Source organism: Pyxicephalus adspersus, chromosome 4 (assembly GCF_032062135.1).
Source record: "Pyxicephalus adspersus chromosome 4, UCB_Pads_2.0, whole genome shotgun sequence".
Taxonomy (NCBI): Eukaryota; Metazoa; Chordata; class Amphibia; order Anura; family Pyxicephalidae; genus Pyxicephalus; species Pyxicephalus adspersus.
This window is the reverse complement of record NC_092861.1, coordinates 119,859,229-119,931,317: the sequence shown is the minus strand read 5'-3', so window position 1 is coordinate 119,931,317 and position 72,089 is coordinate 119,859,229. Positions and strand designations below refer to the sequence as shown.

Genomic DNA, 72,089 nt, shown 5'->3' with positions numbered 1-72,089 from the left:
ATTCTGGGGAAAATACTGTACACTCCATGAAAGAATTTGTAAAATGTGGACCTTTTTTTTAGGAAAATTCAAGTCCACAGACCAAACACATTTCTTTTGATTGCAATATGATTTAAATAAAAAAATAGATATTGCAGAATAAAACAATCAATAAACAAACCATAACAATACATTAAATATAGAAATGGTTCTGTTAAAAAGTTTGTGTACTTTTTGTTTTTTTAAATATTGCATAATGCTTCATTTTGAATTATTGAGGTCTTTTGGCTTGAGGTCTTTTACATGCCATTACTTTGCCTAAACTTTTTGGGCAATAAGCCATCAGGTCTTGTAAATTCTTTGATTGTTTAGCATGCGCTTCACGGTAGAGTTTTGGCCAAGGAGACCTAATGTTGTTGAGGCCTGAAAGTTTTGATAATCACTCCGGAACCTTCACGTTTTACTACTGCAGCCACTGAAAGGGTCGACTTGGTTCTGAATTATTGTCATATTGAAAAAACTCCAAATGCACTCAATGTGCAACTTATGGGTTGATGAATGTAAATATTCCTCTGATTTTTAAGCATGCTGTAGTCATCTTGCCAATTTTCTGATTTCACCCCAAAACAGCAAAGATGTTTTATGGAAGGAATATTGTACTTCCGTTCATAAGTCACTTTGACTTTTAAGGTTTATCATTAAAGGTTGTGAGCATAAGCTTTAGAATTGATCTCATCACTTAGAGTTTGGCTGTTTTACAATAACACCAGGTATGTAAATTTTTAAGCACAACTGTATTAAGTTGAGGTTTCCCTTGCGATGACCATTCCCATTCTAAAGAACCTGGTTCATGAAAATAACCAAAGATGAGAAATATCACTAATAAAAAAATGAATAACATTTTGTGCATTAGAAATAGCATTATTGTTTACACGTCAGAGGACTCTCGCCCAAAAGGAACAATTGTGCTCATCTTGGGCGAGATGTGTACAGCCAACATCGTTCAAAGATCTATCCGGACAGATCCATGAATGACCGATGCGGAATCGCTATACAAGTCAAGGGATGGGGTGTATAAAATGCCCCCATTGTTGTCTTAGAGTGACCTGAATGTTCTTAACTATGTCCAGGCTGCAGCTGCCTATTGGTTGTCAGTAACTCTAACACAATAGATCGTAATATTTAAAATGAGCTACAACACATTATAGACATAATATTATTTAAATATCACTGCAACTGTTACCTAAAAATGTTATAAACTTTGCTGTATCAACACACTACAGCTATGTAGCAAAAAGACATAGCAATTGCAAAAAATAAATAGAACATGTTTAAGTAATAACATGCTTTTTGTACTCGGATAGCTCCAGGTACTGATACAAATAACATACCAGAGTCGATGTTTTTCCCATCACTGAAACTTGGAGACGTGTACTTATATCTAAGCCTTGAAGGCATTTACGCTGCCTTAACATACAGCAAAGACTTTGTGACTGTCATTTTACACAGAATAAAAGCAAATTTTTAATAATGTTAATATTTAATGAAGTTAGTGGATTTCATCATTTAAATTTGGGATTTGTAAAATAATGGCAGGTAGGTGAACAAACAACTTTATAATAGGTGCAAGTCTGCAAAGTGAACCCAGTATTTCATAACTTGCAATTTCATTACACAAGTCTAGTACAAGAAACCACAATCTTCCGACTATGGTTTGTCGGGTTAATTGATTTAGGTTATGGTTTTTGATGTAACAATGAGCTGTCTGCAAAATGCAATAACCCCATTTTGTTTATATACAACCCTATTTTTGCAAAACCTGTTGATCACCAACAATAAAACTTTCTTCCCTAGCAGTTTTATATTAAATTTACAAAGTACAATAGCACCTCATATATCTGAGGCTTAGGTATGCTGCAGATATAATCCGTGCTGCCCCTATTCAATATTGACACATGCCTTTTACTATATTGGAAGAAATTTTGTGGAACACCACCAAACAATGGGACTTTTTAGGCCCATAATTTTATGTTTTATGTTTGATTTTAATGATATCTAGTAAAATAGGTTCATGATTTAAAACTGTTGTCTAATTGGATAAATTTGGTAAAGACTGGCCTAAAAAGTCCTATTGTTTGGTGGTGTTCCACAAAATTTCCTCTTATGTATCTATTGGAGATGTGGTCATGTCGAGAAAGGAGAGGTTGGATATGTCTATGTTACTTTTACTATACTGAACAGATTTTTAACCACAGTCTGCACTAATACCAGAGGTTTAGGTAAATCCTCCTGGCGGCCAATGCAAAATGTAAACCACAGTACTGCAATATCTCTTTTGTACTATTCTATAGTTACAGTATGTAGCAAAATTATCACTACATCAGTATAACAAGCCTGTGCACAGGAATTCTAGCAAATTCAGCATCAATACTAAGATTGGTGCAATGAGTGGAAAGCAAAGGATCGTTGGACCCCCACTTCTTACTAAAGTAGTAAATACAATGTTAGGATCAAAACCCTAATTATTGATAGGTTGCCTTTAAAAGAAAAGTAGAGAACATTTGAAGTTTTTAAATCACTATTGCTAAATATAAAAAAAACAAACTATGTACTTGCTGCTTGACCTAACATGTAATTGATCTATTTATTTAATGAGATACTTAAGATGGAATGAGAAAAGTCACATACACTTTACACACCTATTGCCACAATACAATACCATGCTTAAAAAAGTAAATACCAAAACTGGCAATACATAACAATTGTGAATTCATTCTTCACTGGCTGAACCTACTCTAGGTGAGGTCACAGAGGAATTTACAGGCTAGTGATTTTTGTCTATAATCTTGGGTTCGAGATTGTCTTCAGTTGCCTTATCACCCATATTAGTCATTCCATATGAAGTATAGGCTTGTTTTGTAATCACAGTACCCAACCACTCCTAAATACAAACAACTGCTACATACAGGATTTCCCAGCCTATAGACACAGCGTGCCTTTGGAAATTGGGTAATATTGCAATCACCAGAAGATTCCAATCAAACATAATCATATTCATGCTACAAACACAGCTATAAATAAAAAATAAGAACTGGGACAATATTTCTGTAGTAAATGGGCATTACAAATAGTCGGCCCATGACATATCACCTCCCCTCCTATTGTGTGAGACTTCCCCCACCTCCTAGATCGTAAGCTCTTCTGGGCAGGGTCCTCTCCTCCTGTGTCCCTGTCTGTGTCTGTCTGTCATTTGCAACCTTTATTTAATGTACAGCGCTTCGTAATATGGTGGCACTATATAAATCCTGTTTTTTATTAATATTATTATTATTATTAATATTAAGGTTGTATTTACCTAATTTAAGCCCTCCCTTAAGATTATATTTCACATACCCTGATACCTACAGCCTTAGAATAAAAAGAATATATAGTTTTCTTTTCTTTTCATAACTATAATATATACTAAAGTAACATTGACCATAGCATTGTGCAGTGACATTGACCCTGGATGTCAATTTGCTTGGTTGAAATACTGGCTGAAATCTATAGATAGACAGAAACACTGTCTATCAAACAATGTCAGAAATCACTGTCAGAAACATTGTATAAAAGACCAAAATCCTGAGTTTACCTTAGTAATACCATTTTTTTTTAAACAATAAGAATATGAATGCCAAACTGCTAGAAAACTTTACAAATAAGACAATGCTTAGAAATAGTGGAAATTATTGTATGTACCTTGCACTGTAATTGATTTCACAGAAAATATCTATAGGAATATTTATCATTGAAGGATATTATAAAGCTGAGAAGATTTAAAAGTATGAATAGTGTCCCTACCTTAGACCTCCCTCCTCTATATCTGTCGTTGAAATATAACCCTCACTATTGGGTGTTACCATGTAAAATATAGACATGCATGTGGATCATTCTAAAATTGATTTTTTTGTACATTATTTGGGTCAATCATAGTAAATTAATCATAAATATTATGAAATATGTTGGCCTTCTTTGCTTGCACCTAATTTGGATTTTTTTAACTATTAAAAAATGATTGATTTTTAAAGTAAAAATATTCTCTATGCTCAGTGTGCATACCTCCTGTACATGCTGTTCACTTAGAACATTTACTTTGACAGCTGAAACTGTCAGCATAGCAATCTGCTAATCTGTTAGGACATGTAAAGGATTCCTTAGTCAATGTTTTATGTGTGCTAATAATCTATTAAACAAAGCCCCTTCAAAAAGAAACAAGTGATTAACTTACCAGTTCCAAAGCAATAAAGGCAAAAGGTAATGTTCTAAAAATTGCAAATCCATAGGGAATGTCTGGTACTTCATAATTGACTGGCATCTGTATTCCTGAGGATGCCATTTTTCCCTCTGACAGCTATGTGCTCTGTACAGGGATGTCAGCTGCTTCCTCACACCTGGCTATGTGGACACAAACCTAGAAATATGTAAGTTTAAAATATGATTGTGCAGGAAGACACACCTACAGAGCCATACTAGTCTGAAAAACCTGTTTCTTTCTTGGCATGTCCAACATGATAAAAAGGGCAAGGTGATCTGTCAGCCCAATGACGATTATGAAACACCTAATGGAGTGATACCTTTTCTAAATGCTCTTGTAGTGGGTTCCCATTGTGCAAATATTTAAGGAATGAGTGTACATTTGTCATTAATACAGTGTACAATAACAATACAGAACTGGCATCATTTAACCTCCCTGGCGTTCTAATTATGTCCGTATTCACAAGCGGTACATTGTTTTGCGTGGAAATTTGTTGTTTAATATTTTAGGCCTGTATTTCTTAGGAATAACTCCTGGGTATGATAAATTAAAAAAAAAAACTAATTATAAATTATATTTATTATAATTATATATACCGGTAATATAAAATTATTATATTAAATATTTATAAATAAAATAAAAAAATGTAAAAAAATGTCCTAACAAGTGTACAATAAAAGAATACATTTTGTTGTTTTTTATTTACTATTTGGATTTATTATTTTATAGCTTTTTTACTGTGATCAATGGTTTATAAGCAGATTACAAAGTAAATTTCCTGCCAAGCCACCGTACCAACGCATCACGTATCACATCAATAAAGTCAGGATTGGAGCCGCTATGGAGAGGGGAAGGGGGAAGAACGACAAAGTCATACCCCGCTACACTCTCTCCCCTTCACTTTCATTACAATCGTTCCCCCTCTGTCTTACGTGGATCCACAAGGACGGTTGTTCGGACGACAGACGACGAGCGATCTACACATGCCAGATGTTCATCTGATATCAGTACCAGGACGATTATCCAGAGAATCATCTGACGTGTATACGTAGCCTAAGTGGTACTGCAATTTGTAGATCATCATTGTATTTTGTGCTTCTTTGGATAAAAACTGGTATTTACAATTAAATAATTAGATCTTTCAGGAATTTACTGCATTGCATTTGGTCATTAATAATACATTTGATACCTAAAAAATTAAACGCTCCAAAAACATACCTGTTTAAGAAAAAAACAGATAGAATAGATATAATAAACAGAAAAGATGTACATTTCTGTTTAAACCTTTACTAACATGAGTTGATTTTATCAATGCAATACATAGGGAGTCCCAATTGACACTTGCAGAAGATCTCATGAAGAGCGTACATATAGAGCTTGCCTTGTTTGCTATATATGCTCACAGGGGCCTGATTTTTGAGCAGAGATATTTCGAACAAAATGTACCGGACATTATTGGATTTTCCTTTCCCAGCTATACAACAAAATATGAGCAAAAACTATCTGAATTTGTTGGACATTTGTTGCTGGAACATGTGTCCCCATCTGAATATTTCCCCTAACCTTATGTTCTGGTGGCCGCTGTGAATTTTGGATTTTTTAATCAACTTTCTGTCTCAATGAGTATGATCACAAATAAATGGTTCTGACTTTCGGGGCCACAAAAGCCACACAAAAGTAACACACAGGTTAATCTGGGAACCAAGAATAAATAAACTTTATTCTGGGGCAATCTTATTATAGTCGAAAATGCCATTAATTTAGAGTCATTTGAGAAAAATAAAGCAGAGACAAAAATGAAAAATGAATTGATTTTCACTTACTTGAATGACAGCATTCAATATGATTCCTAACTTAAATTCACTACTCTTTGGGACTAGATGACACTGATCTATCAGGTAAATTAAAGGCCAGTGACATAAAGACCACTTTTTTTAAAAAAATTTGGCTGTCATGGGCACCCTAGGAGACCGGGCTCACAATGCTGCAATATCCAATGTCACTTAATCGCATCAGTAATGTTTGGTACTACAAGGAATATCTACAATTAATACAGTTAAGCACCTGTGATGTCACGAACCATGCATAAGGCTGCAGGATTTAATATATATGTATAAAGGAAATTAAAAAGTGTTAATGCAAAGGGGAGAATGTGAGGCCGTTTTTGCTTGTTTTTTTATGCTTTAGCGAAATACAATTAAGATCTGTTAAAATATAGTTATATGCAAATTATCTGTTACTTTATATTCCAAAATGCCTTAATTCAAATTCTCGCAATTCTATAGACCAGAAAAAACATGGCTGAAATGATTGAATTCAGTTTGGTTAAAATTGTTCAGGCAACCTAGAAACTGTGAAATAAATTTAACATGTGTATGACAAAGCTATATGATTTTACCTATAGTTGTGTTTAGTATACTCTAATGGCCTTTTACACCAAAAATGCAGTTCCTTTATCTCTCTTCTTAGTATAGTCTGGTAATTGTCCTATATTGTATTGAAGTTAAATTTTAACCTTTATGCATATTGCACCATTAGTCCAGTATACATTTGACTGGGCCATTTAGGGTAAATATTTAAGTTGTATTATAATACATCATTTATTTTATTGTACCTCATTGTCTATTTTTCTGCGTCCATTCTTGACTTCCATCTGCTTCCACAAGTGATGTCATTAGAGATAACTTTTAAGAGTGGAGATATTTTTAGGAAATAGTTTTTACTTTAGTGTCATCTATTAATATTTTAGGCAATCACAGGTTTGACCTGGATTTAATTACCATTATTAAAGGAATTATTTAAATTCATTTGTAATGTAGGGCTTTTTTAGATTCAGTGAACAGAATAAAATCTTTTCACACACTCCTTTCTGTGTCATAACTTAATCCTGGTTGAGTAAGAAGCCATTAAGGCAACTTTGCAAAACAAAAAATACAGACAAGTAACATTTGACATTGTTACTGCGAAACAGCCTAACCATTTATTACTTGCTAAGGCTTTTCCACTATAATTATGCATTTTCACTGCAACAAGAAAAAATTTTATGAATGAAATAAAAAAGTAAAAATAAAACTGTCCTGGTTGGGATTGTTGTTCTATTTCCCGATACTGGTGAGTGCTTTATTACATAGGGAGCATATCTATTAAATGGGTGTAGATATCAAGAACAGTTTTGTTCAATGATAAATAGACATAGCTTAGATTCCTCTATTAGACATGAAGGCGCTCCATACATTTTACTACACCAACAGCATCTTGGAGAGATGAGCATTTAGGAAGTGAATTAAAGACAATAAAGATGATCTCTGCTCCTTTCATTCATAGAATGGCATGTCTTTCAATAAAAGCTCAGTATTACCAAAAATTCACATTTTCATGTATAGAACCCTGATAGACCCTCCTACCAACCATGCATTGTAAAGAGAAGCATAAAGGTTTAGTGAGGTTTAGTAACTAGGGGTAAAACAAGGTATGTAAAGAAAAAAATCAAAGGTAATATTTTATTAACATGTTTACTCCCTAATTTTGACCCTTAGTAAACTGCCCACTGTAACCCTGACTGTAAAACCTGACTCCTATGACTTGTTGGGTCAATAATAAGCAGAAGCACGGGTACCACCCTGTGCTGTGTATACTTGTAACACACTGACTGAGTACTAAGCAACTGGCATTACCAAACAGACATTCCATGATTGTGATGAATAGTGATGAGAATAGCACTTACAGATCCATTAGTTCTGATAATGGCGGTATTGTGACAATGTGATTCATGATAGAAATAATAAAATGTAAAACTACCAATGAACAAAGAAAGCAGAAACTGCAACTTTTTCTTTTTATGGTGAGCTGTAGGAGATGTTAACTGACATGTTTACAAGGATACACAAAAAACATGAATTTAAAGTACTCCCCTAATGCAAATGTTAGAAACTCTGTGATTTTCTATATCTGTATGTGTCCTACTGGAGAAATTTACATTTACATCATACAGTTGTTCCCTCTGCAAGATAAAGTGGGGGATGTTCGCAAAGCAAATCTAGAGATCAGCCTTTGCTGACAACACTGATGCTTCATAGATTCAGGACAGGGAATGAGTGTTGCTGACCTTATGATAAATTAAAGCTTTACGTAAATATATTGGAAAAAAACTCACTACATCATTTTTGTCCTGGGGCAACCTATTGCTGCAATAGTCTATAGAGCATCCCAGGACTGTCTATAGGTGAAGAGTACTTTGTTGCCATTTCCTTACAGCATATACCATGTATAAGAACCCATGGTATGTTATGTAAGTGGTATTATGCTATGGCCTATCAAACCAAATATTTCTAACCTACTAACAAGGTATAATCAAATAATTTAGATAAATAATTCACAGGGTTGCTAAACACATTGCCCTATAAGTTTGTAAATGGCTATGGATCTCAATTTAAAGCATTTAAATCGATGGGATGTATTTTGTTGTAATGCTTGCCTTCAAAGTTAATGGTATTCATCAGCAAAAATACTCTCTGTTCTCTTCATTTAAAAAAAGATCTTCAATTTTTTAGCAAGATAATTACGTGTTTAGAAATAGTGACAAAACTACAAAAAGTGTGGACATTTTCACCGGGATCAAATGTTGTTCCTCCAGGTATGGCCAATCGGATACAATCATTACAACAGTTCAACATGGCCGAACAGTGTTGAATTTATTACACTGCTTGCTCTATTTGCGTCATATGGGGTCAAACTTTAGTGAGTCATCTAGAAGGATCTTTAGGACTGTATGTTTTAAAGAACTTTAAGAAGTGTAACAGCAAATGGCTCTGGGCACTATCAGTGCAGGGAGTAAATTCTACTATAAGATGTACATTTGTTTCAAACACTGGACATCAAAATTCTCAGTCAACAACCTGAGAGGGGAGGGATCTGAATGAGGCAGCAAGTGATGTACGAATACTTTTAGAACAATGTACCATAAAGCTCAACCTGAGCATTCTGGTTTACAGAGCTAATATCATCTAAATGCCCCCAAAACAAAGGTCTGTAATACCCTACAGTTACTTTTCTAACAACATCAACTACAGCTTGTTTAGAAAACTCTTTACTCTGGCAGCAGAGGTCAGGCACATCCCCTACTGAGTCAGACTGGTAGGCCTTTAATCTTTGCTGATTGGAAAGCTTTGGTTTCAACTCAGCAGAGTATGTGTTGGACCTGTGCAGATTGTTGCTTATTCCACAGTAAGTTAAACAAGGCCTCTTACTGCTAAGTTTCATGAGGTTTGGTGATGTCACTATTGTCCTGCTCGCAGTTCTCCATGCTGGAGAGAATGCTGTAGCTGAAGATCTGCCTTTCAAGAAACTCTTTGTTTCTGCTTCATCCATTCTATGCTTTCTGCAATCGGTCCATTGCTTCTAGATTATTTCCCTCTAAGCATCAGGTAGGCAGTTTTGACATGAGGAAGCAAAACTTGCTTTTCTACCAAGATGGCAGCAAACACATAGTAAGCAACCACACATTGCAAGGCAGTAAAAGAAAAACATCAGCTGCTGGGAAACCATTCACCAATACTGGTGACTAAGTATTGCCCCATTCGGGACATACAAGGGTATCTATATTTCAGATGTTCCAAAAGTGTAAGAAAAATCTGCTAAATATCCATACCTGTAACTAATCTTCATGGTTTATAAACCATGTTTTTTAAACCAGTAATGAAGGATGTGCAGAACAAATGACAGCAAAATAAGAATCAAACATTATTCATAAAGTTACACTTTTCTGTTTTCAATACTGCTGTTTTCCAATGTGTCATGAAAAAAAAATATTCTTGATCCACCTGTCAGAAATGGCGTGTAGCTCAAACACCCAATCATGTACAAGTAAAATTAAAAAAAATAACTGTGTATTGTGGTGTGTAAATGTGATTGGATGTTTTAAGGAAACAAGAATTCACTTCACCAAGTGTGAATATTACTGTCAGTATATCACCTTATCATAATGACGTCAACGGTGCATGCAGTCATCCTTTCAGTAATATTTTAAGTCTGACATTGTGAGGCACCTGTCAAACCTCTTAGGAATTGAGGAAACACCCAGAAACTTGTGTGCAATCCAGAGTACAGCAAACCAGATCATGCAGAGCACACCCGCACTTACAATCTTTTCCTCCTTTAGCTCAAACATTCCTCTGACCTGCTTCATTTCAAGTAACACCCATTCTATTTTCATAGAGATTGCACAGGTCACACTCACCTGGTAACCTAGGAGACCAAACATTAATGCACCGCTGCATATCACAACTAGTCAAGACTTTGAAACTAGAGAATAATGGTTGGGAACTGGAATGAATCAATGCCTCATATCTATGAATGCAAACAAACTCAGAGACAAAACGCAGGGGAATACCATAAAACTGAAGAGTATACAAAGAAAAAAAAGTTTTCAGTAAAATCTTTCTTAAAGCTTTTTCCTTTAAAAATTCTTTGCCGTTATCATACAGTATATGCCAGTATAAGCCAGGAAAGTTCAATAATAAAATGGGTAGAGATAGGTTACACAATCTAGGGATAAAATATGAATTCAAATGGGAATGTGCCCTGGTAGACAACTGTCACCATGTTCTGGGCCATTTGTAGTTGCATGTTTGCATATACTTTGTTTTAAGACAATGATTACATTCTGCATCTAACCAAACTGACGATTTGTTGCATATATGTGTTGCAATGTGCAATATATTCTGAAAGCTATTTTAGAAAATATTTCTACGGTCACATTTGTTGCAATCCTAAAACAAAGACCCATAAGGCAGTTTGAGAAAAGGTTGTGGTCAAGGTTACAGATATCTCTCTGCCATTGACCAGGTCTGGGATGTGGCAAAGGAGGGCAAGAGTTCAATAGGTTGAAGGTTATGATCAGAAAGGGGAAATGGTGAGTTGTCAAGGAGGGTGAGGTTGCAGTTTAGAAAATACCAGGTCTAAAGTGTGTCCAGCTATGTGTGTGGGACTATTGATGTTCTGTGTGAGTCCAAATGAGGAGGTAATGGAGAGCAGTTTGGCTGAGGAGGGAAGGTTGGGCTAATCCAATGCAACATTAAAGTCACCAAGGATGAGGGTGGACAGGTCATGGGAAAGAATGTGTGGGAGCCAGAATGCAAAGTTATCCAAAAATTGTGATACTGGGCCAGGGGGGCGGTAGATACCAGCAACAATGAGGGGTAAGGGGCTAAAGAGAAAGACAAAGTGGACTTCAAAAGAGGTGAAAATGAGGGAGGGTGGTGTAGGATGGACTCTGTATGTAAAGTTAGGTGAGAGAATGAGACCCACACCACCCCCTACTTTGTTGCCAGGTCTAGGGGTATGTGTGAAGTGCAAGCCTCCATAGGAGAGAGCAGTAGCGGAGGCAGAGTCAGAGGAGGAAAACCATATGCGTACATTAAACAATGTGGCAAACTAAAGTCCATGAGAGCCGGTCCTGTAATATAGGTTGAAGTGAGGCTTCTAAACTTGCAGAGTTCCAGGAGTGGAATATGATGATTCAGTCAAAGAGATAGTTTGATGAAATACCAGTTCAGAATGGCAGCAGCAGAGGATGTGTTGGAGTCCAGATGAATAAATCACACCAAAGGCAGGAGATGGGAGTGGCAAAGTAAAATAGTATGTCCAAATCTGTTCCAATTCCTGTGTCAATTACCTGGATTAATTCCTATTGCACTTATAATTTGGCACTTAACATTTGGGCACGTGACTAGGGTCCCAACGTGATCTTGCCTGTTGTTTAAATAGAAGTGCCTTTAAATATCATTTTGGATAAAATCATTAAAAAAAAGCAGTAAAGTCCATATTTAAAAATCACTTTTTAATGATGTGTACAAAAAAAGAACAAACTTTTGCTATATTAATATTTTTATATAATACTTTTAATATCAATTATATAAAAAAAACAACATAACATTGATGCACATTAGATAAATATATATATATTTATATCATATTCATTTTTAAAAAGTAAATTTCAAAAATGCAGAACAGCACACGTATAATTATCATGTCCACAGACTCATACAGTGGGTACAGATGTCCTCGCTGCATCAAGAAAGTCATAAGTTATCTCTGACATATCAAAAGGCTTGTGAAGAATATCGGGAGACAGCAGGTAATGCAGCGCTCCATCCTTCTCCCTGTTTTGCCTTAGGAAATCAGCAATAGTTTTCCAGCGTGCAATTTCTGTTTCATCATCTGCCCATCTGGGCCCCTGGAGGAACGTTGATTGTAGGAGAGGGTAAGCTGTGTCATGGTACACCTGGATAAATGCGTTCTTTAGGAATTCTGGATCCCTCTGTAAATGAATGTTAAGGTAAGTATATAACTGAATACTGTATGATTTTAATGCATTTATTCCTGCTGGCTTGGTTTCTTGTTTTTTCAAAATACTTTTTTTTTCAAAATACTAAATAAAAAAAAAAAGACCTTTTTCAAAACTATACACAGCAGGCCATAGCCAAGGGACAACACACAAAGTAAAAAATAAGGGTATGCAAAATTTAAAAGAGGGTACTTTCATTATTTTTTTTATCACTATGTTCTATTTAATGTTTCTGATCTTCTGTGATCAACATGCTTTCATAACAAATTGACCAAATCTAACAAGTATTTCTCACAAATTCTAGTTAAGTGGTATTGATCTTTCATACTGAAGGGCTTATTTACAGTGGTTCCCCAAAGCCACCAAAAAACTTCCAACTTTTTTTTAGTTTAGAACAGCCAGAATAGTAACTTGTGTCTTGTCTGGTAGCTAAGGATTATTGCACTTTGCAAAAGGCATTTTACATTTACACACATTTTGTCTCATGAATGATCCATCATTTGAAACATTGGCCCTGACTTATTAAAGTTCTCCAAGGCTGGAGAAGATAAACTTTTAACAGTGAAGCTGGGTGATCCAGCAAACCTGGAATGGATCTGGTCCAGGATTGAAAACATTGACTAACAAATAGCAAATTACTTAAGAAATCCATTTCAGGTATCCTGGATCACCCAGCTTCACAGATGAAAGTGTATCCTCTCCAGCCTTGAGGAGCTTTAATAAATCAAGCCCAGTAAGTGTGTGTGTGTATATATATATATATATTAAGTGTGTGTGTCATATAAAGAAATAGGTACAATAGTACAAAAAGGCAAGACTATGAAGGTGAAATTGTTTTACCTTTTCTGACCTCCTTAGAGATGTCTGTTTTTCAGCCCATCCGCTCTGAAAGGTAGACAATAAAAATGTAATTTTTTTTTTCCTTATTGTTTTGACACTAACATTCTGAGTAGTATCCAGAACTTTATCTCTGATGTTAAATTTGCTTCTTGTTTTTTTTTTTTTTTGTAAAATCTTCTTTTTTTTCTTATTCCTTTTCTTTTCTTTTCTTTGTTTCTCAATAAAAATGTTTCTACATTTGCAACATTTGTATTTTTTACACTTATTGCCTGAAAACAATGTTCTTTAAAAATGCAAAGATAAACATAATGTTCATACTTAAGTATAAAACTATATAGCAGGACTCCCTAATAAATAAAAGTGATTACCTTATGTGGAAGAAATATTACATGTTATAGATTTTATATCAGTTAGAAGTAAAACAAATCTCTTTAATTGATGTTGTGTTTCACCTATCGGCATCTAATGGGTATATTGAGAGCATTAAAACGCTACACAATAGAATAAAGAAAAATCAAGAAAAAACGAGTAAGGTTATATAATTGTGAATATTATGTGATGTGTATGTAATAAATAAAATATACCCCTGAAAAAGTGGAAAGGCAAAATGCATTAGCTTAAAAGACTTTACTTTTTTGTTTATCTTGGATTTCAGGGAATTCGCTGTATAGCTAATGGTCATACATTGAATGGGATGTGACCCACCACTTTTTGAAACTCTGAACTTTTTTAATTTTGATGCATGTTTATATCACCTTATTTATACACTTATGGTATTTATTACAAGTAAATTTACCACCTATAAAACTCTTTCTTTCTGTCTTTTATATTCATATAGATTTTATTTGGTGTTTTACAAGCATGTTACAATAATTGGTCACTTAGTGTATCCATGTAATCAAACCTATAAGCATAACCATATTGCAAATAGCAGAAATATTACCTGCTTTAGATTTTTTATGCTTTTTAACAAGCCTTTTACAATAATTGGTCACTGAGGTTTTGAGGACTTAATAGAAAGCTTTACCAGTGAACATGACAAATGAATAGGTAACTTTTAATAACATGAAATGAAAGAAATGATGACATGAAAATATGCTTTATCATTATTAAAGTAGAGTTGTTTAGAAGGCATAAGAGAAGTAAAGGAAGTGATGCTCCACTGATGTACTTTTGTCTGATTAATGTAAAGGGACTGCTTTTAGAGGTAACTGTGGCTTCCATTGATTGCTATTAGGCTCTGAGGAAGGTAAGAGGTCTCCATGGGCCCTGAAAGGCTTTTGCTTTTTTGTTGCTTTTGGGGGATACATTGGGCGATACCTATTTATATCTGTTTGTCAGATTGCCTGAAATCCCAAGTTAAACAGCTACCATATACAGATCTAAATGATACAGAATACAAATACAAAAATAAAACTCAAGGAAATATGTTCAGAGCTGCGGTAAAAAAATACAAAACATGGGGCCTGATTTATTAAAGCTCTCCAACATCGAAGAGGATATACTGTCAGAGAGAACCTGGGTGATCCTGAAACCTTGGAATGGATCTGGTCCAGGACTGAAAACCTTGTGCTGCTTTAGGTAGTTGTACCTAATATAATAGGTATTCTTGCATCCAGCAATATATTTTGTGATACATTTGTAAATTATTACTGTTTACAAATGTTTCCATAAGAGAACTAAAATGTTTATAAACTGTGACAATCTGTCCCATGCACTTACCCTTAAAGCATCCATGATATCGGGCTGCTCTGTTAGCCTGGGAAATGTGGCCAGCAGTGGACTGCAAATTAAATCTGAAATGAAGATCAACATAAGTCAAATCAGGGCTTTGTACCAGTGTTCCTAAAATAATAATAATAATGTATTTATAATGTTAGTTTTAGAAAACCAGTAACTTTTAAATGTATGTAGGTTTTCCTTATAGGCAACAAAAGGTTGCTTTAGGTGCATATTTGAAGTCTCTGAAACACTTCATGGTTGCTTAAGCTTTGCTTTGTTTTAGTTTTAATGAAGTAGGCTTCCTTACCCTGTGACAAATCCACATTTCCTTATACTGTACTATAATAATATGGAATTGAAGCAAAGCAAAGCTGGAGCATGCCACGTTTTGCTTACATTGAAAGCTTTGATACTTTTTCAAAGCCAATAAAGACAAGGTCTTATCATCAGCACATAATCATGTCTAGTGAACTAAACTGTTACTTTTCATTTTCAAAAAAAAAAAAAAACAAGTGTTTGGTTTGCAGTGTTCTATCCAAATATTTTTTGGAGTGCCGAGTGGGAAGAAGCTGTAGGCTGTCCATGTATTTTGACCACCCAAAAACAGCCGGGTGGTTACTAAAACTTGCCAGGTGGGGCACCTGGCGTAAAGGGCCACCAAACACTGGTTTGGCTATATTTAAAAAACACGCAGCAAACTGTATACGTATATTTAAAAAAAATACAATTTCCTTTTTTACACACCATAAGCTTTACTTTTATCTCACACTGTATAACATATTACTATTTGAGGCACTTTTAATATTTAAGGGATTTGTACTGCTCAACATTTTCTGTTTTCTTATTGCAATTAGTGGTACCAAATGATCTGTTTTTATGTCCTAGATAGAATATTGGACCAACTAAGGATCCTTGTATTACCTTCTTTTGGCATCTCCCCAGTGTTGGGTAGTTAGAGTCACCTAAATGTCTATACTTAAGAAAGTGAAAATTACCTTGCTAGATCTGGCTATATTACTGTGGAATTACAGACATAGAATATTTATGATGCAGCATTTTCTTAAGATGCAGAAAAGTGACAGAATTCTTTATCTGTATACGTGTTCCTGGTCTGTGACTAGAAGGAAGCCAAATTATCATTATGTCAGTCAGGAAACTAGCTTTCCTAAACTAACCCATTTTCTCATTAACGTATAATAGAGTGCTGTGCACAATAGGCATCCATAATACAAAACATGGGGCCTGATTTATTAAAGCTCTCTGAAGCTGGAAGGGATACACCTTATTCAGTAAAGTTGGGTGATCCAGCAAACCTGGAATAGATTTCTTCAAAGGTTTTTGCTAGCAAATGTTTTGAATCATGAACCAGATCCATTCTAGCCGTGGATAGCTTTAATAAATCAGGCCTATTATGTAGTGCAGGGGGAAAGTGTTGGAAAGTGAGTTTTGTTCAAAAGTAGAAAAATCCAAAATTATGTTTTATTTGAAATGTGCAAAATTTTGGCTACATTTAGCATAGATTTAGCACACATTTACTAATGATTATTATTGCTCCTTCATTTTCTCTCAACATTTATCAGCCAGCTTAGTAACTTCAGTGCATGCTGCTGTTGAATACTGTTATTCAAAGCAAGCAACAGCTTCCGTTAAGGCCCTTCTTTTATAAGTCCTTAAGTAAATACCTGTGTATTTTAGAACCTTTGATCTGTTTGTTTTATTGTATTTGCTTGTGGAGACAGATCTTAATCCGCATCATTTGTAAACATTTTAGTGAAGCCATAACAACATGGTATGGCACAGAAGAAAGCCATAATTCTCCACCCTGAAAAGGTAAAACCACATTCTGGAGTGGCATCCTTGCAACCCTAAACAACATATTTTATATTTCTGGTTAATAATCCCTTTTCAGATTGAGAAACCATTCTCAGACATCTGTAGACAGTCTAGAGAAGTTTCTGGAACTTTTATTATATAGGGGAATCCTTGAAATAACTTCCAGGTCCTCAGGTAACCCATGATAAAATTACTATTTCCTCACAGCTCACAGCACTCATTAGTTTGACATTTTTAAAATAGTGAAACCCTTAAAATACCTTTTAGGTCTTAGAGAATCCCTGCTATAATTATTATCCACAGCTCACAGTACATTAGTGTTATGGACAGTGGGAAAAATGTCACCCTTACAGATAGCCAAAAAGATGTTGGTGACAGTGGTAATTGACCTCAGAGGCACAAACTGCTCATTACCTAAAGAAGCCCTAGTAACCTCTAAGGAATCCTGCTTAAAAACACTGGGCTAGAGTTTAAACATACTGTAAGCCACAGACATATGAAAACTTTTTATCTTTAAAGAGGCAAAAACAAAATAAAATAGGCAAATTTCTTAAAAACACTAGACAAATATGTCTACATATAATTAGGTACTTTAAATGTATAAACAATATAAGCAATGCTATTACCTCTATGCCCCTTCCCCCTTTAACACAACTTCAAAACAAGAATCAAAGAGGCTGTAACCTGCATATTTGCACAATCCTATAGGTCAAAATACATCAAACAATGATAAGCAATAGGAAATGCATGATCATAAAAGATAACCAATACTATAAATAGGTGAATACACAGAAATATATTTTTAAATAATAATGTGGTTAACTGATTGTCACAAATATATTTATTAAATGCAAAATATTGCTAAATATTAGATTTACTGCCAGTGGCAACAAGACAGGTTAGTCATGTAAATTTAACTGCATGACTGTGCATTAGGAATATGAATATTTTTAGTTTTTTCCATGCATACACTGATCAGACTAAACAATAAAACCAATGAAAAGTGAAGAGAATAACATTAATTTTCATGTTACAATGCCACCTGGAAAGGGGGGAAAGAAATATTAGGCAGCAAGCAATCACTCCTTGAAGGTGATCTGTTTGAAGACAAATTATGAAGAAGTCACAGTTTCTGTAAGAACTCCTAATACAGATTACATATCTGCCTTCAGTTGGCTAAGTACAAGGTTGAGACAGGGTCTCTTTAAATAGGACTAAAGTTTCCACAAAATTTGCGATCAGGCAGGGCTTTATTGCAGAAAGGGACAGACAATGTCCTTTTTGCAACAGGCATTCTTACCTGCCTGATAACTCCGTGAAACTGTCAAAACTGCTGAAATATGCATGCCCAACTCAGCGCTGGTTGCCAGGATATCCCGCAATTCCAGTTTCTCCTGTGCTTGCCCAGACTGAATGAACTCCTTTGTAACTGCACAGGAGTTACATCATACTGGCCCAGCTAATCAAGATGGCCCAAAATCGCAACTAGGAAGAGAAGAAGGAAGAAGACGGTGTCATTCTGCAGCAGAACGGGGACAGATGAGTTTAACAGGAATTAGTTCCTCTTTAACTGTTCAGGTATGTGTACTACTTTTACAAACTCTGTTGTAAAGGGCCACCAAAGTAGGTTCTATAAGGACAACAACTAAGTTGGGACAAGACCATATTTTAACCTCCCAAGAGGTAACCCCGAGTGTGACTCGGGGTAGAAAAAAGTTGCTAAAAGTGATAACCCTGAGTCACACTCGGGGTAAGTAAACCTATGGGAAGGATAGTAAATAGAGCGCTTACCTAATCCGCCGGCGTCCCGTGCCGTCCATCGACGCGATCTCCGCCTTCTTTCTTCTTCCTCTGGCCAGCTTCTGCATCCGATGAGTCACCGGGGAGTTCCCGGTGACGTTAGTGTGTGTGTACGTTGCCGGCGGGGCGGGAAATTCAAAATCCATTTGTATTGCATTCAATACAAAATAACTGTATTGAATTGCAATACATTGGATTTATATGTGTAAAAGCAGTACATTGTTTTTAAGAACATTTATTTTACAGTATATATATTAGTATGAGTATAATGTGTATTTTTTTTTTAAAAATGTAAAAAAAAATTTTTTAAATATTTAGATTTTTTATTGTATTCAATTTATTGTTTTTACATGATTTTGTGTTTCAAACTTTATTATACTCATACTATTAAATCATACGGTAAAATAAATTTTCATGAAAAACAATGTACAGCGTTTAGACCTATAAAACCGGAAAGAAATGAACCGCTAGGGAGGTTAATGGTCTTGCTGAGGCATAATCAGCCTTGTAGGCATAGTTAAACTTTATCCAGACTTGCTATGTTTATTCAAATGTACTTTTTTATTGGCCACAAGAAGAACATGATTATAGAAAAGTTTTAGGAGAGTTCAGTAGCAGTTTAAAGGCCTCACTGGGTTGTGAGTCATCATGGCATGCCACAAACATAAAAAATACACCAAAAATAATTCATTAAATCACCAAAGAAATCCCTACTATAATTCTCACTGAATGACGAAATGCTGACAAGAATGTGTACAAAACAATGTTGATTAGGTGCATTTAACTAATAGAGACTTTGTAAATGATTTTGGTTCATGCCAACTAAGTGCTATAGGTATCTTAATCTACCATGCACCCACCCTCTGGAAGTAGCTTCTCTCCCAGATTGGACTAAAATATAGTGAATGCAGGAATTTAATAAGGAAAGCAGAAATAATATTTATGATGCCTACTGCCTGTCTGTGACATATTTTACATTTCCTAGCTATCGTTATTCAGGAAAAATGACCCTTTTACCCTTTTAAAGGTTCAAATTTTTGGAATCAATCGGAATCAACACATGGTAATTTTATTTTAAAACTTAACATTCTAAATGGACAACATGGAGAAACAGTCAAGTTGTCTATTCAGAACAAAGTGGCAGTACTTTCTGATATATCAGCTCCAAAATATGCTTACCCATTTATGTAACATTCACTGTATCGCTAAATGTCCATTAGACAAACCTGAACAGTGATGAAGAAGTACACATCAGTACTACAGAAGGAAGCAAAATTATACTTTACGCCTTTATAACAGAACATACACTTGTTCATTTTGAGGCAGTGTGACTCCTAGAAAGCCAACAGTTCCTAAACCAAACCAGATTTGGAGTTTTGATTATTTGTTATTATTGCAGTAAAAGAGAATATTTTTGCATCAGATGAAACAATATTTACAATTATTAAACCTGACATGTACCATACTATTATGAAGGCATCCCAATCTCTCCAATCCCTGCATATAGTTTGTGTCAGATAGGGCTTAAAACTAAGCTGGGTGAAAAATTGGTTCACTTTGGAGAGATTTCCTCTAATTTATTGTTCATCTTTAGTAACAGGAAGCAAAGAAAAATATCCCTGGTGGGGTGAAGAGATAAAATAATCTGTTAAGGGTTTTACCCTTCCCTGCTCCATACAGAAGTGTAGCAGCATTTTTTGGGTTGGATATTCACTTGAAGGAACAGTGAGTATTACTTTTTGCGATGTGGTAAGTCAATATTTCCAAGCCAGTTTTTTAAACCCACAACTAATGTATTATTTGTTCAAGCACCTAGTGTAATTATAATTTGGTTATTAAAAATGTAGGATTGCATTTAGTTAGATTCTGTACATGTATTTGAGACTAATTATAAATTCCATAGTAGTACAGCTATTTTAATAACATACCTACTTGGGATGTTTTAACAATGCTGTACAGGTACCTAATTTTACCCTATGTTCTTTGCATGTAATAGGTTACTGAATAAACGACCACTTTACCTCCACCGCTAAGTGCTATCCCTTGATCTGCATACATATAACAGTCCTATATTGATCAAGCTTCTCTCCCGTACTAAAAATGAATACTTTGATTTCACTGCAAACTTTACGATCCTGACAGTGGGCCTGATTTATTAAAGCTCTCCAAGGCTGAAGAGAATACATTTTTATCAGTGAAGCTGGGTGATCCAGCAAACCTGGAATGGATTTTTTTTTAGCTGTTAGCAAATGTGTTCAATGTTGGACCAAATCCATTCCAGGTTTTTTTAAATCACCCAGCTTCACTGATGAAAGTGTACCCTCTTTATTTCTTTCCTCCATAGCCTTATTGTCCTTGGCCCACCACTTTTATTCATTAGATATCAGTTCTTTCAATTTTGAAGGCTTAGATACCATGTGGGCATACCTAGGGTTATCAACATGACTATGCAATCTGCCTAGGAATGCCTGCTCTACCCAAATAACACCCACTCATCAAGACATTTTGATATTTGCATGAATTTTCCCAAGAACCAGCCCATTGTTTGTTCGTGGCATTGGGTAAGAAACGGAGACATAAAAAAAATGCAATAAAAAGTTCTTTTAGACTGTCAATGGGGGTGCAGGGTAGGCAAAATATAAGCATATTTAATAATTAGTTGACTCCAGCATTGAGGTTTCATAACATAATAACAGTGTTTCCAGACAGTGAGCAGAGCAGGGAGAGCTCACTACAAATGGTTCTATATACTATTATTCACTAGTATATAGCAGTTTTATTAAGGTAAGGCCTAGAAAGTAAATAAAACAAGACTATAATTCCGATAAACTAAATGTTTAGTAAAAGAAGAGAAAAAATGCCTACCCATATTCTGCATGTTGGCTCTCTCCTTATGAAGAACATCACCAAGGATTTGCCGGTAAAAGACCAACAATGGTATATGGCACATGCTGCCGACTAAAGTCTCTGGAAGAAAACTACAAGAGCAAGATAAAAAAATAAATCAGTTATGCAGATACAACTGATATATTTGATCTAAACAAATTAATATTTATCTATGGAAAAACAAATAAAAATACAGATTTTTAATACAATGCCAGAAGGTAAATAAAAAAAGAGATAATATTATTTGAGCTATAAGACAACAGTCAGATTTTTATTTTGCAGAATCTGTAGCAGAAAAACAATGACTGCAAATGGTTGCAATGGAAAACACAGACACAATTTTATATTAAATATACAGTGACGTTTTTATAAATCAGTGAATAGGACATTTTTTATACTTTCACTGTAGGAAAATCTTCCTGCTGGATGGGTTTTTCATATACAATGAATGCTTTTCCACCAATGAATGTTTGATAATTGTCACATACACTAAACATGCCCAAAGAGTTACCTGTTTGGTATAGAATATTCAATATTTAGCGTTTAAACATCAAAATAAAAAAGTTGGCTAAATTTGCAATTATCCCCTTATTTTTGGACAAAGAATCGGTATTTTTGCAGCCATACTTGCAACTGCTTAAATTTGTTTAACAGCATGTTAATGGGAGAAATAATGTTCAGCTCCAGACAAGACGCTAAATACAGCATGAATACATATTTACATATATATATATACAAATATATACAGAAGGCTCAGAAAATTAGCACTGCAGCTTATCTATCTAACTGGCTCCTAATGTTGGTCATCCCTCTTCCAATTTGAGCCCTTGGACAGGAGAGTAATATCAAGACTAGAGTTCAGCTTTATTATGGTTTTAGGGTCAGCTCAGTCACAAACCTTAACATTTCTCTATTTCTTCTGTTCACGGATCTAAGTTTTACAAGAAGCCGCGGCTGTCTTCTGTGGATCAACATTTGATTAAAGACTCCACTGTTTGCTAGAGAATAACATAAATTTAAATAAAGAATTAAAACAATAAAAGTCTGAAGTATTGCAACCTAAATGCCCATGGTTAAAACTCTATTAAAACTCTACTGGTTTAATGTATCTGCAATAACAATGTTTTTCTTCTAAACTGTATATTAATTTACTCAATGTAACCTACCACTTGCCTGCTGCTATAAAAGAATAAATGCACTTCTAGTACAGGTATCCTTTTCTGCCTATGTCTTCTTCATCACCAGCACATTTGATCACAAATCCTATAGAACTTACAGTTAGTTTGGTAAAATTTGCCTAGGGCCCCACAATCCTCTCCATTCTGCATAGTACCTATTATCTATGAAGATGAGCTTTCTGTTTAAAGCAGCATACATGTACAGCATGTAGAATGCAAAAGACTTTAGAGGTGTGTTGGTGTAGTGCACAGCAGGCTGTAGAGTGGATTGTTACACATACGCTTTATATAATATAAGGTTGGTATGGCAGCTCTCAGTTCCCTGTTGGGAAAATAGAGCCAGGTAAGGATGCCCTTAAGTGCATTAAAAATGCTTTAAATACATTAAAACAAACTTTGTGACAAGTCCTATAATGAGCACCAAAGAATTCCAGCCATAGAAAATGTTTTGAAAGCAATCTAATACAGGGCGTGATGTATATAAAGGATGCCTAAATATATTGTTAAACAAAGCAACCAACCTGTCCCCAAATTACAGCCTGTCTCTTACCCAGAGTTAAAAAAGGGCTCTGGAATGAGACGGGGGAAGGCCATTTGTGCCCCTCTTAACTCATAAAAGTACAATCTTATCAATACTGACCTCGCCTTGATATGGATGGATCTACCTCAACTCCTTGTTCATGAGGAGTACCCCCATTTAATGTCAGTTCATATGTCCTGTTAAATAAAAAAAAAATCAACTACTGAATACTAGAGAGCACAGTGTACATAAAATGTATAAAACAAATAAAAAAAAAAGATATATGAAGCTACAACGAACAAGATCGCATATAAAAAAAAAATAGTACAAACAAAAATGATGTTGTCTAAAGCAACTAACTACATTCTATTGGACATGTTTGTAATGTCGGATCTGATACTGCAAGCAGCTTCTCCAATTATAAAGGGATGATAAATAGCTGAAATATAGCATACAAAAGTGATGATTACTCATGAATATTTTGCATTGCAATTTGTCATCATCCAAACATTTCTTTGTTGGATACAACATTGCACCAATGTATTTTATGATCCAATTCAAATAAAGTATTTTGTATTACATGGCAGTTAAAGAGTTGTTATAAACTAATAAAATAATAAATGCAGCAACAACAACTCGAGAAATATATAGCATTGTAGAAATGTATAGAGTGTTTATGTAAGAATCTAAATTTTTAATCACTTACACTACTACTGTACATTTTACACAAGTGAAATCAAATAGATAATATGTTACTAAATAACTTTAATAACTATAGATAGCTATTTGTTGTCTCTACAAACTAAGTAAAACATTTTTGAAAAATACAGGATTACAATTAAGAAGAATAAAACTTTATTACATTTTGTTTTGGTTGCAACATAAGATTAATGCCAAAAGTAGCTAAACTCTACGTGGGTATTGCAGAGAAAGGTATCTATAAACTCCTAGATTGTAAGCTTTTTGGGGCGGGGTCCTCTCCCCCTTCTGTGTCACTGTTTGTATGTGTCTGTCATTGACAACCCCTATTCAACGTACAGCGCTGCGTAATATGTTGCCGTTATATAAACCCTGTTTGTTATTATTATTAATAATAATAATAACAATATTAATTTGGTCAAAGACAGAATAACAAGAATCAAAGGAATGAATGAAAAATCTAAAATTGCCGCCCTGAATCATCCTATTTAAATCTTTTACATGGAGACCAGCAAACTTCAAGTGCAAACTAATGCCAATGTATAAAATATTGTCTAACAATGCCCTGTGAAAAAGGATTTAAAGACAGTTAACAAGTCAGTAGCTGATTTAATCCAGCAGTCTCTAATAAATAGGAAAATACTAGTTTTGTAAACTATACTATGTGTATAAGGAATTTGGACAACAAGAAAAAGCTCCCAGTGTAAAGTACCATAAACCCCACTACAGTTAGTGTAAAAACTTTATCTTTCTGTGCCTGCAGTTATACAGCTATCCTGCCACTGCATCCAAGATTTAGAAGTAAACGAAGTTGATAATCAAATCAAATAAAAAAAGATTTAATACTTGGAGGGGGATCTTCTGTGCTGTGCAAACACTTACAATTAGAATAATAAAATTACTATCAGAAACATTATGTGGAGCAAGTATCTTACCTTGAAGGTATTGGAATGCCATTTACATCAAAGAGTTTTAAGAAAGCCCAGCCACAGCTTAGTTCTCCCCTTTCACCTGTAGACTTTAAAACATTAAAAAATTCCATGGTATAAATGCAGAGTATAAGACACAGAGAAAGCAAAAGAGCTATAGAGGTCACATAGCAGTAATTTTGATGTAGGATGTTTTTTACAGTATGTGCACAACAAGTTTCTTACTAGTTTGCATATTGGTATATATTTGTGCCCTGTCTGTTATAAAATGAAGAAGGTTTTCACACTAAAATTGCATAGGAATCTATTTCTGCCACTGAAACACAGGCCTGTAAACTTCACACAAGGAAATGTTTGAGGGAATGACTGATTCCCTGTTTTAAGAATGTAGCCCATAGTTTTTTTTTTTCTTCATAAAGAACTACACAAAAAAAAACTATTTGTACACATGCAGGGTTGTGAAAAAATATTACAGAAAATACAATATAATTTATTATGGTCTGGAAATGCCATTATCCCTCCAGATTTAGGGAGCCTAATAATACATTTGGCAAGTCTAGAGGAATCTGAGTGCCACAAATATTGTAGAACCTCAGAGCAAAATTTTACCTGAAGTTAAAATGGAAGCTGAGTAGGTAGTGTATATACCAAGTATAGCTATCTAGGCATCACATTTATTTTCAATGCATCTATAAAACCAGGAGTAAGTATTTTGCTTCCAATACTGAAGATCCTTAAAATTATAAAGACCTACATCTTTATTGAAAAGATGCTAAGCAACTAGTACTGTGGTGTCAGGATGGCTCGAAGACCATTCTTGACCAGTAATAAAGGTAAGGCATGTACACTATTTGCCTGTGAATGTGACAAACCCTTTTAAAAGGTTCACTAAAAAACATATTGCATCCACTGTATGATTACAGCTATGAAACCAATGCTAAAGAGAAGTCAAACAGAATATTTTCATTTACAATTTAATAGTCTTGAATGCAATGATCATTTGGGACAGCAACTAGCTCAAACCTAATAAATAAACAATAATCCCAGTTATGCCATGGACATGGTTTATGGTATCCTAACTGACATACTTGGTAAGAAGATCCTAATCACGCAAAACAATCATAAAATGTGAAAATAAAACTTACACTGCGGAGATAAGTAACTCCTACTTCAAACAAAATCCCTATCTCGGGTGACTGACTGGCAGACCTCACAAAACAGTCCCCATCCAAAATGCTGGGAAGAATGCCTGTAACCTGTATGAACAAATAACAAATGTAAACAAAGAAATTCTTACAACCACATATAAAAAGGCAATTCTTAGAATAATATGTAGCAATAAACTAAGGTCTTCCAATTTACCCTAAATCAAAAATCAAGGCGTTATTTAGAATAATACCACAGCCAACCAATACCTTAAATTTGGAATAAATTTAAAAAAACTAAAAAATGGATACAAAAAAATAAATGCTTCATGTGCTAGAATATACCTTCATACAGTGAGATCTATATTTTCCCAAATAGAGCTGACAAAAATAGAAGCTTTGCTTTAGAAAATGTAAGACTCACCAATGTAAATTATATAGAAAATATGATATTGTGATATTTTAATGGTTTATTGCACAAATACAATAATATATATATATATATATATACATATATATATATCATAATTTAAATTAATTGAAAGTTAAGTTGATAAATTTGACAGTAAACATATGGAAGATTGTAATATAAAGTAGAAGGCATGGTTTTAAAACACATATAACAAAAACCTAATAAACCAATAGTAAAAATTACATAAAATAGTATTATGTATACTCACCCTAGGAGAAAAAGTCCAAGTTTTGGAGTTTTTGGGTAGCCATGTAGCTCTTACTGTGTGAATGTTACCTAAGACCTGACAATACAAAAATTTGCAAACATTGTTTTTTGGTTTAATTTCTTTAGCATGGACATATTCAGGACCTATTTTTCTGAACGAATGGATAATTTGTTAGTATGTTGAAAAATTCTAGAATGTGTAATGGTGTCCCCCCACCATTTTAGAGGAGGTTGATAGTTAACAATCATCCAACCGCTATTGTTATACTATTGGTATACTATTGTACTGCTTCCCTAACCCCTGGAGAACAGAATATTTTGTGAAACAGTTATTGCTGCAGTTTTTTTTTTTTTAAAGTAAATTTTTAAGTTGTAAAGAATTCCATTTGATGTAAAACAAACTCACAACCACAGTGCTTATCAACTTATCAGAACCATTGTTGGTGCTTGAAGGTATGGCTGGTTATGTTGGTGCTGAAGATTTCCCTTTATCCAAACATAGATGGCTGGGGTGTGACTGCATATATGATCAATAGAACATTAAAATATGCAAAACACGATACTCATTTATCACCATAACCTGTATGGTTATACCAAATGATACACAGTATACTTACCCTTATGCCATCAAACAAGCAAAGTCGAACATGTCTGCTTAGAATCTGAATACTTGCTCCAGGCAGTGGTATCATCTTACAACTCCATAATGTCAAAACTAATGAGACCCTGGTAGGCAGAGGCTGGATCTGCAGAAATAAAGTCATACACTTACTTGATATGATACAGATCAGAGCATAGGCAAGAGGAAAACTTTGTATGGAATGTTCAGAGTCAACTAGGAAAAAACTGCACGATCAAAACAGTACACTAAAAGGTTTATCATAACATTATTGAGTGACCTTGTTGTCTATCCAATAACTAAGATAGGAATATATAATATTACTTCATCTAAAGCTACTACACTAAAAAAGGGAGCACCACCTCATGGTATATAAAACAAAACTATACAATATGTATTCTCTAAAAGGAAACACACCCAAGAATATATGAGGGCTGATTTAATAAAGTTTTCCAGGGCTGGAAAGGATACACTTTCATCAGTGAAGCTGGGAGATCCAGCAAACCTGCAATGTATCTGGTGCAGGATTGAAAACATTAGCTAACAAATATCAAATAACTTTTAAGAAATCCATTCCAGGTTTGCTGGATCACCCAGCTTCACTAAAGAAAGTGTATCCTATCCAGCCTTGGAGAGCTTTAACAAATCAGGCCCACTGGCTTCAATAATGGGACTCGATTCTGACCATTTGTAAATATGATAGCTAACTAACTAAACTGTATCATCTAAGGCAATGTTTCCCAATCAGGGTTCAATGAAACCCTAGGGTTTCTCCAGAGGTTGCTAGGGGTTACTTGAGTGATGGGCAATGTGTTCCTCTCAGGTTAGTTTAAGTGACACCAATCATTTTCTTGACTATCTGTAAGGTTGACATTCATCCCATTTGCTAGCAAAGTAAGCATTCTTCCTACTGACCACCACACATACATACTGGGGAGTTGTGCATGCATGGATCAAGAGTATTTGGGTTCCATGTACAAACACAAATACTTTGTCACTATCTACATTTGATTCCCTGTTCACTTTCCATCACAGAGATTGAGCAGATATCTGAACACTGGTCTAGCATGACACAATTCTGACACATTTTAAAGGAATTTTGTTGACTAGGAATGCATTATGCTATAGGAAATAGCTTCTTTATCACCACTGAAACTATGAGAAATGTAATACTATAATGAGACACAGCAAAAACATCAGCTGAGCTGTAGGAAACCATCTTCATTGCCAAATATTTTACATCATCAACAATGACGACAATTTACTTTATTCTGATCATTTCATACACATTTCCTTTTTCCTATCAGCTTAGTTAGTGTGGTAAAACAATCTAGATTCCTTATAGCAATTAATTCTCAGATATAAATGTGCCTTATTAAAGAGGATTGTAAAGAACTTTATATTGTACTGTAATGTATTGCAACAGCAGGGTTTGTAGATGGGAAGCTGTTATTAGGGAGAGCTCAGCAACTGCAACCTTCGTGTTTCTCTTAGGAATCGGTCACATGTGAAGCTAGTCTATAGAGTTGTAGGGGAAAAAAACAAAGGGCCTGATCTATTAAAGCTTTCCAAGGCTGGAGAAGATACACGTTCATTAGTGAGGCAGGGTGAAACATGGAATTGATTTTCTAAAAGTCTTTAGCTATTTGTTAGCAAATGTTTTTGATTCTGGACCAGATCCATTCCAGGATTGCTGGATCACCCAGCTTCACTGGTTATTAAGTCAGTTAAGTCATAATAACATCAAGAAAGCAGAACTTTTACTTTTAAACATTTAGGCTTGGTCTACACCAGAGGTCGGCAAACTTCGGCTATTAGGTCAGATAGTTTGTTCCGGCCTAACGCCCCCTGGCCGATCTGGCCTAATGCAGGATGGCAACCCGCGGCATTGGAGCCACAGGTTGCCGGCTGGGATTAGGTCGGAACAAACTACTGGAGCCGCATGTGGCTCCCTGAAGGGAATTCCCTCTTCTCCGCAATGCACACGGAGGAGAGGGAATGTTCCCTATTTACCCCGTCAGCGGAAGTGTTATCGTCGGAAGGAATTCCCATTGGGGGGGTTCCTGGCGGGGGGGCAGAGCCATTAGGGCGGAGAGAGTCCAGCCTAGTGTGCTTCTGCCCATTCTGAAATGCCCTAGTGGCCAAAAAAGTTTTTTATGCACTTTTACAAGTGTTTTACATTAGCGTATTCCCTTTCAGGGAATGAGTACAGCATTACATAAAACCCTTACTGAATTCCCTGAAAGGGTTAAAAAAAATTGTAAAATTAAGACGAGGCTTTGATGTTAAAGTAATTTAATAATGTGTGTGTTTTGTGTAACTTTTAAACTTTTGTTTTTTTAGGTTTTCCCACAATGAAAGGATGAATTCCACGGCTGCATTCATGACATGAGCACAGTCGTGGGACTCCTGACAGTGTGGGATCCCCGGGCACTAGAGGGCAAATGAGGACAAGTCTCCCCATTCACCTCTAGTGCTCCGTCATTGGCTGAGAAAAGGGAAACCCTGATGACAACTCAAGCGTCACCCAGGCTTCCAGATACCAAAGTCCTGCTAAAATGCTTAAAAAAGCCCCCATCGTTTTCAATGGAAGCTTCCATAAAAAGCCTAAAAACACTTGTAAAGGACTCCATTGAATTCAATGGGAGCTTTTCAAGCGTTTACCTGCGTTTACCTTGCATTTTAATTTTTAAAACGTTGCAAGGGACGTTAACTATAACACTCAAAAACGTACGTCTGTGTAGACTAAGCCTTACAAAGGATTACAGTTTTACAGGATCTGTAGTTCTACCCTGTACTGTCATCAATGTTTGTTTCAAAATTTTTTTTTTTTTGTGTATCTGTTGTTTCAAAGCTATTTGCCCATGTCAAATATTGTTCAAATATGTTAAATTGTGTAAAATGTATTTGTCCAAAACCCAATAAAAAGATTGAAAAGCAAAATTATTTGTAGCTAGAAAGAGCCCCATCTTCCTAGTTCCTACTTTGTTTTATATGCACAAATGTACTGTTTATCTATTATGGGGAATAATACAGTAATGTAGGCAACTATGTGGGAACAACTGCTACTAAATACAGAGAGTTGCCACTCTTACATTATGTTAAAAATGCTACAGGAGACGCCCATCTGCAATGTCACTGATGACTTCCAAGCCTGTAACTTGTTAATGAGCACTTGGTCACACATTGTCCTGCCCACTGCTTTTTGCATTGATAGTACTGCCTCTGTCACTGCAGGCCTCCCATTGTGTACTGAGGTGTCTGAGAGGGGGAGCGTGTATGATACAAATAAGTAAGGAGGAGGCTTAATCTGGGAAGGTAAAGGAAGCAGTTGCATAATAGAAAATTGGATTTAGTATTTGTGTAGACTGTCTTGGAGAAATTGTACTTTAAAAGAACAAAACTTACACCTCCTCTTTCCGAGTCCCATAATAAATCCTTAAAAGCAAGCTGAGAAGTAGTAAGTTCAGGCTGGAGATACCTGCTTGACTTGTACTGATCACCTGCATATGGAAACATATAATTATATTTACTTTGTATATATACACAATAGTGGCAACAAAATGTGAATATTTCCCAGTACTGCTTATGAAATGTAAAGTTCATTAGTAAAACTAACTTACTACTCACTAATATCTAAACATCTGTTAGGAGTATTTTGCATGCTCTGTAAGTTACTATGAGCATAGGCATAAAGTGAAACCCTGCAAACATCTTGCAAACCACAGAAGAAAAATAACAGTCACATCAGCTACTAGCAATCAATTCAACCAATCTTTTTTTCAGTGTACCAGCTCAAACAGGGGTATTGATGGGTTGCTAAGGGCTATTGCATATAACAGTCATTGCAATTTGTTTTACTGCTTTACTGAGCAAGTCTACATTTGTTGTCAAACATGAACCTTTAAAAAATTGTAGTTTCAGGCTATTACAATGGCTAATGTTTACCTATATAATGTTTTTTTTTTTTTTTGGCTCAGTCATGGTTATACCATGCTACGTAAGCATGAAGTAGCAGATCATATAATCTGTGCCTGTGGTTAATTGCCATCTAAATGTAGCCTCCGGACATCTGCACACCTCCTATAAACTGAATGTGTTTAAAGCTCTTGCCACTCCTAAAACATCTAACACTAGTACAAAAAAAGCAATAGTTAAACAAAGATCAGACAGTATAGTATAATATATGTCACCTACTATCCTTCTTCTCTGTTATTTAAATAGCTGAATTCTAAAGAACAGAAAAGTGCACTTTGCTAAAGGTCAAGTACACAAACAATCATCACTGCCCTTCCAACAACTTTCCTTGTATTATATTCAGCAACTCTGACTTCCTGAGACACAAGCTACTAGTCCGAGGCAAAACAGAAGCGGCAAGTAATCATAAGCTTTGCTTACTTTTACTTGCTGAAGACAGCTTCTCAATGGCCTAAATGAACAAAATACATATAAGTATCAGTTATGTTAATTACAATTCAGATTAAACCATTCAATTCCACAGTACCCTCTTCCAAGAGCTGGGCTAAGGTTGATGATCGAAAGCCAGCGGGGATTGTACCCATAGTGGTCAATGCATCAGTGGCATTCATCTGAAAAAGAAAAATAATTGGTAGTTCAAAACAAAAGCACATAAGTTAATTTCCAAGGTAATATTATAGTGGATGAAACAGACAGCAGGATCCTGTAGGTCACCTACCTCTTGTAACCTCTTGGAGGCACTCAGCAGTGAAATTGCATCAGCTTCTGGTCTAACATGGAAATGATATTAGAAACACTAAATAGGATTTAGCATGATATAATATATTGTAAATTACAAAGACAAGATATATTTTCCAATTTTTCACATTAGCAATACAGGCATATAATGTGTAAACTGAAATAGACATACACTTGTTAGGGATAGGATCAACATAGGTAATTAAAAAATAACATATTTACAACAGTGATGTGGAGCTAAAATAACTTAAAAATATAGCACTGGATTCTGTCAGAAATCTTTTGTCCTGTAATTTCTTGTGGACTGAAACTAAGTAATGTATTTGGCTTTTTTAGATGCCTTCAATCATGCAACAAACTCTACGTAATAGAGAAGAGACAAGGAGGTGCTTGTAGTCCTAACCTAGGGTGACAATATTCTTCCTTTACTGGTAAAGAGCAAAAAGTAAGCCTTGTCAACCTAGTACACAAAGTTTCTAATGCTGCCACTGCATCAAAATAGTCAAAAGACTGGAAAAGCTGCAATGTAAATTTTTTTTTTTTAGGTTTAGTTTCTCTGATCTGTAGAGCAGCTTTACTTCTAAAAATAAGAATTTCAATGCATCTTCCAAAGTGTACATACAATTATACTACTTATTCGAAAATTCTACGTGGGGGGCAAATTACATATTACTAACAATATTCAGCTCACCTCTTGGTATTGTCAGTAGCCTCCTCAGCTGCTTCTTCTTCTTCATCATCCTCCTCTTCTTCTTCACTTTCCACCTCATTGGGATTAGGGCTGTGACTGCCTCCACTGTACACCTGCAAAATAAAAAAAAAAATAAAGAAACCAAATCAATCATATGCGATAATAAAATGACCAATATATTACCTTTGTAAGGGCATAGTAAACAGAAATTCATTTTCAGTGAACATTTTTGATCAGAACTATTTAGCATGTCTCATTTATTGTATTATTTCTTTCTTTTTGTATTGCCTAAAGCAACCAATCAGATTCCACTTAGCACTCTTTTACTGCATAATTGAAATGATAAGAATATACATCCAATACTATGAGACATTTAAAATAATAAATTAAACTATTTCAGGTATCAAATATGCAATATAAAGAATGTTATTGCTTTACAACAATATCAGGGAAACAACCCCGAAGAATATAACTAATAACTCACTTGCAAGTAGGTCTTTGGTACAAGACCCCTGACTCCCTTGGAGTTCTGGGCCACCCACCAACCATCAGGCTTCTTGTCCAGGATCTGCAATACTTCCCCTTTCTATAAACCCAAAAAAACAGTACTCAGAAACTAATGTAATAACAAACAATGTAATATTTTTAGAATTTTTGCAACATAATAATAAAAAATAAAGCCTTGTTTTATTCCCATATTCCTGCAGTGTGGACTCCTACATACATTGACACTGTTGAACATTCAATCTGTGTTTGGTATGAGTGTGTCAATTGCGGACAGGAGACTCTGCAGGGAAAATGGAGATTGTGAGTGCAGGAAAAGGATTAATGGGAGAGGCAAATGTGGTAGAGTTAGAAATTTCCTGCAACCTTTTATATTATCAACTTTGTAGATAAGTAGAAGTATTACAGACTGTAAGGAATGCGTACACTATTTGTAGAAAAGAAGTAGTAACATGCTGCAACCTTGCAGTAAAAATATGACTTTTTAAGATCACAGTGCTCACTTAATTAAATGGCCAGGCAGGTATAAATCAAAGCACACATTAGGTTTTGCAGTAATAACTACAAGACTGACAGGAGATTTGTAACTGTCAAATCAGCAAGCCAGGGTATGTAAATATTATTATTAATTAGTATATACATAGGCTTCTACAGCATAACCATAGTAATGCAAGTATTGAGGAATATTGCAATCAACTTTGTAATTTCTGAGTTCATATGGATTTAAATGTACTTTGTACCTTGGACTCTATGTGAAATTCCTTGCATCATAGAATACTTTCCTTTAAATAATGTATTTATTACATTTCTTTATTTCCTGCCTCAACCTAAATAAAGTAATGATTATTAGAGGCAAAACAAAAAAAAATATGTACTTTAAAAGTCAGATCTTCTTTTTGTTGGGCTTGGAAATCTCCCAAGGTGATAAACTCTTTGGCAGTAAAGTCCAACTCTTCTTCCTCCTCATCTTCCTCCTCTTCTTCATCATCCTCGTCATTATCCTGATCTTCTTCTTCTTCTTCTTCTTCTTCCTCCTCTTCACTTTCTTCTTCATCTTCACTAGCTTCTCTTAAAAAGACATATAATAACTGAAATCATTAGTTTCCAATTAAAAATACCATATCAACATGTCTTGTTTGAATCAAATTTAGTTTTGTTTCAGGCGTTCAAATGTTTTATTTAATAATCTATTTACTGTTAATATCATCCATAAATTAGTACTGGCCCCCTTACATTTCAACTGGTCATCCCATAAAAGTTAAGAATACTTTGTTTCCTTTGGAAAAGGTTACAAAGAAAACAGAACAACCGTTAAATGAGTCCATGCGCTGGAATTAGTGAAGCCTCCTCTCTCCACTATGCCATTGTTAAAGCATTTTTCATTGTCTTCATTTTTTCAAATTATTTTGGTTTGAAGAAATTGACTGGCTGTTGAAAGCACATAAATGTTGGCCTGGCCTAGGTTGTTGAAATTCTAATAGTGGTAAAGACTCCCTATTCTAATACCGGAAGGACTATTGAATCAATAATATCAGACTGTTGGCTGTTCCTTCTGAAAAAAGCCCATGCCAAATATTTTTTCATCTATATATGTAAACTGTTCCCAAAATCCACTTACACATTACAGCATCTCATGTGCCCTGTGTTATAGTGAACGTCTTAGTTCGAAAGAGTTTATCTACAAATGTCACTAATTAGTTAGCAGGTGAACAATTTTCTATTATAAAAAAGCTATTTTGGATGTGAAAAGGTGGCAGGAATACCTAGCATCATTACATCAACTACACCATCCTGTTAAAATAATATTAGTACTTTATTTACAGAAGAACTTTGGCACTCTGGAAAAGAATCATATATGTTTGGTACTTTATATCAATGTTTCTCAATCAGGGTTTCACCAGGGTGTTCTTAAGAAATTATTAATTTGTGCCATCTCAAGTGACACCTTTGATTATTTTGGCATTATCTGCATTGGTTAAAATACTTTTCACTTACCAGCAAAAAAAAAAAAGGGGGCATTTTGTCCACTGTCCACCATGTTAATATACTAGGAGCTGTGGATGTAGCCCTTATACAAAGGGTTACCCTGAAGATCTGAATCATATTTCAAAGGTTACTACAAAAAAAAAGTTAAGAAAGATTGTTCTATATAAAACTATTTAAAGGGTCAGCCCAGCCAAAACTGGTTTTTATTTTGGTAGATGCTAGAGGGTTAAACTATCCAATCATTTCTTATAAATATCTATTCATCTTGCCAATGAGATAGCTGTTGTTTGGGTTACTGGGTCTGCACACCTTCTGTTATCATTATGACAGGTTTCTGGTGGGTATTTGTTCCACCGATTTGTTGTCAACATTTTCCTAATCTGTATGGTTTAAATGACAGAATTTTTACCTATAATGTACTTTAGTCAATCTATTCAACTTACTTTAGATCTCCATCACCCTGAATTAAAGTCCTTGAAAGATTTTTCAGTTGTTGAGATAGCTGTGTTAATCTCCGATCTTCATCTTCTTTCCTCTGGTCATAATTGCCAACAGGAGCAGGCTCATCAGCCTGACAAAAGGACAAAGAAAAAATAGATAAAATAAAATATTAGTTATCTTTATAAAATAAAGAGTGCTTTACCCTGACCACATGCATAAAACATAAACAAAATCTACAGTTAGGTCCATAAATATTTTTTTATGAGACAACTTTTTTCTAATTTTGGTTCTGTACATTACCACAATAAATTTTAAATGAAACAACTCAGATGCAGTTAAACTGCAGACTTTCAGCTTTAATTCAGTGGGTTGAACAAAAAGATTGCATAAAAATGTGAGGAACTAAATCCTTTTTAAACACAATCACTTCATTTCAGGGGCTCAAAAGTAATTGTACAATTGACTCAAAGGTTATTTCATATGCTGGTATGCTGGTATGCTGGTGTGGGCAATTCCTTTGGTATGTCGTTATCAATTAAGCAGATAAAAGGCCTGGAGTTGATTTGGGGGGGGAGGGTGCTTGTATGTGGAAGATTTTGCTGTGAACAGACAACATGCATTCAAAGGAGCTCTCCATGCAGGTGAAACAAGTCATCCTTAGGCTGCAAAAACAGAAAAAACCCATCCAAGAAATTGGTACAATATTAGGAGTGGCAAAATCCACAGTTTGGTACATCATGAGAAAGAAACAAAGCACTGGTGAACTCAGCAACGCCAAAAGACCTGGACGTCCACGGAAGACACGGAACAGTGGTGGATGATCGCAGAATCATTTCCATGGTGAAGAGAAAATCCTTCACAACAGCCAACCAAGTGAACAACACTCTCCAGGAATTAGGCGTATCTATATCCAAGTCTACCAACCAAAGCAACCCAGGAGTTTATTAAAGCAAAGAAGTGGAATATTCTTGAATGGCCAAGTCAGTCACCTGATCTGAACCCAATTGAGCATGCATTTCACTTGTTGAAGACTAAACTTCGGACAGAAAGGCCCACAACAACTGAAAGCCGCTGAAGTAAAGTCCTGGCAGAGCATTAAAAAGGAGGAAACCCAGCATCTGGTGATGTCTATGAGTTCAAACTACAGGGTGTCATTACCAGCAAAGGGTTTTCAACCAATATAAATGAACATTTTATTTTCAGCTTTTTAATATGTCCAATTACTTTTGGGCACCTGAAATGAAGTAATTGTGTTAAAAAAAGGATTTAGTTCCTCACATTTTTATGCAATCTTTTTGTTCAACCCACTGAATTCAAGCTGAAAGTCTGCAGTTTAACTGCATCTGAGTTGTTTCATTTAAAATTAATTGTGGTAATCTACAGAACCAATATTAGAAAAAAGTTGTACCTGTCCAAATATTTATGGACCTAACTGTATAGCGCTGTGACTATTAAATAGTGTACAAAACAAACATTCTGACCAAACGCTAAGCTAAATATAACATTAAATATGTAATTCCAGAAACAGCTAAATATAGTCATTATTGTTTACAATAATGCATTGGTGAAGAAAGAGAAAGTAGGGTTTTTTTGCGCCAAATACTGTTAAATTTTACTAGAAACAGACAAAAACAATTTATACAACAATACAAAATTCTTTCATGAGCAATGTCTTGTCCCATTCACACCATGGGAAACAAGATGCTCAAACTAGACAAAGGAAACTCTAAATGATCACAAAAATGCAGTCTCTCATCCAGTCGCGTTTCGCCAACTAGCATCTCAGGGGATGTGTGGAGGCCGTTTATATAACTGTATGTCAAAAATTACACAAAAGTACTGTTCAGAACATATTTCAGGTGGTACATATAATAAATCAAATACATTATATATGGAACTAATGAACACATTTAAAGAGAGCAGCTACCCTTATCCAATATAGGCGGCAGGATAAGCAACACTTGTTTTATTTTTATAAAATAATGCATTCCTAAAAAACATAAAAACAGGAAGGAACAAGCATGATTCTTTAAGTCATGTTATGTCATGAAATAAATAAGTATGTTAGGAATACATTTAGCATAAATTGAAGATCGATTAAAGAATAAATGCACTTTTTACCCATCTGCACTTATCCTTCCCCCACCTTCCCCTAACCTAATATATCCCACCCTCCTTAGATTCATACTAACCAAGACGTGATGGCTGCTGCTCCACCATTTGTAACATCATCCAGCCTTGGTCCAGCCTGTGCCTGTGCAATACAGCCCCAAAGACATCTATGGAACTTGGTAATACAGTGATGTACAAATATAGGGTATATGTACTGTATTCTAAATCACAGGAATATGCTTTGGCAGGTTCTATGGGCCGATAGATCAAAGCAGGAGATTCCCTTACCAGTGAAAAAATGTAATCAGGACAGGAATAAAAAACTTTGCAAATGGTATAACTCTTTTTGATAATAATCCCCCTAAAATATTTTTTATGCTATGAGACTAAAATGGTCCTTTTCTTGAATTGAATATATGCAGCATTGGGTCAAACATACTTCTCTTACCTTTTTTAAATTTTGAAGAGTCTCTCTGTTTTTATCCACCAAACTCTTTAAATGAAGACTTCTACAAAAGAAAGATAATGATGAACGTAAAACAAAGGTAAGTAACATACAAGCACTGTATGCCATAGTGCATGGCTGACGCTGAAGGAACAGTGTACACAAACTAGATTTTTCTTTGTAACAATCACTATCATTTGTTTTGGGAAACTAATATCTACAGTATTCATCACAGAATTTTTTTAAGCCAGGTGGTAAGAAATTGTAGGCGGGTAAAAACAGCTGGGGAGAACACTAATCTAGCACATGTATGTAGCTTAACTTTTTGAAAAAAAAAAAACATTGTTTAGCGTTTCCCAAAATAATCAGTTGCTAAGTATAATAATAACATAGTCTTTGCTGATTTAAGAACAATACCTTTGGTAGAACTCTTTTCTAATGACAGGTTTTGAAGCATCCTTTTCTAAGGTCTCACGTAGTAGATCTTCAAACTAAAACATAAATAAATAGGGTTTACAGAGCAAAATATTATGGGACATGACAAATTACAGAAAACAGACAAAATGTTAAGCCCAAAAGAGAATGGTCCTGATTCATTAAATCTGTTCAAGGCTGGAGAGGGTACATTTTCTTCACTGAAGCTCAGTGATCAAAAAAAACCTGTAATGGATCTGGTCCAGGATTAAAAACATTTGCTAATAAATAGCAAATGACTTTGGGAAATTCATTCCAGGTTAGCTGGATCACACAGCTTCACCTGAAGTAAGTGTATCCTCTCCACTTTGGAAAGATTTAATAAATCAGGCTTAATGATCCAATCTAAGACATGTGACCGGGTAGATAAATAAAAATAATATTCATAGTAAGTATATTATATTAATCATATTATGTTAAAACACTGTTTCTCAACTAGGGTTTCTCCAGATGTTGCTAGGGGTTTGTTGAGTAATAAGCAATTTGTGTCAGTTTAGGTGACACCAATGGTCTTTTAGCTATCTGTAAGGTTGACATTCTTCCCCCTGGCCAGCAATTTAAAAGGCATTCATCCCACTAAGCGCCAAGCTAATGTACTGTCAGCTGCGGCTATAGAAATTATAACATGGGTTTCCTAAGACCAAAAAGTTACTTCGAGGATTCCCCCATGTTATAAAGGTTGAGTTAAACCATTACTTCATGAACACCATTTTTCTCAATTCTCAAAAAGATCTGCCCCCTATTTCTCTGTCTCTTGTGTCATTAAAATTTTCTCTTGGGGGGGGGCAGATTTACACATTAGATATTTAGATTAGGATCATTACTCTTAGCAGGCTGTTGGGAAATGACATTAGCTCTCTGTGAGAAAGCAGTGGTCTCTCTGTCCCAGAAACCACTGATAAGTCAGAATGAAGGCTGAAATCAGGCTTAAGCTCATGCCTCCTGGTGATTGAAGATCTCTAGCTTTGACCCAGCAGCAAATCAAATTACATCTACCGAGTGACCATTGCTTTTACAGGGAGAGAAAATAGAAAATTACATTTTTTAATCACAGGCATTAGGCTTACCAGGTTAGCACTGATAGGATCTATATGGCCTCTGGGATGTTAGTTTAGCACATTTGGTTTGAAATATTTTCCTAATGACAAAGATATGCTTCCTAGCCTTCTATAAATGTAATATCATTACTACATGTGGTCCTCACTTGACTTTTCCTAGTATTTCTCCAATCCAATCTCTCAGATACAGTTCAATAATGAATGGAATATGATTAACAAGGTGATACCAACATCACATCAGCTTATGTAAAGTGAGGAAGACTAAAACAGATTTAGAAGTTGTTCTGTAAGTAAAACAAAGGTGTGGTCACTCCCAGTATCATATAAATGACACTGACTCATACACATGTTTTTTTCACATATCACACCCAAACAAAAACTCTTCGGAAGTTATGTAATATCTGAATAATTCATTTGGTTTGGGTTGGCAGGTTGTACATCAATATCAGGTTCATCTTCATTTTGGGCCAGAAAGGACACTAGAGACAAAACCAGCCAACAACAGAACATTACAAATGTCAGCATGTGAAAGGAGCACCAATAAAGTCCTGTACATTTGAGTCTTTGGAACATCCTCCATGCAGCATATAAAAAGCAAAACAACATAATGAACAAAGATAGAAGATGTTCAGCATATCATACAGTCTTACAGTTCACTGGATCTCATGTGAGTTTACATGCTTCAGTATCTACTGGGCGACACCAAGCCCAACTTCAGGCAAAATAACTTAGGTAAAGATTTGTTAGAAGGACTAGATCTCAAATCAAAATTGAATTGTTCCAATTTAAAACTATTCTTGTGTTGTGCCCATTAGTAAGGTTTCCACTGTATTTCCACCCCATTACAGACATGTTTGCTTGCAGTCTTATCAGCAGAAGAAGTGATGTTGTATCTCTGCCCCTTTCTAGTCCTTCACAAGAGCAGCTTGCCTTAGATTTAGAACCACTGCAGAGTTTTTAATCAGAGTGACATTACTTCTCTCATCCTGTTCCTGTCATCTTCATTTCTAGAGCAGAGAAGGGTTACAATCTGTCAAGATTTCCATAGCTGCTCATATTTCATTATTATTATACAGTATTTATATAGCGCCAACATATTATGCAGCACTCTACAAAGCCCACAGTCCTATAACTAGCTGTCCCTCAAAGGAGCTCACAATCTAATGTCTCTACCACACTCATATGTCTTAATAAGGTCAGTTTGGAGGAAGCCAATTAACCTAAGTGCATGTTTCTGGAATGTGGGAGGAAACCTGGAGGAAACCCAAACAAACGGGGAGAACCTGAAAACTCCATGCAGATAGTGTCCTGGCTGAGATTTGAACCTGGGACCCAGCGCTACAAAGGCCAGAGTGATAACCACTGAGCTACCATGGTGCCCTAATAGTACAATTTCTCTCTGTGACAACATGTGTTTCTGGGTATGACAAGTGTCGCTAAGACAGGAAGTAAAGTCTTCCTAAAGGTTAAAGTTATCATTATAAACTGGACAGAGTTTCAATGCTTTTTACAATCTATATGAAACTAAACAAAAAGGCTGGAGTGCAACTGGACCAGACACATGTATGAAGAAATCTTGGTTTTAAACAGAATGATTGCTCAATACAAGATAAAAATCACAATGGTAGGTGGTGCCTACTAAATAGCTGTTTTGTAACATATTATTAGTAACCTGCAAAGTAAGAGCATAGGGAACATGTTTCTGAGAATGCTACAATGATTATATTATGTGTAATACTATGTGCAGAATAGTTTTCTCATAGCAAGAATTCCAACATTCCACTCTTAGAGCATTATCATTGAGCAATGCTGCCACATAATATCCCCAATACAAGTAAAGACCCAGAGCTTTCTTTGTAGGGGTTTCCTGAAGGATCCTTCAACTTTTGCACTAACCTAAATCAAACAAAACACAATCTGAGTGTGAATTTACAACTTCAGGCCCAATAAGACTCTCTTTTTATTTAATTTACAAACTTCTGTTAAATCCATTTCCCAAACTCAACCTGGCTTTTTAGACATCCTATGAAAAAAGACCTGCAGACTCTACAGGGATACATAAAAACTAAAAATTTTAACTCTCCTATAAATCATTTACTGGAACTAAATATCAAGAATTCAGTTACAAAAGTTTTACCCATGGTACAGAACCTAAACTATCCTAAGAAATATATACTCCGTCCCAAACCAGTTTGGTCCATGAAGCTTTGGAGCTGCCCAGCCCTCTAATGCCCCACCACAGGCCCAGGTCCACATAACCATTCTATTCCCAAACAAACTGCAGACATAAAATCCTACACCACTCTAGACTTCTAGACTGTGAATGTATCCATGTGTGTGTGTGTGTATATATATATATATATATATATATATATATACACACACACACACACACACGTATTGCATAGTACATATAGACCTCGCTAGGTTTTCTTGCATAAAAAAATCTGACATAACCAACATCTTTCCTCATGTGAGGAAAATTTCTAATTTATTTTCCCAGCACTCCGATGCGTTTTGTGGCAGCAGCCATTTCTTCAGGGGATTTGATAGCAGAATAACAAAGCAAACATTCTATTGTCATGCCATGGCATGCTTGCTTGTTTGTTTACTGGGTGGAAGTGGGACCAGGCTGAAGTGTGCATATACAACAACATTTGATTCACTGACCCAGGTGAGGGGTACTGGTGAAAGTTTGTAAACCTGATACCAATGACACTATTCCAGTGCTCTCCATAATACCAGCCTTGCATGCAGTGTGACCCATATTTTAACATGACCTTGGTACTTTGGATAGCCACAACAAGACAAGTTAATTTGCATATTTGTTGGCCAAAAGAAAGCCATTTTTCCTTCTCCTTTCTTTTTACATACTGCTTTGGATATCTGTTTGTTTGCTTTGTTATTCTGATATCAAATCCCCTGAAGAAGTGGCTGTTGCTGTGAAATGCATTGGATGAAGAGAAAATAAATTTGATACTTTTTTATTGTACATGAGCACAAATTTTAAGTTAAAGCCATGTGATTTTTTTTTATTGATTGTATGTTGTATATGTTAACATTATGTTTACATTATGGATTTTTATTCTTTTGATATGGGTATGTCAGTAATTTCTCGCTTGGGGCCACTTATAGGAAATAGGACTTTTATTTTTCTCTGATTGTTTAGGCATATGGCATTGTTTGTTTTATGCATGAAGGGGATTTCCTTTTGTGTGCATCTTGGCATATGTGTCCTTCTCTATCTATTTTTTTAAAATACCTTAGACCAAAAACTTTACCACTTCTATCACTAAAAAGTAGAGAGGAAAGTGTTTTCAAAGTTTTTATTACATTTTTAAAACAAGCAAAAAACAAGAACAAACAAGGTAATTGATAAAATATGAGAAGGCAAATGTAAAAATACAGGGCCAAGATTTATGTAGTTTATCATAAAGCTAATTTCAGTTGGCAAACAAGAAACATGCTCAAAACTTGATAAAGATAGTAAAGAAAAGCACCAGGACAAGTAAAGGGACAGAGGAAATATGTCAGAGAAAAGGGAGTATGGAAAGACATGGAGAGAAAAGGGGGAGAGGTAAGGTGAAGGTATGGAGTCCAGAATCTGCCCACTGTGCTGAAAAAGCCTCCCCCTATCATGTAAAAAAAGGGGAAGATTTACCTTCACTTCCTGTTCCTGTGACACCATGACAGTCTGAATTGGGAAAAACCTAAAACTGCAGTTTAATTTGCTAATATGGGCTTTTCTAAAGTGTTTTCAGTCGTGAATCAGAAATATTTCAAGTTTTTTGGATCACCCAGGTTTTCCATCAATGATTTATCTTCTCCAGTTTTGGAAGGCTATTATAAATCAGGCCCTATATGAGAAGCCATGAGTCTGAGTAACCATTACAGCCCAAGCTGTAATCTCCGCTTTCCAAATTACCTACTTATTACTTCCTCACTCATTGGCCCTGATTTATTAAAGCTCTCCAAGACTGGAGAAGATACACTTTCATCAATGAACCTGGGTGATCCAGCAAACCTGGAATGGATAAAAGTCATTTGCCATTTATTAGCAATCATTTTTATTACTGGACCAGATCCATTCCAGGTTTGCTGGATGACACAGATTCACTGATGGAAATGTTCTTCTCCAGTCTTGGAGAGCTTTAATGAATTAGGACTAGAGCTGCCCCCACTCTGGAACTCTCTTATTGTCCTATTAGGGTTACACCTACCTACCACACATTTAAAAAAGCACCTTTTGAAACTTGACTACTTTTGTCCCCTAACCAAACAGGCAAAACAGGCAAAACATAGCATGTAATACAGGTCCAATCTCTGACAGGTCTGTAGTGCTGTCTAAGAATAAAATCTGTGAGATCAGCATTATTATGACAGGCTGAGACTGACTTTTTAGATCATGTATTGTTGCCATGAGTCTAACAGTTATGTAGAACACACTACACTACATACAGCGTTTCTTAAATCCACTCAAGTACTCACAACAGGTTGTGTTTTCAGTATCTCTTTAATTAATACGATTGAATTATCTGTGCCCATCATTTAGGAATAGAACTGCTGTTTCAAATAAAATGCTGAAAACAAAACCCAGTGGCCTGCCTTTTGGAAGTATTTCTTGCTGTAGCTGTCCGTTCCAGTTCCTACCACTCTGTGTGAGAAGTGTGTCGCATATCCGCATTATCCGGTACATCTATACTTATCTATATGAGAGTGGTAATTTTGTTTCGTTAAAGATATAAATTTTGTAAATAACAATTTGATGTTAATTGAGAATTCATTGTATGCATTTTTTGTGATTGTAGATCTCCTTTTTTTTGCGGAAGCAGATTTTTGTCCGCGAAGCGCATAAAGAAAATTGGGCTTACCCAAAGGGGAAGCCCCAAAAGGAGTATCTATTATGCGTTGATTTTATTTATGTACTTTTTATCCAAGAAATTTTAATGGTATTTAATAAAGTAAGTTTTATTACATTAAAAATGAATTTTGCTCTTGTTGGCTTGAGAATCCCATAAATTGGTGATTCACCAGAATTACATTTATTTTATTTATTCTATGTTATATAGGGATATGACCATGCTAATGATAACAGGTTGGATTCATTTCTGACACTCTGACCCAATGAAAGTTCCTTAATCTACAAGATACAAGCCACAAAACTACTGTCATGAGTCCTCTAGTGAAGTCTTCAAGGCGAATGTTGACTGAGGACAAGGGTAACGTGGCCTTGAAACTAAGAAAACAGAGCATGAGCCTTTACTTTTTATGAATTATTGATTTGCAATAAACATTTCAGTTACTGGACTGAAATATTTAGGGCACAATTATGAGCTTAACTACCAATAGTGATTCACAGTCTCTATACAATTCATTGAATTTTTTTTTTTTTTTATTAATGCATATTAATAGGAACATTCCAAAAAAGTAAAAAGCATGAACCACAATTAATTCACATACTTTTATCACTATGCTATGCTATGGATGCCAAATATGCATGCCCTTATCTGATGCAATTATGTCACATGTGTCAGGAGAGGACGTAATAGAAATCTATCCAATGGATGCTTTTAGTAGAGCAGAGCATCAGCATATCTGACAATGGTTACACTGTTGTCGGTGTACTGTCCAAATGACAATGACACCCTCAATTTTATGCACAGGTATCACTGAGACAGCATGAAAGGGAAACTCTCTCTAATGGCTCCCTAAAAACAAGATGGACACAAAAGTACTCAATGGTGTCAATGTTGTCTGACAAGAGTGCTCATGCTTTACAAATACCAGTAGCTCTGTGCAAGACGGGTTTCCCTGTGTTCAGTTACTGGAAATAGCAACAGGTATATTTGCAATAATATGGTGGCCAGTATAACACTTAGCTGCATTCTTTTTTAATCACATACAAATAATTTGTTTCAGGTATGTGGACTTTTATTACTCATAGAAGACATTTGAACATGCTGCTGCTGATAAGAACACCTGATATTAGATTAGTCAATATGATCATTGCACGTGTAAACATTCAATGTGTAAGTGAAAGGGAACATGTCACAAATGAATATGCAATATTCTGAATCTCCTTTCTTAAAATATTGAAAAAGTGCAAAGGAATGGTACCCCCTGTAAGCACATTCAAACCATAATCAATTAACCTACTTTTAAAATTATAATACTGAAAAAGCAAAAATAGGTCAAATGAGACCCATGACTGAATAACAGTATATTCAATACAGCCCAGAAAAAGGAGTTACGTGGTTTAAAAGTTAAAAAAAACAATTTTCAGTATTTTTTCATATTAAAATTGGCATACATTACAACAACGATTACAAAGCTGACATCTTTGGTGTTTTATAAATAACACGATGTGTTTTGCAGGAACAACATGCTTCTTTAGAGGAGAAAGAGGAGAGAAAAACCTATTTAAAACTCATGATTCATATTGATGATTCAATATTCATCTATGAATATTGAATAAGTGGGTTGTTCCTGTGAAAAATCACTAAAGATGTCAATTTTGTAAACGTTGTTGTAATGTATGTACCACATAACTCCTTTTTCTGGGATGTATACTCGGTTAATCAGCCATGGGTCTGATTTGGCCTATTTTTGCTTTTATTTAAAATGTGCAGACTTAGCTCCCAAGAATTAATTGACTTTTGAAAACTCACTAGTGTTTTCTCCCTGCTAGCACAGAATTGCCAGGCTGAAAAGCTATTATTATTATTATTATTATTATTATTAATATTAATAATAATAATATTACATAGAATTTAAATAACGCGAACATATTACACAGCGCTGTACATTAAATAGGAGTTGCAAATGACAGAAAGATACAGATAGTGACACAGGAGGAGAGGACCCTGCCCAGAAGGGCTTACAATCTAACTGCTTTTTGAGTGTTAAATCCAACCACCTAATAACCTGTCACACAAAAAGATGCTTGGGTTACATGAAATAAAACCAAAGACATAATCAATTGGCTGTTCTCCTAAGTAATTGAGAAAACAATCCTTTCAGACTTGATTGACTGCTTGTTTGTTCAAGGTCCCAGGATCACTAGCTAGCCAAGATCAGGGTCAGAAATAGAGTCTGTACTTTTAAAATCAAGTCCAGATATGCAGCCGCCATATTTTCATCTTCACTTTCTCTCTTTAAGAATGACTACATTCTTAAAGGGAGACATTGAGCAATTTTATTTTNGTATATTTCATGTATACCATGTTTACATGACAAGAAATAATGTGAGTGGTTTAGTGAACTTTGTAAGAACAGATACATTTTGTCACAATTAAAAAAATATTATAGACACAAAAATATGTTGTAATAGACTGCAGAAATGTTTAATTTATTGTGTAGACATGTAATCTCTATAACCACAGTGAAACTGGACGAATCCCAGAAAAGATGTAACAAAGACCCCTTTGATTTTTAACCTTTTTTAATGTTAGGAGTACTGGCTAGAATTGGCTGATTGATTCATGAACTGACTGACTATGAACAACAGTACATCAAATATAGATATTTCATACCTGTCTTTTCAGATCATCTGTCACCCTCACTGTATTTTGCAGCGGACCTCTATTCTTTTTGGCTGACATCATCTTATGATCCATGATATAAAGCAGAAGAGGCACCTAAAGAAAAAATTACAGGCAGAAAGATGACAAGAAATAAGCTACAATAATATTACTGGAATGACAGAGGTAGGGTATGTGTATAATGTAAAGGTAATCATAGAGAGGTGATTGACAGATTGATGTAGTCACTGGCTTAAACACAACGCAACTACAGTAAAAGATGTCAAATAAAAAGAAAGCTAACTAATTTTTAATTTCTGCTGCAACAGAGGCTGAGCTTTGTTTTGTTAGCAAATGTTTGCAGGCCTAAACCAGATCCATTCCTAGTTTGCTAGATCACCCAGCTTCACTGATGAAAGTGTATCCTCTCCAGGCCTTGGACAGCTTTAATAAATCAGACCAAGTGTTGGGAGAGTACTATGATCTCTGTAAAAGTTAATACATACATGTAAATGTTTATTAATTCTTTATGACATATACATTATCACATTGTCAGAGACAGCAGGCATATTAATATAGAAAATGTATTTGGATTAAGGTAGAAATAGTGATGTATGCTTCATCTGAAACTTCAGTGTCATGTTGTTGAATTGGACATGGTGGTTGTTTTAATTCTATCTTTCATTGTAAGTGAGGACCCTGAAAGCCCACCATCAGAGCGTCAGAGAGATGAGAGATATGCAAGATTACTTTTCTGTTCTTGCACTGATGCAATGTAATGGGGAGCTCAAATGCAAGGGTAACTTTTTATTTTATCTGGAGTCCAGCTTTAAAAATTGGCAATTCCAAAAATATTGAAAACACGAAACCAAGACATGTTTTTGTTAGAGATAATGAATGACAGAGGTAAGATCATCGTTGTTTTATTTATTTATTTATTTATTTATTTAATATATGTCATTTCATGGGGGTTTCCATCACTTTCAGTTCCAGACACACAATGGAAGTTACGGAAGATCTCATTGAAGCAAAAGAATATCCCCTTTTGGATAGTTGTCATCCAAACCTTTTGGAAAATGATATTATCCCTAAAAAAAAATTGGACTTCCATTACAATGTGTACCAGGGACAATAGGTGGGTGGCAGCCCCTGTATTGTGAACCAACTTTTCGAGGCTCCTGGCTGCTTTCTGGTTCCTGGGGCATTTTTCTACACTGAGAGGTAAGAAATGGCGATCTCATGCATGCACATTGAGATCTGCACTCTTTTTTTCCCCTTTACAGTAGGCTACATCACCCGATCTCACAACTGTGCAGTGCGAGATCAGGTGACGTAGCCAAAAGAAGGCTAAAGATGACGGCTCCTGGCGGAGCGAAGAATTCCAGGACAGCATGGGACCCGAACAAGGAAAGCTCCTGTGGGATTGAGGGTTCTGCGGAAATGAAGGTGTTTTTTTTTTTGTTTTTTCAGTTTAGCTCCACTTTAAGGCTGGCTATGTACACACGTGCAAAGATCCGTTCTAACGACAAACGACTGCACAATGCATGAACGAGTGCTATACATACAGCACCGTTCTGCTCTATGGAGAGGGAAGGGGGAAAGCGACAAAGCGGCACCTCACTGCGTTCTCTCCCTTTCACTTCCATTATGATCATCGCCCATCCTAGTGGATCCGCCAGGACGGTCGTTCGGACGATAAGCGCTGTACACACAGCAGATTCTCGTCCGATATTGGCCCTGAGTCTGAGAACAATTGCACGTGTGTACTTAGCCCCTGTGTGTCCTCCCATTGGGAATGACAGAACACTATTATACTATTATCACTCTGGGTCACTGCAGTGCTCCCTATTATCAGTTCCAGCTGTGACAGCCCCAATGCCGGCCTTCTCTCCGACCATATACAATGCATGTCCAGCAGCCACCATTGGCCTTGCATTGTTGGTGATTTACCCATTCATATTCCTGAGGAGAGGCCTGCAGTCTATGACTGGACCCTGCATTGTGTCACCTCATCTCCTAGACAAGTCAATGTATGATATGCATTCACTATAACATGCCAGGTCTATACATATCGCACAAATACCTCAAGATACATATCTATGTGTTACTTACACCATTGCAAAGCTAATAATAGACTGGCACTGGGTGCAGGGGGTATCATAGAGAAGACACAAACAATGCACTATGTATTTACAGCTGTACAGATAGTAACCTGCAGACAGTCTTTACCACGCTGAGACCTCCTGCTTCTCTATGGTACACCTATTGGGGGAAGGAGATCCGACGAGACCAGCATAACAACCTGCGCCCTGCACAATCCTCTGCTGTGTATACGGTCTCCAGGTTGCCAAGCTGAACACGTCACAACTCTGCGCCTCTGCCTATACAGACCACATGATATAGCTTTCATTGCTGCCTAGGAGACATGACACCACGTGACTTCAGCGTACGTGCCAATTGGACAAATCAGTTCTTTGAACTAAAGAGCAGGACTATATATGGGATAAGTGTGCAGCAGAGGAGAGATAGCTGCTAGAAGTAAAGCGATGTATGAGAATTGTATTGTTGTTCTGATTTCTAATGACAGCGCTAATAAATAATATTAGTGGGCTGCAGTGTGTTGTAAGGCGAATACAAACAGACTGCCTATTAGCAGGAACGTGCAGTTCCATGATTGAGCACACGGTGGCGCTGCAGGGTAATCTGATGAAGTTGAGTTGATCCAATATATAAATCCAGCAGTTAATTATTATTATTATTAGGAGATCGTCACTGCACTCGCCGGGAGAAGAAGCAAGAAAGAGGACGTGTCCGGAGGAGCTGCGGGGAGAAGGTAAGTATTTTTTTTTAGAGATCGACGCTGGAACAGAACAGATGATCACAGCGGGGACCAGGTAAGTTAATGCATTTAACAACCCGACAAAAGTTCGGGTTTACTGATTTTTGCAATTTTTTTTACCCCGAACCAAGGTCGGGTTTAACGGTTGGGTGATTAATAAACAGGATTTATATAGCGCCTACATATTACGCAGCGCTGTACATTAAATGTGTCAGATTGCAGATTCTGGGCTTGCACTACATTTCTTCTTTTCACATAGTGATGCAGCCAGTAACCCATTTCCTGAAATTATTTTCTGCTCTACAGGTCACCAATATGACAGCCAACAAGTGTTGATGCATCAATGAATAAAAACACAAAATAAAACATCCATTATGTATTTGACTATGTTAGTGCAGATGTTTACACAAGCCTTGTATAATTTATTTTCAAATTTTTATAACTGTGCCATTCTCTGAAAAGCTCTTTCTGGTTCTTACCTTGCTTTGAGTTGATTATATAGATAAAAACAATAAAAATGTAAAAATTTTGAATTATACAGGTAGTCACCAGTGGGGATGAGCCAGCAAATTTATTAAATTCGGTCTTGCGCCAAATTGGGCCATTCTCACTTACCAAACATGTAGGCGAGAAAGGCCTTTGTAAATTCTGCCAGTGAGACCGAATTATTGGGACCTGCAAGACCAATCAGGGAAGCGGACTTGTCAGCTCTGCTCCCGATTGCTGTTGCAGCCCTTTACTAGTTGTATGTGTTCTTGAATAGAGTTTTTCTATCCAGGAACACAGTGTGAGTCTCGCTGGCTGCACATGAATGAATGCAGCGTGAGAAAAACCAGAGGATTTTTCCCATGGCCGCGCTCATTTATAAACCCAAGCCACATGACTCTGAAAGGAGCAGTATCGCGGTTGAATTTATGAATGGAGCCGTGAGAATCCTCCTCTCAGTGAGAGATCCCCGGGCACTACAGGTTTGCCCTCATTCTGACCTGTAGTGCCAGGGGATCGCTCACTGACAGGAGGATTCCTCCTGGGTAATCCTCCTATAGTGATTTCCTGGATTTCCGATGGTTTCGCAAAAATTTGCGGACCCATCAGAACTTTGAGGAAATCCTGCACATGCGTTACATCATCAGTGGCCATCCAATACCCGAAGAAGATTGCTGACCTTTCAGAAGTCTGTTGTGGATTTGGCTGCAAAGATGTCAGCTTCCTCTGATCAAGGTGGCTGCACCATCAATGTAAGTCTGTGCCATAATCAACACATTTGCTGTGTATACATGATGAATATGGCAGAAACTCACCACCCACCAATGAGTATAACGCCTGTGCCACTTAGCTTTTAAATGCACAGCATGCCCAATTTTTGGTGTAAGGCACATCACTAAGTATTCATTTAAAATGATTGGACTACCCAAATGTAGTGAACGGCAACATGCTGTGTTTTTTTAAAAAGACTTTAACACTATCAGCAACATAGTTACTGATCTTACTTGTGAGGCTTTAATATAGTAAGGGTATACCACATATATATGTGCATGGCAGTATTTTTAAGTGATATTATTAGCACTCATTTGGGAGAATATATAATATATAATAATTAGGAGCCTACACATTGGATGATCTTGGTTTTGCAGTCTGAAACTACTTACTTTAGGTGATTGTCATTGAGTTTTGTTATTTATGAAATTGGGAAGACTTTCAGTCCTGTGCTGGGGGCGAGCAGAGGAGTTCTCATCTCATGCTGTTTGGTGACATCAATGTTTAAAAGCTGGAACTTTAGTTGTACCATTGAGGTCAAATTAATTCCCCCCATAGTACTCAGCAGGAGCCAAAAGTAGGGCATTGCAGCTGGAGTCCTTGGGGACTTTGATCTTCTGAGAATTGTCCAATAGAGACACATCATTTATAGCCAACTAAGAGATCATTCCCTTACTTTGCAAAATTCCTCTAATTTCCTTTATCATAGAAATCATAGAAATGATTAGAAATCTCCCCAAGTCGAATATTAAGAACTGAAACAATAGCTGAGTCTTGATGCTGGTGCTCTGTGCATTGCAATGCCACATTTTAAATACACTACAAGAGCACACAGCTAAGGCTGATATTGCTTCTCCTGCATAATAATGACTAATAATAATAATACTAATGATGGAAAAGCAGTGTGGTCACACTCTTATAGGATGTGGCTGGGGCTAAATACTAACAGCCAGTTTTTAATTTTAATGGGATCATGCAAAGGCATAAGAAAGCACAGACAGCCATAAAAAGGTGGAATACATCTTTTTAATATCTGGGTTTAGAGACTTACCATCAAAATTACAAAAAAAATATGCCTAAAAACAACATATTGTAAGCTAGAGACATTTAAACTAAGAAATGTCCATCTTCCTAATAATACAGAGTAAATTAATGTATTAGGGATTGAGGAGCGTTTCTTTAATGATGTTTTTTTTACTGCTAAAGTGTAGAAAATAATCAATAGCTTCTTACACACCAATTTTCTATTTTAGATTAGATTTCGAATACAGTCTCTGCATAAATATGCCAAACAAAGATGAATGGAAATAAAAACTTCTTCTCATTTACTAGTTCAGGGACTTGTACCAGACTTCATTGTGGCGGTTAAAAAATGTCAGGGGGTCATTGTAGGCTGCCGCCATTCCAAACTGAGTGTCATAAGCTAGACCAAGGGCAGTGAGCTCTTCAGAGAGAGCCTTCGAGTGCTTCTCATAATCAGATTTCATTGCATATCCACCAAATGATCTGTCACACATAATAACAAACATTTCATGTTAGACATTTTCAAACTAAACATCAAATACAACTAAAATAAATGCATTTCAATTACATTTACTGTGTTACTCCAGCCTAACCTACTTCTAAAGAGCTGGTGCCTATAGCAGCCAGTCATTGTTCATCTGATATAAAGTATATCTGTGTATCATGGTCAACAGCTCCACCTCTGCCCTATTTTTTCATCTTGATTAGCCAGGTCAGATGACTTCTGCACTTGACAATAGGAGTTCATTCATTCCCGATAGCCTGGGTATGTCAGGATCATACATTGCGCTGCACATGCCCTGCTCAGTGTGTTTTAAAGAAAAGATTGCACACAGGCAGGTAAGTTTGTTTTATTGCAGAATGGACATCACCTGTCCCCAAAAAAGAACCTGCCTGCTTGCAACTTTTTTTTTTTTTTAGTACCACTTCATTTAAAGTTTCCTTATAAACACCTTTGAAAAAGGATTCCACAGAACTGAAAATCCTCAGTGGGATATACAAAGCAGTTTAACACTAAAAAGACCTCTTCAGCTCTTTTCCAGGTTAGACTGTCTATAATGATGCAGAGAGCAGTGATTATAGGATGACAGGATGCTGCTCTCTGCACCATTAAAGTGGAAGTAAACTAGAAAAAAAAAAAACCTCACTCACCCTTACCTTTGCAGATCTGTCGATTCCTCTTGAGGTTTCCTAGATTGGGTCCCGTGTCATCCTGGAATCCTCCTTGATCCTGGCGCAGATAAAGCCATCATCTTCTTTGCATTTCTCCCGCCTTCTTCCTACATCTCCTGATCTCGCACTGTGCAGGCACAAGATTGGGTGACGAAGATAGGGGGGAAAAAAAGTGCCGATCACACTGCGTATGCATGTGATCTGCATTTTTTTATACCCCATTGAAGAAGCTCACGATCGGGGCATGCACAGAAGGAGCTAGAAGCTTCATGGAATGCGTGACATATGTATCCCGGGAGGCTATGTGCCAATATTCTGTCAGACAGGTTTTTTAAAGGGTTTTAAACCCACTCCCCAAAAAAGAAGGTCATTTTTACCTTATATAAAAGGGTTGTCTACCCTATTATGTAAGCTAAACATTTTAGTTTAGGTCAGTTTTAAACAGTAAACTAGGAGTACTGATAGTGCCCCTTGGGAGGCAGTCCATAATCCAGAAAAAAAGCAAAGCAATTCATAGGAAGTGCAGAGTAATTTATTGTATGGGATTATGTACATTCCAGATCAGAGTTTATAGAAGACAACATTCTAAATGAATGTTAGATGTGTATGTAGGAGCATGTATTCATTTAGAGCTGTATAGGCTTTCAATGGTGGTACACAATTAGGCAAGGTTTGATAAATACTTACCTTTACACAATAGGCTCATTTAAATAATAATAGCAATTCCCATCCATGAAAATAACAAAAAAAAACCTAGCTAGTATTTAACTGAAATAATAGTTTTACTTTTCTCTGTTGTATAACTTGCAACATTGACTACATAGGAATATTTGATTACAAAAATGCATTTTTCCTTCCTAAAAAAACTTTGTATACATTCATTCTTTTAAGCTCGCATACCTGACATAATAGGATGTTGGAGGAAAGCTTTCTAGAACAAGAGAAGGATCGTTAGGTGTTGGGAGATTCACCAATGCCGACGGCAAGAAGATAGACATGGTGGAATTATTGGTGGAGTCCAATATTGGTACGGTGACACGAACAGGAACATTCATTTTTATAGATATACCTTTTAGAGAAGAAAAGAGGAAAAACTGAACACATTGTACAAAACCTTTATAAAAAAAATTAATCATGTGCCAGTTCATTCCATGAACACAAGATAGCAAATCCCAATCCAGAAGCTTTGTGCCTGCAGGCTTTAAGCCTAATTGTCAGCTTTCTGAATGGTTGACGCTAAATTCTTTCTCTTAACCAGTTATCCAGATTATCAGCACCCAGCTCTAAAAGCCTTTACTGTTGCTTATCTTTAACAAACAAGTACAGCACAATATATCTGCATTGTTTAAATGCCCTAAAAGTTAAAACCTTTTACAAAATCAAATACTTATAATGTTTGTTTTTGTTTTCAGATGGCAAAAGGTGGAGAATTTGTTCAGGTCACATAATTGCAATGCCTGTTCTCCACTCTGCATGGCTTGGATCAGCGTCTGGGACTATACAGCAGCTCATCATGCGTCACTATGTGGTACTAATTTACCATAATCTAACAAGCACAATTGGAAACAGTTTTTAGGAAACAGACCGTATTTACTGGCCTAGTGTAGGCATGACGTGCAATCTATATAACTAATGTTTGCACAAGTTGGGAAATAAATGCAATACAGTCTACCTCTGCACAGAGTACAGAGTACAGTGTACCTCTGCACAGAGTGGATATACAGACATTATCAGCCTAAATATAGGGACGATCTGCAATGGAAAAAAATGCTGCACACAGATCCAATTACTTTGCAGTTACAGTAAAGCTCACAGCAGCATTAGGGAATCTGTTAAGCTGCATTAATGGAGATTTGAAAAGGTTTATGTCAGATAGTATTACTAAGTCAGTGTCTGTCTTTGCTGGAATTATATCCGCATGTATACGATACAAAAAAGATCAATAATTATGTTTGTTGTTAACTGTATATCATTAATTATGTTAATGTTGTATGTAATTCCGCGGGGGCTATTATGTACTAATGGCTCCTACTAGAATTGTTTAAAAAGACCCTGTAAATAATAAAATAGATTTAAATGGTTTAGGTATTTATTATAAATAATGATTATTCATTACCTTTTCTTTGTTACTAAACTGTATGGCACCATCTTTCCCAGTTTGAATCCAATAATAATTGTCCTTCCTTTACCTGATGTATTTCTATGTCCCTCTTCCTACCATCCCCTACCCTGCTATATGTCATGTAAGAGCTCTAGGCCTTTCCTTTAGTCCGTAGAGACAAAACCTCACTCTGTTCATCACAGGGGAGAACTTCAAGCAGAAGAGAGGCAGAACTCTTAGATAAGAGTTACAAAAAATGGAGCCACAGTGACAATTAAGCCCATTTATTATCCAATACCCTCTAAAGTTTGTTGCTGACATATTGTCTGTGTCAATTTTGACCGTTACTAAAATCAGGGATTTGATGTCTAACTTCATCTACTTTGGTTTGTTTCTTTTATCGATTGTTTTAATTTCCATTTCTCTTGTTTCTTCCCTTGTAGATTTATCATTCGGGCACAATAAGTGGACCTTCCCCATCACAACATGTATATGTTCTCTGTGAACCTTCATGTACAATACTAACAATAATCAGTTTCTGGAAATACTGCTTATGCCTAAATTAGTGCTAGTCATTACTTAGTATATCAGAGAGGATTGATGAACAATGTACATGCATTGGATTTTTGCCCAACATTCGTCCGTCTGGACCCTAGCAGAGAGTAGCTCGATATTTCCCAACAATATGCTTGTAAGTCATCGGTTATCATGTTTTATCTGTATGCTGTCAGGTATATATGCCAGTCTAATTTTATTTAAAGCTGCTTTAAAGTCCAAATACAGCCAATATTTGTTGTGTGTATGTCAATTCCAGTCCCTTTGGCCCCCTGACACACTAAAGCCACATACACACATGCAATAATAGTCGTTGGAAAGGATCTTTCACGTTTCTTTCCAACGACTGGCACTGCACAATGCATGAACGAGTTCTGTACATACAGCACCATTCTGCTCTATGGAGAGGGGAGGGGGAGAACGATGGAGCGGCACCCTGCTGCACGCTTTCCCCCGTCCCTTGCTTTAGGATTGTTAGTCGTCCATCGTCTGTGGATCCGCCGGGACAGTTGTTCGGACAATCGATGACTGGCGCTGTACACACACCAGATTCTCGACCAATATCGGCCCTGAGTCAATTATAGAGCGAGAACCGCTGGACGTGTGTATGTAGCTTAAGTGTTCCCTAAACAGTAAGCAAACAAACATGATCAAGGTTTTGAACCTACCCCAAAATTTTTGAAAATGAAATTGCATTACTTTAAAGAATTATGACTTAATTTAACTATAGAACATTTTTCAAATCCACTTAGTTTATAAGTACAAGAAAGGGACAGTGCCAGCTGCTTGTCTTACAGTAAAAAGATGGATAATTCCAATGCACACTACAATATTATACTGAAATACCTTCTGAATTCTCTCCACTAAGGTATTTAAAAAGTCGCCTAAAGCTTTTCATTATTCCTATGCCCATGACATCCGTGTCTAGGTATGTTGTCACCCAGTTTGTTGATTCATAACTTCTGAGCTCAAATGTCTGAAAGACAAAACAGAAATAATACATTACAGACATGAAAGTTTGGCACTTTGGCTTGTATACATGCTGTAACTGCTGGTGACTCATGCTTTAGTACAGGGGTGTCAAACTCTGGCCCGCAATCTCCTTTTTTTTGGCCCCCAAAGGAATCCTAAATATAAAATGGCAGCTGGCCCGCCACTGCTACTAAAATTCCCGGCATCATTCGCTCTCTGCCTATGGGACTGTTTTATAGATGACAGGAATTGTAGTAGCGGTGCTATTTCAGTTTCAAGTTTGGCCGGCGAATGTCTAAGTTTTTAATTTTGGCCCACTGTGTATTTGAGTTTGACACTCCTGCTTTAGTATGTTTTGAAAGCTATTTGTGATATTTTTCTGTGTCTGTGTTATGTATACCATGTGTCTGAGGTTTTTTAATTTCACAAGGCTTCCATCTTGGACAAGAACATTCCTTTAAGGGGGTAATAAATACATGCACAATGCCTTGAAGAAGCTATTTTTACATACCTGTCTGTCATACCATGAGCTGAAACTTCATTCTGTAACTTTCTGGTTCTGATCTAAATCCTCCAGCTGGTGGAATAGGGTGTCCCGTCTTTGGCCACTGAGTTACCTCCTTCTGACTTCTCATCACTGCAGGTCACAATAGTGATGTAGGGATCAGTCGAAGGAACCACAGTTGCCAGCGGCTAACACACTATTCTGCACACCTGGAAGTGTGGAATCAGACCAGCAACAGGAGTTTTATTACAGAAAGCAGAATTAGAAAATGGGTCAATAGACAGTTATGCTTTACGGTCTCATTCAGAGGTCATTCTGAAATTCTTAAAAATGTTCATGACCTGCAGTTGACCTTCTGACCTGCAAACTGAAATAGGGTGATCAAAACTGTTTTTTTTTTTTTTTCATTTTTTTAGTTTTTTAGATGTGCTTGGTTGTTCTAGATTTTCAACAGTTTCATATTTATTTAGATCTTTCATAAATTTGTCCAAAGTAACCGCATGGCATTGCCATCTACCCCTAGACAAATTTTACCTAAAATGTTTAAAACTAGTAACAGACGAGATTACTTTTTTGCCTAAGTGTTAAAAACAGAAAAGTGTGCTGTGTACTTACAGTTAACTTGAGGTTTTAGGTTTGTGCATCTAAAGCTGAACTACTGGTTAAGTGGTGTGAGGGTTTTCTTACAATTAGAAAAATCCCAGAACTAAGAGAGGGGAACTAAAGGGCTTTGAAGGAGGTAGGATGGCTATTGGTCTTTTTGGGCTTTAGAGCAGAAAAGAGGAGCTCTTGGGTTCCTACCACCCTATTGTACTTACCAAGCTGTCCAATCATTAGTGACCAGGGGCTTTGCTTTTTGCAGAGCTATAGGTCAGACTCATTAGTGGCTGTGTCTGACCTCTAAAGCTGCTGGCAGGGGACTGGCTTTTTGGTACTGGAAAACTTTGCACATCTATTGTCTTTATCCATCTGGAATGTATTTAGGAGAATTACACTGAAGTTTCAGTTGGGCTTTAATTATAAAACATGTTTGGAATTAAGCTAACTATATATACAACTGCTAATAAGGCTTACAACAATTTTAATAAAAAAGCTCTTATCCAAATATATTTTCCAAATCCAGACCTTATTGGAACTTGCAAAAGGTTTGATTAAAAGTCTACTTGGGTGACTAAGCGCCTAGTGCTAATGTAAAGGGATTTTATGTAACACTGTGATAGAGGCGTCCTGGGGTGACTTTGTTTGGCACAGTAAGAACAAGTTGTTTCTTTGTTTCTGGATCAGTGGGCCAAGAAAGGATTAAGCATAGGCCACCACTTGACTCCAACCGCAAAATCAGTAGATCAAACAAGCACATTCATTGAGAACATCTTCGGGCACTAGAGGTTAAATTTCATTGATCAGCGCAGCCAGAAATCTTCTTTTTTTTTTTTCCAAATTCAAGCTCGATCGGCAAATTTACACCGGAGTCAATTTCGGTAAGCGAGAACAGCCGAATTCGCCGCCAGATTGAGTTTTAAAAACTCGCTCACTCATCCCTAGTAGAAATTTCAATAGTTAGAAATGTTCACAACTAAAAGTGCCTTTCATATGTTCTCAACTTTCTAAAAAGTAACTTTTTCACCAATGCAACCAGAACATGAAAGCAAACATTGTTAATAAGAAGACAGAAAGCATCCAAAAAGATTTTTGACTGCGGGAGGGTAGATCAGGTCAGGTTCTTTGTGAAACCAGGGATCTTATGAACACTACCAATTGTTGAGCCAATAAATACTAATAAAAATATAAAAATGTAAAAGTTTTATATTTTCTAAGTGTATTTAATGGAGCAACTGGTAGTGTTCAAAAGATCTCTGGTTTCAAGAAGAAGTTCATATTTTTTTTTTATAGTCCCTAGATGAAGACAGTAGTAGTGGTTAAGCAGGACACTTGGTCAGGGCTGATACCACTCAGTTCACCAAAATCCTGTGTGTTATCACTTGTGGGCCCACAATAAGAAATTAAAAGCTGAGAACATTTCTGGCATATCAACAAGTACTTTTCTGTATCTGCAGGGATAAAATGCAAGAAACAATCTCATATTGCAAAAATATACAGTATATGTTTTTGATTTTATTCTGCATTGATCCATTGGGCTGGATCTCCAATGATCATAACACATGGCCATTGTTTCCTACTGAGGATGTTGGGGAGCCTTCTGCTCATCTCCCCTTTTTTACAGATTAGAACATCCTTGTCCATACAGAATTCATGCCTTTTACTGTAGCTGGAAACCATCACTAACAATTATTGGTTGTCTGTACATGGATACATAAAATAATTCAGCTGACAGATAAAGTAAATAGTAGATCACCATCACAATCACTAAATCTGACCTTTAGGTAGCAGATAAAGATTCTAGTAACTCTTTAACCTAAGAGATTTAACTCTTCATTCTCAGAAATCCAATATTTGTCAATCAATTTGGCATTTAAAAGGCATTTATTAAAAGTTTAAACAGGTTATTGCTGAAGTTGCTATACTTTATCAATGTAAAAAAGCTAAAAGCTATTTGTCAAAATACAATAAAATTACATAAAATGTATGTAAACATTTTGTTTTTGTAAAATGTAAAAAAAAACACATTTTGGTTTTTTATATAATAAAAAGAGACTTACATTGTATCTCCTCAGCACTTGATACCTGGGGCATTCATATGAGCCGCAAAATGGTGGTGGGCCTTCAATTCTATTTTCTTCAGCTATCACTTGGGTAGCACACAAGGAGAACAAGCTCAGGACAAGCAGACACAAGCAAGCCATGTCTGCTCTTACAAAGTCCAGAGATTACTAGGGGGGAGGGAGTGCAAACTGGCTGATATGTACTGGGTGCTGGGGAGGGACTCAAACTCCTCACTACAACGGAAGCAACATTTAAATTCTAATTTCTGATTCCTCTTTTACCAGGAGTTTTGCTTATGTTTATTAGTTTTCATATATGTCATTTTGTTTACTTGAAAGAACACATATGTTTTTATAAGTTTGAACTTTTTCAGATGAGAAAGAAGGACATCTTTTAGCACAAAAAGTGACCCCCAATAACACAATGTATGTAAGCAAAAGGCACACCTCTGCCAGGAGCCCCTAGGTGTGCAAACTATAAAGAAATAATATGCACAAAGTGATTGGATGAACCCAAAGTGCATTTTCATTATTACTTTTAGGCTAAACATTTATAAATCCTAAAAGGTCTGGATGGTGTAATGCTTTCACTAATCAAATACATACATACACATTCGGAACCTACACAGATCTGGGGAACTGGGGTCTGCTCTCTTCTATATATTATAGACATCTGCAGAGTTGAGACCCACTAAAAAAGTAAGGAGGGGCCCCTGCCAAAACATACAGCATTTCTGGCACAATGGAACATTTTTTTTATATTCTCATAAGTTCTCATATATAGTAGCACGGTGGCTCAAAGGATAGCACTCTGGCATTTGCAGTGCTAGGTCCCAGGTTTGAATCTCGGCCAGGACACTATCTGCATAAAGTTTGCAGGTTCTCCCTGTGTTTTACTCCGGTTTCCTCCCACATTCCAAAAACATGCAGTTAGGTTATTTGGCACAAAAATTGACCTTAGACTGTCCTAAAGACATATGACTATGGTAAGGACATTAGATTGTGCGTGACAGTTAGTAACATGACTATGAAACCTTGTAAAGTGCTGTGTAATATGTTGGCATTATACTGTGTAATATTATAGCAAATAAAAACATATATGGCATTTTGGAGGTATATCACTGGGGGGGGGTTCTTCCGGTCCTTTGGTAGGCCAGTCTGACCCAGGGCATTCAGCCACTAGGGACTATCTCTGTCGTTTGGAAGAAATGGACAAATCAAATGCTTAATCAAAATCAATGCTTAATCAAAATCAAAGTATCAGACTAATGTTGTCACTTCTGATGGCTGAACACCACATCAATAAAGCTATTGGAAGGTGAATGTGCAGCTGATGTGGCTGCCACCAATTAAATCTTTTCACTACCAAAGTAAAACACATTATAACAGCATGCACTACCCATCCTTGCGTAGGTAATATTGGATATAGAGATGTTCTGCTACCCTGGCATGTGCCTAAATCCACAAATCTTCCTTTTTGTATAAAACAATATTATGTACAGTTAAATTTTTCTTTCTGAACTAATATGTAAAGAAGAACAATACGAGGAGAAATATATGTCTTACAGTTGTCATTCATAGTCACAAAGAATATGTAATGAAGGTTTTGTTTTGAAATATGGACACTATCTTTGCAATGATCTCATGTCTCCTGTACATTGACCGTGTGTAAATTATGTTGGAAGTTGTACTTTGTTCCAATTTGGGTGCTTGTTGTACTCTCATAACAAAGGAGCCAAAGAAATCTAAATATCTAGTATATAGCTTAATGGCAAAAACTAATGCACAAAGTCAAGCAGACAACACAACACCAAATCCAAATTATTATATATGTAAAGCATTTTAACAGAACTAGAATAGTTACTAGAATTTGTAGTATGAGCCATCTCTGATCCCCTTCACAGCAACATCCAGGCTGTAAAATTAAAGGTCAGCAGTATGGGTCAATCGGACATTATTTTGCATGCTTGAGCATTGTCTTGCAACAATGTAGTCTGTAAAGGGGGCCCAGGATTTAGGATAAGCAGTAAGGTGGGATACCAGGCTCTGAAGATCATATAGCAGGTAGAATGGTTCTCATATATGTAGTTTAGATTGGGAGGGACAGCTAGTGACATAACTATGAACTTTGTAAAGTGCTGTGTAATATATCGGTGCTATATACTGTGTAATAATAAAATTCAGATAAATGTGAATAGCTTCTATATCTTTACAGTGATCATCAGCTTACATATAGTAGGCCTTATATCTGGCTCCTGATGTCATTAAATGACCACTTATACCAGCGGTCGCCAACTGGTGGTCTGCGGCTCTGGCCGGTGCACCCGAGTGGGGTCAGGAGAAGGACCCCGCCGGGGGGTCGCACTGGCCAGAGCCATGGACCACGTCTCCCGTGCGCGCAAATTCCTGGCTCAGGGAAGTGGGCGGGCTGTGTTTCACGACACAACCCACTCTCCCATTGCAGGCTCAGATTTGCGATGGCAGACTGGTCAGGTTATGGTGTTATGACATCACTATGGGAGAGGTTCCTCCCCTTTTAATTGACAACCGGTTCCCCGCTCATGCGCGGTCAGGAGACAGGGATTTTAGTGGTCCGCGAGACCAAAAAGGTTGGCGACCGCTGACTTATACTATTCATATAACAACATTAGCTTTCATTGGCCTTAGACTTACTGTAGGATATGGTAACTATAGGACACTGTGCAAAAATATTGGTTGGTGATTGGAGTCATGCTGTAGAAGACAATCAGAGACTGAAGACTTGATGAATAACCAATTGGGAATGACTGCTATGCACTCCTATGGGAACGAGTGCAGTGGAGGTGCCAATCACTCATTCTCCCCTCTCCATAGAACAGAATTGCATTGTGTGTACAGCGCTAGTTTGTAATGTCTGTGACTGTGAACAATCACAAAAAAAAAATTTGCAGTGGCAGTCATGTCTGTAGTACATGAAAGGAAGGGGATACGTTTGCATCCTGGCATTTTTTTTACCATACTAAGGAAAAAATATTGAATCTAATTATGAAAATCAGGATTTGATTTTTAAATATACTGATTTATTTTTCCAAAAAATGCTACACCAAGATTAACCCAGTCTTGGGAGAAGATATGAGTATTGACCTCAGCATCAACTAGGCACCCTCTATCTGACTACAACATGATTTCAAGTAGTGTTATCAGAGAAGTATAAAGAATACCCTTAGTTTTAATTCTAAATCCATAAATTCATATGTCATAATATAAAGCAAAAGCAAATAAATTAAAATGAATCACCTTTAATTACCTAAAATCTTAAAAACTGTCCTTGAGCTTCAGGCACAATACTTTGCCTAGGCTGAGCTAATGATATCAGTTTGGCTAGAGCCGCAGACCATGTCCCCTGTACGGATCGCTGGCTCAGAGAAGTGCCTGGGTTGTGTGGGTCTCTTGACACAACCCACCCACTCTCCCATCGCAGGTCTGAGCCTGAGTCGGTGGGTTCTGACATCATGACGACTCTAAAGGGGAAGTTTCTTAATTTAGTGATCCGCTGTTCGACGTAAATTTAGTGGTCTGCCGGTCCGAAAAGGTTGGCGACCACTGATATAAAACATCAGTTAGGGCTAACTAACATGGGTGCTGCACAGCAATGAGATACTACTTAACTAAATACATCAGTGCAACTCTTTTACAAACTGAGAAGCTTTAAAGAAAAAAAATGTTTATTTAGGTTTTGTTTATAGGGTGTCTATCTTCTTTCTTCCACATATTCTGATCTTTGGCTATCTTAATTGGCTGGGCTAGGATGATGTAACTCCCGCAGTTTATCCAGTCCTAACCCCACAGTGGAATCCAGGATGTGCAGGGCATCAAGGCAATCAATGCATGCACAGCTCAGTGCATTTTGCTAAATGGGACCGGGATCAAGCAAACAAGACAACCTATTGCAGAAGGGACATCTCCTGTCCCGTCTTCTGTACTGTCCTTGTCTCTTGCAATAAAACCCTGCCTGATGGCATATTTGTAAAGTGGAATTTTATTTCCACTTTAAAGCAACTCCATGGCATCTGAAAACACCATGCGTTTAACCTCTTTCAATGTCTTTTAACCTCTTTGCAATGTATGTTTACTCCTGATGGTTTGCAGTTACCTTTATGCCCTTTATATTTAGAGATATGACCAGCAATGTTAGAATATAAGAACAAAAAAACAAGCACTTCACTGTACTCAGCAATATTTGGCTTAGTGTCTATTAGGGCAAGGTTCTACTGAAATTGCATACCTGTAATATTGTGCAATGTGAACTGTTGGTATTTTGCTATACTGTTACAAAAGTAATGTATATTGCTCACAGGTTACTGCTTTGAATGATGTAATCTGCAAAAGTGAGGGCTTCTAATAAATATTACATTCCAGTGACACTACTGTACAGATTTTGTTTATTTCAAAAACATCTTGTTCTGCAACCATAAATAACAGAGAAGCTTACATTCAGTACAGAACTGAAAGTGAACCTGTCACCTGTATTAAATGTGAACTTTAGGCAGGTAGCTTTCATTGTGATGGAATATGATGATCAAAGTGCCTGTATACCACACTCCAAAAAAAAACTGTTATGTTTCAATAGGTATGTTGTAAGAATTGCATATTTACTAAGAAAGTTGCTTATAATATACCACAGTCATTCACAATCATTGATGAAAAAAAGGAATATTCCTTTCCCAGTTTATGTAACAAAACCCAAGAAAAGATCTCATCCATATGATCAAAACAGGATTTAATGCAGAATATATTAGGATTCTTTGGGGCTCTTCTCAGCTGATTTTTCATATGGTTTAAAAAATCCAGCAAGTTTTTTAGACAAAGGTATGTAGGTGTCATTGTAAATAAATTTGGCAGAATATACTTCCTTGCCTTCTAATATTTCTTGATCCAACTCATCCAACTCATCCAACTCTGTGTCTTTTGAACTTTTATTATCTGCAAAGAGGAAAAGATGTTTATAGAAAGTCTTGTAGATGTGACACAATTTTAAAGTACATAGGGTTCATTATTACATGCTTTCAGCCAAGATTCAACCAAAATTATTTCACATTGGATTTATTTACCCACAGTATGATTCATAAGTGAAAGGGATTTACACATTTTCTCATTAAAGTAGGAAGCCAGATTTTCAGACAAGGGCATGATGGATGAATGACATGCATTATTCTTCCTTTGATTACCCATTTTGGGGATCTTCTTCCTAGCACTTTATGCTCTGCAGCCATCCAGAGTTAGTGGCCTGCCCAATCGGAAATGCACGGTCACACAGTTTGCAATGCAATAAGGAGATAGCGTAATGTCTTTTTTTTTTTTAAATGAACCTGTGATTTTCTAGAGCATGATAAATAAATATATTTAGGGATGTGGCACTTTTGTCATAAATAAAAGACTATTATGCTGAAAAATATAGGATATCTTTATATTGAGAACAATAAAGCAATAGGTTCTATTTAAAGCAGAACTAAAGTTCTAATTCTAAATATCCACCATCAGCAGGTCAAAATTGTAGAAATATATTGTATATTGTGGAAAGGCGTAGGTAAAACGGTCAGGTGAGTATTTTGGGTTTTTGGCTTTAATACCATCCTTCCCAACAGCATCAACTTCCTTTCCTTGCTGTATCAAGCCGGAAAATTGCACCCTGTGTAAGTCTTACACAAGACTAAGGATTGGGAAGGGGAGTAAGGCTATGTCTGCATGTCAGATAATTCTCGTCCGATAATTGCCTCAGGACTGATATCCGTCGAGAATCTGGCGTGTGTACAGCGCTTGTTGCTCTGACGACTATCCTGGCTACAGACGAAGAACAATCGTAATGAAAGTGAAGGGGGGAGAATGCAGCGGGGTGCCGCTCGTTCGTTTCTCCCCCTACATACAGCAGAACGGTACTGTTTGTACAGTGCTCCTTCATGCATCTTTCAGACTTTTGTCGTTGTAAAGGATTGTGAGAGATCCTTTCCAATGACAATTTTTGCATGTGTGTAGCCAGCCTTAATTACATGCCCCTGCATGCCCAGAAGTATTAAGGAATTTCCTGGCATTTACCATCTCCTCATGGCTAGGTGGAATAATGCCTGAGCTGCTGGTTAAGGAGAGAGTTAAAAAAGGAGTGCTTTGCCTGGATGGATAAATTTAAGATGTTCAAAAATTTCAGGATCCGGAACATAGAGGTTATTGTTGCTCATTTGTTCATTCACCTTGCTCTAATGCAGGAACACGATATTCCTGCTGCAATGCTGGGGAGCCCTTGTATACTGCATGTAGAACATGGGACACATATGGGGCCAACCCCTAAATTCTTTATTCTGACTACTGGCTTCAATCAATGCTTCTAAAAAAGTACACAGATCAGGATAAACTCAGAGGCCATATCTGCAGTTATTTTGAGTCAGTGACTGGAAGCCCGAGAAGAGGCTTGAAGTGGAAGTAAACCCACACAGGGCACTGCCCATTTCTTCACTTTCTGTAGGCGATCTTTGGCTATCTTGATTGGCTGGGCTGGGATAATGTAACGTCCATGCAGGAGTTCATTCATTTCCAGCACATGTAGGGGAAGCCAGGATTTCCAGGTAAAGCTGAAGGTGAACATGGGCAGCTCAGCTTTTTGCCAGATACCCAGAGTGATCAGACAGATAGGAAAGAATATTGAAGAAGGAACGTGGCCTGAAAAAGAAAGCATAAGACCTGCCTGGTTGTGTGATTTGAAATTTGGAACTTTAATTCCACTTTAACTGTCAAGCAGCTAGCATTTTTGAGAAGGAGACCTCATCAATGGCAGCCTCTTGGGGATCTCATAACAGATTTCTTTTTATTGTATTTTCCCCAGAAATGTTTTTAAGCCGTGTGGGAAGAAGCTGGAGGCGGGTGGTGTATTGAACTGTATTGAAACCCAACTTTTTTACTAACCACCCAAAAGTAGCCATGGGATTACTGAAAAGTGCCGGCTAAAAGTAGCTGGGAAGAACACTGCTTTTAATTTAGAGCAGAAATAGGTTAAAAAAATCACACACTTTTAGTCCATCAGATCATTCGATGGTGCTGGACCTTTCTACAATCCGCTCCAGAGTCGTCCTAGAATTCTTCTTTATTCATGTGAAGAGGAAGTGCCCGGCGCCGCCATCTTCTGTGTCCTCTGGCTTTGTCACCCAATCTCGCACTTTGCAGGTACTCTTTCCCTTAGTGGAAAAATCCCCCTTCTGTGCATGGCCAAGAGCAGCCAAGAGCAGCCAAGAGCCTCACGGGATGCATGATGTAGGTATCCCAGGAGGCTCTGCACTCCCATTTAGTCTTGATAGCCGTGGCAATCAATACTCAAAAGGGCGGTGCTGAACCTTTTTTTTTAAATACCCTTTTATGTAAAGTAAAAAAGTTAAGTTTAGGTCAAAGAATTTTTACTTTTGTTTGTGTTTTTGTTAGAAGGATTTTGTCTCACTTCCTGTTCTTGTAGCATTTTTTTATTTTTTTTACCAGACAGAAAAAATTTCCCCAAGGAGCCCCAGACTGCAGTAAAAGCTGACAAGAGTCCTAACCTTCCCCATCAAAAACTTTTAGGTACAGATACACACTGAAGCTGAAGTCCAGGTAAATTAAACACACAAAAAATGTACCTGAGGGCTGTTATATGTATGATTGTACATCCTGTCCTGAGGTTTTCTCAGCACTTGCCTTCCCCCCCCCCCCATAGAACTGAACAGCATTGTGTGCACAGCCCTCGTTTGTTCTCCTGACACGGAGAACGATCAGAAAAGACCTTTACCAGGGCTGGGCTAAAGAAGAAGTGTTGTGATGTCACTTCCTATATAAACATAATATGTATGCATTGTTCTGTGTTTACAGGAATTCTGAATTACACTGTGCTTGCTCAGTGGCGCTCACAATCTGATGATCATACGACAGTCATATGTCATTACAGCGTAAATCTGGAGTCGGCAAACTCCGGCCTTTAGGCCAGATACGGCCTAGCCGGTAGTTTGTTCCGGCCTATAGCCCCCTGGCCATTCCGGACGGCAACCCACGGCTCCGGAGCGTTAGGAACTACCAGAGCTGCTGGAGCCCCAGAGCTCTGGTGATGCCTCCTTGCTGTTGCTCCCCTATTTACCGCGGCCGGCATTGATACTTACACCGCCGCGGTAAATAGGGAAAGCTCCCTGAAGGGAATACCCTCTCCTCCACAAGGCATACGGAGAGGGATTTCACTTCCAAGGGCATTCCCTGGTCCGACCTAGTGTGCTCCCCCCCACCCCTGAAATGGCCTAGTGGCCATAAAAGTTTGCCGACCCCTGGCGTAAATAAACCCAAAACAAATATAAAAACACTTACCTTTAATCCCGCAGATCAGTCTGTCCGTCTGGAAGTTTTTTTAATCAGGTCTCATGTCCTCCTGGTATCCATCTTTAGCCGGGGGCAGGGGGAATGTCCGGCGCCAACATCATCTTCTCTCTTCTTCCAGCATCACTTAATCTCGCACTGAGCAGGCACTAGATCGGGTGACGTAGACTGTGAAAAAAATTGACGATCTCACTGCACATGCGTGAAATTGGTAATTTTTTTTTACTTTTGATGAAAAGGTTCCTTCTGCGCATGCCTGGGATCAGAGCATGCACAGGAGGAGCAGCCAGATTCCTGGGTTGCGTGACGCTGCGGAGATCAAGACTCAAAGGGGCAGTACTGTACCCTTTTTTTTTGCAGGAACAGACTACATCTAATAGTCATTTGTTCCTAGTGACAGCCACATCTTACGTGTCATCACCTCCTTAATAAACTCTCTCCATTGCTGGAGCAGAAACTCATCAATTCTGCTGCCGGGTTTAACGCCAGCCCTGACAACTGGCGGCCCCAGTGCTGTAGTCCACCAGGGTCCCTGTGCAGCCCACTGTGACCCAAAGGTCTAAAGTACAGCCGGCCACACTTGTGGGCTACATTTTGGGCACCAGGGACTTAGATGAACAGGCACTAGTCTAGCCCCCATTGGGGAGAGTCTACAAGTCTTTTGCACTAAAAGAGAAAGTAAACCCAAAACTACCCAAAACAAAAAACTCACAGTTACCTTCAATCCCACCGAGCAGTCGATCCAGAGGTTCCATCGGGTCCCCCGCCATCCCAGTATTCATCTTTGAGGCGGCACGCCAGGTGCCTCCATCTTCGCCTCTTCTTCTGGGATCTTCCTCCTACGTCACCCAACACAGGTATGAGATCAGGTGACGTGGATTGGGAAAAAACTTGACGATCTCACGAATGATCATTCGTGAGATCGGCAATTTTTTCCTTTTGATGAAAGGGCTCCCAAAGAGGACCCAAGAGCCTCCCGGGATGCATGACGTAGGTATACAGGAGGCTCTGCACTCTCATTCATTCTCAATCACCTAGAGGATTGAGAATTAAGGGGGAAGTGCTGCATTTTTTATTTAACTTTTTTTAATATAAACAAAAAGAATTTTTACCTTACATAAAAGGGTTGTCTACCCTTTTATGTAAATTGAAAATTCTGAGTTTAGGTACGCTTTAGGATGTTTCAAATGAATGAAAAATGAATGAAGGACAAATGTTTAAACCACGTGACAGTGCCCAGAAATCAGCAGCAGGAACCATGCATAAGCAGCTATACGTCTTCTAGACACTAGGTGGCGCCTCACCATTTTTTGTGCTTTCAGTCTCATCCTTCGTAAAAAAGTATCCGTAAGCGATGCCGCCGATGACCAACCAGGAGCTGACAGCATAGGTTAACGCTAGCCGGGTTTTCCATCGTTGTTTTGGATCAAACTTCTTCACAGGCTTCCAGGCCAGCAATCGGAAAAAGTTTGTAAGCCTTACCATCGCAGGACACCGGACCACGGTAAAAGTGAAGGGCGCAAGGACCTTGCTGACGTTCGGTCAGGTGACACCGAGCCATGTGACCAGGCTTAGAATGCGAATTGACCTTTGTCACGTGACATTCATAAAGCAGCGTCTACAGTGGAGTGGCTTAGTGGCGGTTCGCCCTCTAGATGGCGCAATGTAGCCAGCTCTATATGCTAGAATGGAATGGGAGAAAGGAGGATATAGTTTATCTATGTAATATACCCAACACACAAGGCTGGAATTAAATTGAAAAGGGGAGAATTTAAAAATTAAAAATTATTTTACAGAATAAATGTTTTATCACAACAAATTGATTAAAAAAATATTATTATTATTACTAATAATAATAGAAAATTATTTATAAATTCTTTTTTTTGTAACCTTCTTTCTATATATGGCAATTATTTGTGTTTAAAATGAATTTACTTTCTTCAAGGCTCTTCCTGAGATCAATCGATCTTGTGGCGCAGTGATGTGTCTTTCTCCAAATGTAAATATCCCGACCAATAAAATTGCAAAAGGAGCAGCCCATCCTCCTGGGATAAGTGACGCAAGTATTCCAGAAGGCTGCAGGTTTCACCTTTGCAGCAGTAAGGAAAGAAGGGGAGGAGGCTTCCCCCCAACCACTCTGTTCTATCCTATTCTGTACAGAGATGCCTAGAATGGAGTGGGACAAGGATAGCACCCTGCCTTATATAGTTTACCGCATTTCAGTCAGCCTCCCTTTAACCACTCCGCATTATCCTTTTCTGTACAAAGCTGGCTGGAGGTGCTTGGTTTGGTGTTGGCTGGGAAAAATAGATTTCTCAAGAAAGGTAGTTTCTCAAGATAGATTTTTCTAAAGTAGTGATGTCCAGCTCAGTATAGGTTGCCCGAATATGCTGGGTATCCTGCATCTCCTTGGGCTGTATGTATGTCATTCCAGCCTGGCCAATCAAGATGACCAAAGATCCCGGAAGAAGACAGGATGAAGATTGTGGTGCCTGAGATAAAGTGAGGACAGGTAAGGGCAATTTAAAAACTGTGATCAGGCAGGTAAATTTAGGTTATTACAGAAGGGACATTGCCTGGTTGTAACTGGATTTAGGTGTCACAATTAGACGTTTTCAGGCCTATTTCAGTTCTAGAAGTGACTCAAAACACACACATAAACTTACATAAAAACTTGAGAAAAGAAAAAAAACAAATCATCAATTTCTGTTATATCAAAATAAATATGGTACAAAGACAGGGCTTTTTGGCAGCAATTTCTTGTGTATTCAACAAAACTCATTAATACATTCTGTAGTGTATGAAAAATCAAATGTAATAACAATACAGATTTGTGAGGTACTTCCTCACCCCTAAAGTTAGTTACCCAAACATTTTCATTAAAATCCACAGTATAGTTGGAGGGGTACTCCCTCACTCTTAGGAGGCTGTGTACCTCCTATACTAGACACAAATCACCTACTTAAGGTGCTAAGAACGTGTAACGTTATGAATATTTCTTATATCGCAGCTTTGTTAACCTGACGCGTTTCACCCAATCTAGGCTTCCTCAGGGGTGATGCTAGGTATGTTGGAGTTCAAAGCACTGAAAACATCTAAAGCCCCGATTGTAATGCTTTATCCACTATAGGTTTAATGATGGATTCTTATCAGAAGCACATCTTGTACCTACTCATCCTTATAGTGGAGGTATCCTCCATATCTAGAAGGGTAAGAAACAAATAAAACTACCCTT

At 36.9% G+C, this 72,089-nt stretch overlaps 3 protein-coding genes and 1 long non-coding RNA gene across 4 annotated transcripts in view; all 4 read right to left on the bottom strand.

Moving 5' to 3' along the window:
* Nucleotides 1-4,434, bottom strand: part of MALL (mal, T cell differentiation protein like) — an 18,234-nt gene extending 13,800 nt beyond the window's left edge. The window contains exon 1 of the mRNA XM_072409474.1: nt 4,247-4,434. Within this exon, the coding sequence (XP_072265575.1) occupies nt 4,247-4,354 (108 nt within the window). The 5' untranslated portion in view covers nt 4,355-4,434. The remainder of the gene's footprint in view (nt 1-4,246) is intronic.
* Nucleotides 4,435-12,091: 7,657 nt separating this feature from the next.
* Nucleotides 12,092-49,776, bottom strand: NPHP1 (nephrocystin 1). The gene is made up of 21 exons (XM_072409473.1): nt 49,627-49,776; nt 47,427-47,531; nt 38,780-38,853; nt 38,366-38,426; nt 35,808-35,935; nt 34,254-34,446; nt 33,359-33,460; nt 32,875-32,987; nt 32,164-32,215; nt 31,972-32,056; nt 30,876-30,970; nt 27,466-27,594; nt 26,850-26,924; nt 26,170-26,280; nt 25,031-25,113; nt 23,517-23,593; nt 22,597-22,696; nt 21,678-21,790; nt 15,180-15,253; nt 13,458-13,502; nt 12,092-12,590 (listed from the first exon to the last, which is right to left on the bottom strand). Exons 2-21 carry the CDS (start codon nt 47,508-47,510, stop codon nt 12,312-12,314), a joined length of 2,073 nt encoding a protein of 690 aa, XP_072265574.1. The 5' UTR covers nt 47,511-47,531; nt 49,627-49,776; the 3' UTR covers nt 12,092-12,311.
* Nucleotides 49,777-52,518: 2,742 nt separating this feature from the next.
* LOC140329290 (heme-binding protein 2-like) lies at nt 52,519-60,675 on the bottom strand. Its single transcript, XM_072409471.1, has 4 exons — nt 60,497-60,675; nt 57,209-57,338; nt 54,607-54,775; nt 52,519-53,016 (listed from the first exon to the last, which is right to left on the bottom strand). The coding sequence occupies exons 1-4, from the start codon at nt 60,638-60,640 to the stop codon at nt 52,839-52,841; spliced, it is 621 nt and encodes a 206-aa protein (XP_072265572.1). The 5' UTR covers nt 60,641-60,675; the 3' UTR covers nt 52,519-52,838.
* A 4,228-nt stretch (nt 60,676-64,903) lies between these two features.
* Nucleotides 64,904-70,464, bottom strand: LOC140329289 (uncharacterized). The gene is made up of 2 exons (XR_011920465.1): nt 70,159-70,464; nt 64,904-65,461 (listed from the first exon to the last, which is right to left on the bottom strand). It is a non-coding gene; the product is annotated as an uncharacterized lncRNA (long non-coding RNA).
* Nucleotides 70,465-72,089: the final 1,625 nt, after the last annotated feature.

Bases quoted from the DNA above. Each gene is read 5' to 3' on its own strand.
- NPHP1 (XM_072409473.1), bottom strand. From the start codon at position 47,510: ATGGATCATAAGATGATGTCAGCCAAAAAGAATAGAGGTCCGCTGCAA. The intron at 25,114-26,169 runs GTAAGTTTTATT...AATGTTTTAAAG, and splicing joins GAGTTACTTATCTCCGCAGT to TCTACAGGTGAAAGGGGAGA. The intron at 22,697-23,516 runs GTCAGTATTGAT...GTTATTCTCTAG, and splicing joins TCCATCCATATCAAGGCGAG to CAAACAGTGGAGTCTTTAAT.
- LOC140329290 (XM_072409471.1), bottom strand. From the start codon at position 60,640: ATGGCTTGCTTGTGTCTGCTTGTCCTGAGCTTGTTCTCCTTGTGTGCT. The intron at 57,339-60,496 runs GTAAGTCTCTTT...TTTGTCTTTCAG, and splicing joins AAGTGCTGAGGAGATACAAT to ACATTTGAGCTCAGAAGTTA. The intron at 54,776-57,208 runs GTATTTCAGTAT...CTTCTCTAAAAG, and splicing joins TAGTGGAGAGAATTCAGAAG to GTATATCTATAAAAATGAAT.